This window comes from Nicotiana attenuata, chromosome 1 (genome assembly GCF_001879085.1).
Source record: "Nicotiana attenuata strain UT chromosome 1, NIATTr2, whole genome shotgun sequence".
In the NCBI taxonomy this organism is placed as follows: Eukaryota; Viridiplantae; Streptophyta; class Magnoliopsida; order Solanales; family Solanaceae; genus Nicotiana; species Nicotiana attenuata.
In genome coordinates, this window is record NC_031989.1 from 100211203 (window position 1) to 100270935 (window position 59733).

At 37.1% G+C, this 59733-nt stretch overlaps 2 protein-coding genes and 1 long non-coding RNA gene across 4 annotated transcripts; 1 reads left to right on the top strand and 2 right to left on the bottom strand.

Annotated features, from left to right (window-relative positions):
* LOC109241871 lies at positions 3016–16997 on the top strand. The gene is made up of 3 exons (XR_002070313.1): positions 3016–3113; positions 15970–16042; positions 16573–16997. It is a non-coding gene; the product is annotated as an uncharacterized LOC109241871 (long non-coding RNA).
* On the bottom strand, positions 48396–49958 carry LOC109231115 (ethylene-responsive transcription factor CRF3-like). The gene is made up of 2 exons (XM_019396680.1): positions 49657–49958; positions 48396–48997 (listed from the first exon to the last, which is right to left on the bottom strand). Exon 2 carries the CDS (start codon positions 48993–48995, stop codon positions 48510–48512), a length of 486 nt encoding a protein of 161 aa, XP_019252225.1. The 5' UTR covers positions 48996–48997; positions 49657–49958; the 3' UTR covers positions 48396–48509.
* Positions 51970–57354, bottom strand: LOC109231099. 2 transcript variants are annotated; one of them, XM_019396661.1, is made up of 4 exons: positions 57188–57354; positions 55850–55914; positions 54693–55154; positions 51970–53443 (listed from the first exon to the last, which is right to left on the bottom strand). In XM_019396661.1, exons 2-4 carry the CDS (start codon positions 55875–55877, stop codon positions 52245–52247), a joined length of 1689 nt encoding a protein of 562 aa, XP_019252206.1. In that variant the 5' UTR covers positions 55878–55914; positions 57188–57354; the 3' UTR covers positions 51970–52244. The 2 variants fall into 2 exon arrangements, with proteins under 2 accessions (XP_019252206.1, XP_019252214.1); XM_019396669.1 differs by lacking the exon at positions 55850–55914 and having other exon boundaries at positions 57188–57342.

Genomic DNA, 59733 nt, shown 5'->3' on the forward strand with positions numbered 1-59733 from the left:
TTTTTACTCTTTAAAAAAATTTCATATTAGACAAATTAGTGAATTGAGTTTTGTTCTTTATAATTATGAATTTAAAATTCCAATATTTAGGACATTGAATTTGATCATTAAACCTTTATTTATTTGAAATATGTAAAACTCCTAATATTTAAAAACTCAATTTCAAGATTATATTTTATATAAATCCCTTACTTAATAATCTTGACTTTAAAATCTTTCTAAAATACTTACCAAGTTGCGCCATCTATAGCAACCAATCAATTTTCTCTTCGTCTCCTATTTCACTGTGATTATGAAAAATTTAAACCTCAAGGTCTTTAAATGTTTGTCCCTCCCGAAACCAAGAAAGGGAATAAGGAGTATGAAAAAGAGATAACTAACGTAATGCCAAAGTTAAATAATGTTGATTTTGTTAAGAATTTAAAAGAGAGATAAAGAGAAGTGGTCGACAAAAGCAAATAACTTCTACAAACACAAAGATCTAAAGAAAAATGTCAGATAAATTTTTTATCTTTTGAAAATAGAATTCTTATTGAATAACTATAATTACATTTAAATATCTAAAATTTGGATGACCGAATACTAAGAATTTGACAAAAAATAAATTAAATTGTTAAGAGCAAATAGTTAAGTTTTTTTTAGATTAACTAAAAGCAAAAGAATTTAGTTCGATTCTTTTCCAAATTATTCATATAAAAAAAGTATTTTTCAAGTTGATAAAATTTTTATAGTGCATAAGTTTTGTTTCCATGAGAAAAACATTGGCGAAGAAAGAAAATAAAAATAGAACAAAATCGATTACATCACTATGGTTAGGTACAAACTTGAAGCGATAAGGATGAAACATCAAAAGGTAAATTATATTTTAAATGAGTTATCTTTTTATTTTATTTTTTCAGCGTTTGTTCTAAAGTATGACAACTCCTATATTGTTTTATATATTATGTTTGTAAAATATTAACTCAACATTAGTAAAGGCAACACGAGAAACAATAGCAAGTCATCCCAAAACTAAAACAAGAATTTAGTTTCTTTTAGGTTAAGACTCTTTATATAGATTGGAAAACAAGATTGAAACTAATGTTTAATGGATATGGTCAAATTGATTTGTTAAAAATTAATAATGACAACTTTGAACACTCTTAGCTAAGATTCTTTTTATTCTATCCTATTGGCTATAGGAGGTTTGTTTCTGGGGCTTCCTTGTAAAATTTTCTACTTTTTTTTTATTATGTAAATTATGCATGGATCCTCCCGCTTGAAAATAAGCCTTCATTTCTGAATAAACATATACGTATGAACTCTTGCATAATTAAATTTCTACAAATAATCGACAATATTGTCTCTTTTGACTTTTTTCAAATTGCAAAAGGTCCTTCTCTCCCTAAAGTTGAAGATCTCATATATGTTGGTGTGTGAATGAAACCTCTTCAATAAGTTAATACCATAACGCTTCAATTTTCTATTTTATTAGTGAAGTTAATTTGAATTATTTTCATATTCATAAAAATACACAGTATTAAAATTATGCAGAATCCTAACTGTCATATATGTCGAAAACCCCAAAATTTTAACAACTTACCTGCAAGAAATAATTCGTTGAAAAAATAGTGGCCGTAAAAAATTTCGATAGCCAATCACCGCTCATTTGACGGTCATTTAAGATGAAAAAGGACTTTTTAATGCACACTTTTGCACTCAGTAAAATTTTTAATAGAAAAAGACTGATTTTCTAATGACAATGAACTTAAGAAACATTCTTGAGCGTTGGAGGGTTATGTGTTCTTGCTGAAATTTTAAATAAAAAATATAATAATTTGTGAAACTGAAGTAATAAAATTATAATATTGGAATACATCTTAACTTGGATATATTGGCTGAGATAATTGAAGACTTTTATGAGGTAAAGTTTTTTTTAATTTTTTTTATTATTGGATAAGTAAATACGATCGACAATCATCATTCTCAAACTTATACTTTTTTGTATTATAACATAAACACAATTTTTAAATATAATATTTGCATAACTTTTAAAAAAAATTATATTCATAGAGATAAGGTACACGCGCAAAGCGCGTACCATAAGACTAGTATCTATAAAAGAGCATATTTCTTTTTGAATACAGTAATGTTCACTGCTCTTCTTTTTAGAATATTTTACTGTTGGAAGAAATTCACTACAAGAAAGTATGGAATTTGCAACAATTTTTTAGCAACAACTATAATATTGTTGGCAAAAATCGACAAATAGCAACAACGTGATAAAGTTGTTGCTATATCACAGAATTTTTAAACACAAAATTTTTCTTGAGCAAACATATTAATATCGTTGCGATATTCTATCGTTTAGATTATAAATTTTAAATTTAAAAAGTTAGCAACAACTTTTTTGCAACAATCACAGTGTTGTTGGCTTATTTTAATAAATGACAACAACTTAATAAAATTGTTGTTATATCATAGAAATTTTAGCCATAATTTTTTCCTTGTAACCAATGTTTTATATTCTTATTGCCATATTTTATGAACAATATAATAAATTTAAAATATAAATAGAATTGGCAACAATAAATTTACATCGTTGGCAATACAATTTATTTTTGTCAACAATATGGGTGGGTTGTGGCCTAAATTAAACTTAGCTAATTTTGTTCTTCAGTTTTCCGCAAAATCGAAGGCGGCGAAATTTTATCTTGTTAATTACTTTTCCGGATTTTTAGCCCAGTCTTTTAGTTACCATTCTAGAAAGGTCTTGTGTCGTTGCCGTACTTTATAAGAAAATATAGTAGTGTTAAAATATAATAAATTAGCAATAATTTATTTTTTGTTGGTATATAGAACCCTTAATTTTCTCAAAGTTTTGTTCACGCCTGAAGTTTCTCAACAGGTTTAGTTTGTGGCCTAAAATTTAGCCAAGTATTTTCAACTTTCCGCCAAAAGAAACGCGGCAAACCTATTTTTTACGCAAAGCAGTTTTTTTATTTTCAATTAACTTTTCCTTGATCCTTAGCCTATTTCAGTTACCGTTCTAGCTAGGTTTTTTCCTTTATTGTTCGATAACTTTGAGCAACTGGTTCTGATATTCTTTGCTTCATTCTCGTCTACAAAGTCTGGTGAGTGTTGTTAATTACTATTCATCTCTAATGTGTTTCTTCGCTTGTATCACTGTCCATTCAAGTTATATATTGTTATTTTAACTATATTTTGATATAGTCTTTCTCTGACCTTTCTCCTTATTTATTTTTTTTGGTAAATTGACAGCAAATAATTGAAGGACATCTGCTATTTTATATTTTGTAGGTAATTATATAATGGATAAAAGTTGGATTTTTCTTAGGAATAGAGCATTACCAGAATACTTGAATGGCGTGGAATAATTTTTGAACTTTGCATTTTCAAATCCTAATGTTGGTATAAGAATTCAATGTCCGTGCACTAACTGTAACCATGTGCATAGGAAAATACGAGAAGAAGTGAAAATAGGTTTACTTAGGTGGGGTATAGATCCAACATATAATAGGTGGATTCGTCATGGTGAGTCGGATTCATCTTCAGATGATGAAATAAATTCTAGTGCAGATTCAGATTTAGGAAACGATGATGCTGCCACTTTCGAGATGTTGCATGACATGTATCACGGTGTTCCTATAGATAATATAACTCATGATCAGTCGATGAGTCGGCCGAGTCTAGATATGAAGAACCTAATGCAGAAGCTAAGAGCTTTTATCGGTTGTTAAAGGATGCAGAGCAGAGTTATATCCAGATTGTGAAAAGTTCTCGAAGCTCTCTTTTGTAATGCGTCTTTTTCAAATGAAGTGCTTGCATGGTTGGAGTAATAATTCATTAGACTTTTACTTAAAACTATTAAGTGATGCCTTTTCCAAAGGACATGTGCTCCCTAATTCTATTTATGATGTTCAAAAGATTATTAAAGATTTGGGTCTGAATTATGTTAAAATAGATGCTTGTGTTAATAATTGCATCTTATATAGAAAGGAATATGCGTATCTTGAACAATGTCCTAAATGTGGTGAGAAAAGATGGATAGTACAGAAAGGAGGAGAAGATGACAATGAGGTTGCTTCAAGTAAATTGAGTAAGAGAAAGAAAGGAATTCCTAGAAAAATTCTTAGATACTTTCCTTTGATCCCAAGATTACAACGGTTGTTTATGACTAAACGAACCGCGGAAGATATGAGATGGCGTAAAAATAAGCGAGTTGATGATGGAGTATTAAGGCATCCAGCTGACTCACTGACATGGAAAACTTTTGATGAGAAACATTTGGATTTTGCATCAGATCCACGTAAAGTAAGACTTGGACTTGCTTCAGATGGTTTTAATCCTTTTGGTTCCATGAGTAATGCCTACAGTATGTGGCCAGTATTTTGGATTCCGTATAATCTTCCCCCATGGCTATGCATGAAACAATCTAATATTTTGTTATCCTTGCTTATTCCTGGCCCAAAAAGCCCTGGTATGGATATAGATGTGTATCTCCAACCTTTGGTTGATGATTTGAAAAATTTATGAGAGGATGGAATTGAGACGTGTGATGCTTTTAAGCAACAAAATTTTCAATTGCGTGCTTCTTTGTTGTGGACAATTAATGACTTTTCAGCATATGCCATGTTGTCCGGTTGGAGCACAAAAGGTAAATTTGCTTGTCCAGTTTGTCATGTAAATACTTGCTCCATTTACTTGAAATATGGTCGAAAGCATTGCTATATGGGTCATCGTAGGTTTTTGGAAATAAATCATCCTTATCGTTGGACCAAAAGTTCTTTTGATAACACAAGGGAAGAAAGACCTGCACCACAAGCATTGAGTGGAGATGATGTGCTAGCACAACTAAATACATCCTTACAAGGATCCATGGGTGACAACACAAGAAAAAGAAAACGAGATGCCGAAAGACGTGACAACTGGAAGAAGAGAAGTATATTCTTTGAACTCCCATATTGGAGAACTGCATTGTTGAGACATAATTTGGATGTAATGCATATAAAAAAAATATTAGTGAAAGCATGATAGGAACGTTGTTGGATATTGACGGAAAAATAAAGGACACATTGAAATCTCGATTGGACATACAAGAGATGAGAATCAAAAAGCCTCTTCATCCAATAAAATGTGGGGATAAGTACATACTTCCTCCTGCTAGTTATACAATGTCCAAAACTGAGAAGATTAAATTCTGTCAACTCATCAAAGATGTCAAGTTTCCTGATGCTTATGCTTCTAACCTAAGTCGTTGTGTCAACGTTAAGGAAGCTAGACTTTTTGGACTTAAAATTCACGATCACCATGTTCTTTTCCAACGTATCTTTCCACTTATCATCAATGGGATTTTGCCAAAGAATGCATATGATCCGTTAATTGAATTGTCATTATTCTTTAGTGATTTGTGCGCTAAGGAGTTGCATATGGATATGTTAGATAAAATAGATAACAGTATACGGGTGACAATTTGCAAACTAGAACGTATGCTCCTACCATCATTCTTTGATGTTATGGTTCATTTGGCAATCCATTTAGCAAAGGAGGGTGGTCCTGTTCAATTTCGATGGATGTATTTCATCGAGAGGTCAAATTTTTACTACTCTAAATTTTTATTTTAGTTGAAATTTGCTCAAAACTAATATATCTTTACTTAACAGAATGTTGCGCACATTAAAAGGTTATGTACGCGACATGGATCGCCCAGAAGGGTCAATTGCTGAGGGCTATCTTGCAGAGGAATGCATGGCATTCTATTCCAAATATTTGACTGATATGGAGACAAAGGAAAATCGTCCGGATAGAAATTCTAATTCTTCCAACATGGATCCTAATGGCTTATCTGTATTCAGTTGTCGTGGTAAGCCATTTGGAGGGGGTGATTGGACAAAATTGAATGATCTTGAAATCAAGCAAGAACATTTTTACATCCTTCAAAATTGTGCAGAAATTGGCCCTTTTATCGAGTAAAATACTTTTCACTTAGTTTACATTCTTTTCTTGTTATGAATTCTTTCAATGACTATCTTGTAATGTTTTCATTTTATTTTAATTTTCACCATCTACGGGGAACTGTCACGACTAGGATTTTTCACCCTCGGGAGTCGTGATGGCGCCTACTAATGAAAGCTAGGCAAGCCGACTGTTTGAACCAATTACCTTTTTTCCATTTTAATCCTTTAACAATTATGAAACAACAACTTATAGACAATGGAATTTATAACAAGCGGAAGAGAAACAGTAAATCTATGTGAATATATCCAATACAACTGTTTGAACAACTACTACCCAGAACTGGTGTCACAGCTACACAGACAGTCAAAGATTACTACAAAAAAAAGGTCTGAATGAAATAACAAAATATTGTCTCTGGGATTACATAAAAGAAACAGGAATAATAGATAGAGGGAGACGCCACGCCTGCAGGGCTACCTCGGAATCTCCGACTGGACTGAAGGCAGCCACCCAAGCTAAGGTCTGAATGCTGCTGCTCCGGGATCACCACACGCTGCAGAGTGTAGTATCAGCACAACCGACCTCATGTACTGGTAAGTGCCTAGCCTAATCTCGGCGAAGTAGTGACGAGGCTAGGACCAGACTACCAAATAAACCTGTGCAGTTATATAATGTACAACGGAATATAAAACAGAAATAAACAAGTAAGGATAGAGGGGGACATGCTGCGGGAGAAATATCATCTACCAACAGAAATTTAAGAGGTAAAACATAAAGAACAATTTAACGTTCACTGTAAAAGAATAAGGAACTCGTAACCAATCAATAAGCACTTTTACTATCTATTGTTGCGGCGCGCAACCCGATCCGAATCATAAAAACACTGTTGCGGCATGCAACCCGATCCATATCATTTATCACTCTTGCGGCGTGCAACCCGATCCAAATCATAAAAACAATATTGCGGCGTGCAACCCGATCCATATCATTTATCACTGTTGCGGCGTGCAACCCGATCCAATCATATTATTGTTGTGGCGTTCAACCCGATCCAAACATAATATTGTTGCGGCGTGCAACCCGTTCCACATATACAGTTCAACACCAAATCACAAAGGGAGTCCCGGCAAGGGCTCAATAAATAAACAACACTATCCCGGCAAGGGAATCGACAGTATAAGTAAATACGTCCCGGCAAGGGAAAATCAGCTATAACCAAACTTGTTCCAATATCTAACTTCCTCAACTAGCACCAATACGCAATCATGAGTAATTTCCACGAGAATAATCATAATCCTTGCTCAACACAGAGAATCAACCACTTAGGCATTCATAGTATTTATTAAGAACACAACAATTTCACATTACAACTCACGGTCATGCTTGACACCAACGTCTCGTCACCATTCCTATACGTCGTACTCAACAAGTAACACGTAACAAATAGGACACAACTCCTAATCCCTCAAGCTAAGGTTAGACCAAATACTTACCTTGAACTTCCACGGCCAACTCAAGCCTCAAACACCGCTTTTCCTTTATAATTCGCCTCCAAACAACTCGTATCTAATCCAAATTGATTTAACAACATCAATAAATGCAAAAGAATTCATACCCAATGCTTAATTATAGATTTCCTATCATTCTTCCCAAAAAGTCAAAAATCGACCCCGGGCCCGCTTGGTCGAAACTCGAGGTTCGGACCAAAGCCCGATCACACATTCACCCACGAGACCAAATATGCAATAAGTTTCAAAATTCGACCCCAAAACGAGGTCTAAATCCCAATTAATCAAAAGCCCTAACTCTACCCAAATCCCAAATTTTCTACCATTAAAACCCTAGGATTTTAGATAAAAGTTGACGAAAACATTAGAGAGTTGAAAGAATTTAGTTAAGGCCTCGGAACGCAGAATTCATTTCTAAAATAAGTGATGACCTTTTGGGTCATCACATTCTCCACCTCTAAAACAATCGTTCGTCCTCGAACGGACATAAGAAGAAGTACCTGAGTCGGGGAAAATATGGGGATAACAGCTCCACATGTCGGACTCGGACTCCCAGGTCGATGCCTCAGCAGGATGACCTCTCCACTAAACACAAACAGAAGGAAAACTCTTCGATCTCAACTGACGAACCTGCCGGTCTAGAATAGCTACCGGCTCTTCCTGATAAGACAAGTCCTTGTCCAACTGGACAGTGCTGAAATCTAACACGTAGGATGGATCGCTGTGATACTTTCGAAGCATGGACACATAAAACACTAGATGCACGGCTGATAAGCTCGGCGACAACGCAAGTCTGTAGGCCACCTCCCCCACTCGATCAAGAATCTCAAACGGGCCAATGAACCTAGGGCTAAGCTTGCCCTTCTTCCCAAATCTCATCACGCCCTTCATAGGCGACACTCGAAGCAATACCCGCTCACCGACCATGAATGCCAAATCACGAACTTTACGGTCGGCATAACTCTTTTGCCTGGACTGGGATGTACGAAGCCTATCCTGAATGATCTTGACCTTGTCCAAGGCATCCTGCACTAGATCTATACCGAACAACCGAGCCTCTCCCGGCTCGAACCATCCAACCGGCGACCGGCACCGCCTACATACAAAGCCTCATAAGGAGCCATCTGGATACTCGACTAATAGCTGTTGTTGTAGGCAAACTCTGCTAAAGGCAAAAACTGATCCCACGAGCCTCCAAAGTCGATGACACAAGCTCGGAGCATATCCTCCAAAATCTAATAGTTCGCTCGGACTGCCCATCCGTCTGAGGATGAAACGATGTGCTCAACTCAACCCGTGTGCCCAACTCTCGCTGAACTGCTCTCCAGAAATGTGAGGTAAACTGTGTACCTTGGTCCAAAATGATAGACACGGGCACACCATGAAGGCGAACAATCTCCCGGATATAGATCTCAGCTAATCTCTCGGAAGCATATGAGACTGCCAAAGGAATGAAATGTGCTCACTTGGCCAGCCTATCAATAATAACCCACACTGCATCGAACTTCCTCTAAGTTCGTAGGAGTCCAACAGCGAAGTCCATAGTGATACGCTCCCATTTCCACTCAAGAATCTCAATCTTCTAGAACAGACCACCAGGTCTCTGATGCTCGTACTTAACCTACTGACAATTCAAACACCGAGCCACATATACAACAATGTCCTTCTTCATTCTCCTCCACCAATAATGCTGCCGCAAATCCTTATACATCTTAGCAGCGCCTAGATGAATAGAGTACCGAAAACTATGGGCCTCCTCTAAAATCAACTCCCGGAGCCCATCCACATTAGGCACACAAACTCGACCCTGCAATCTCAGAACTTCATAATCTCCCAAGGTAACCTGCTTGGCACCTCCGTGCTACACCGTGTCTCTAAGGACACACAAATGAGGATCATCATACTGCCGATCTCGGATACGCTCCAACAAAGAAGAGCGAGCAACTGTGCAAGCTAATACACGGCTAGGCTCAGAAACATCCAACCTCACAAACTGATTGGCCAAGGCCTGAACATCTAGAGAAAGCGGTCTCTCACCGACTGGAATATAAGCAAGACTGCCCAAACTGGCTGACTTCCTACTCAAAGCATCGGCCACCACATTGGCCTTTCCCGGATGATATAAGATGGTGATATCATAGTCTTTCAACAGCTCCAACCACCTTCTCTGCCTCAAGTTTAGCTCCTCCTGCTTGAACAAGCACTGCAGACTCTTGTGATTCGTAAATACCTCACATGCCACGCCATATAGATAATGCCTCCAAATCTTCTAACGTGAACAATGGCTGCCAACTCCAAATCATGAACCAGATAGTTTTTCTCATGAATCTTCAACTGCCGTGAAGCATAGGCAATGACCTTGCCATCCTGCATCAACACCGCACCAAGTCCAATACGAGATGCATCACAATAAACTGTATATGGTCCTGAACCTGTGGACAAAACCAACACCGGTGCCGTAGTCAAAGCTGTCTTGAGCTTCTGAAAGCTCGCCTCACACTCGTCCGACCACCTGAACTGGGCACCCTTCTGGGTCAACCTGGTCATCGGGGCTGCAATAGACGAAAAACCCTCCACAAACCGACGATAATAGCCTGCCAAACCCAAGAAACTCCGAATCTCTTTAGATGATGCGGGTCTAGGCTAGTTCTCGACTGCCTCTATCTTCTTTGGATCAACCTGAATACCCTTTGCTGATACAACATGACCTAGGAAAGCAACTGACCCCAACCAGAACTCACACTTTGAAAACATGGCATACAACTGACTGTCTCTCAAAGTATGAAGAACCACTCTCAGATGCTGCTCGTGCTCCTCCCGACTGCGGGAATAGATCAAAATATCATCAATAAAGACTATCACGATCGAATCCAAGTAAGGTCTGAACACTTGGTTCATCAAATCCATAAAAGCTGCTGGGGCATTTGTCAACCCGAATGACATCAGCAAGAACTCATAATGCCCGTACCGAGTGCGGAAAGCTGTCTTAGGGACATCGGATGCCCTAATCCTCAACTGGTGGAGCAAGATCTCAAGTCAATCTTCGAAAATACCTTGGCAACCAGAAGCTGATAAAAAAATCATCAATCCTCGACAGTGGATACTTATTCTTGATTGTAACCTTGTTCAACTGCCGGTAATCTATACACATTCGCATCGATCCATCCTTCTTCTTAACGAACAACACCGGCGCACCCCAAGGCGAGATACTAGGTCTAATGAAGCCTTTCTCAAGAAAGTCTTGCAACTGCTCCTTCAATTCTTTCAACTCAAGCGGGGACATATGATGCGGCGGGATAAAAATGGGCTGAGTGCCCAGAGCCAAATCAATGCAAAAGTCAATATCCCTATCGGGTGGCATACCTTGCAGGTCTGAAGGAAATACCTCAGGAAACTCACGAATAACAGGCACAGGATCAATAGAAGGAACCTCAGCACTAAAATCACGAACATAGGCCAAATAGGCCAAACACCCCTTCTCGACCATACACCGAGCCTTCACATAAGAGATAACACTACAGGTGGAATGACCAGGAGTCCTTCTCCACTCTAAACGAGGTAAACCTGGAAAGGCTAAGGTCACAGTCTTGGCATGACAGTCCAAGATAGCGTGGTAAGGTGGTAACCAGTCCATCCCCAATATGACATCAAAATCCACCATGTCCAGCAGTAATAAGTCTGCTTGGGTCTCAAGACCCCCAATCACAACTACGCAATATCGATGAACATGATCTACTACAATAGAATCACCCACCGGTGTAGACACATAAATAGGAGCACTCAAAGAATCACTAGGCATCACCAGATACGGTGCAAAATAAGATGACACATAGGAGTAGGTAGACCCTGGATCAAATAAAACTTAAGCATCTCTGCTACAAACCAGAACAGTACCTGTGATAACTGCATCGGAAGCCTCAGCCTCAAGCCTGGATGGAAGAGCATAACATCGGGGCTGAGCCACACCACCCTGAACTACATCTCAGGGACGGCCTCTAGCTGCCTGACCTCCACCTCTAATACCTCTACCTCCACCTCTAGCACATCTACCCCTACCCCTAGCTGGTGGAGTGGGCGGTGGAACACCTGGTGCCAGAACCATAGCACGGGAACCCTGCTGCTGTGACTGAGTACCCACTAATCTCGAACAAGCCCTCCGGATATAACCATACTCACCACACTCAAAGCATCCACCTGAGTGCTGCGGCTGAGGAAACTGAGACTGACCCTGGCGACCTGAATGACCACCCCGAAAACTCTGGAGCGACGGTGCACTGATAGGAGCTGGTGGTGCACTGTAGGGCTGCTGATCAGAATACTGCATATGAGAACCACGGCCACCTGAAGCGCCGTGAGAAACCTGAAGTGCTGACTGAAAAGGCCTAGGAGGATGGCATCTACCATACGAATCCCTGCCTTCAGACGAGGCTCCACTGAATCTTCCTGAATGACGAGGCCTCTTGTCAGACCCCTAACCACCTCCCGGCGGCAGAACCATCTCCACTCTCCTGCCCACATTGGCTGCCTCCTGAAAAGAAATCTCACTCCCTGTCTCCTTAGCCATCTGAAGTCGAATCGGCTAAATAAGTCCCTCAATGAACCTCCTCACCCTCTCTCTCTCTCGGTGGGAAGTATGATAAGAACATGACGGGCCAAGTCGATGAATCCGGTCTCATACTGAGTAACGGTCATAGAACCCTGCTGGAGACGCTCAAACTGCCTCCGATAGATATCTCTCTGAGTGATAGGGAGAAATTACTCCAGAAATAGCTGAGTAAACTGCTCCCAAATCAAAGCTGGTGATCCGGCTGGTCTAGCTAAACAATAATCTCTCCACCAAGTCTTGGCGGATCCAGACAAGTGGAAAGTAGCAAAGTCAACCCCATTGGTCTCTACTATCCCCATGTTCCTGAGAACCTCATGACAACTGTCTAGATAATCCTGGAGATCCTCAGAAGATGCACCGCTGAAAGTAGTAGTGAAGATCTTGGTGAACATGTCCAATCTTCACAAGGCATCGGCAAACATAGCTGCTCCATTACCGGTCTGAGCTACCACACCCGGCTGAACTGCTCCAACTGGATGAGCTGCTAGAGTCTGAAACTGGGGAGCCATCTGCTCCGGAGTGCGAGTAGCAGGAGTCTGGGCTCCTCCTCCAGCCTGAGAGACGGTTGGTGCTACAGGAAGCAAGCCTGCCCGGGTGACACTCTCCATAAAGCCCACTAGACGGACCAGAGCATCCTGGAATACTGGGGTAGCAATAAACCCCTCTGGGACCTGAGCTGGGCTAACCGGAACTGTCTGGCCGAAACCTCATCATCAAAGTAAACCTGAGGCTCCGCCGCTGGTGCTGCTGCCCTGGGCTGAGCTCTACCCCTACCTCGGCCTCTAGCACGGCCTCAACCTCACCCTCTGCCCCTCGTGGGAGCTGCTGCTGGGGGCTCGAGCTGCTGATCGGTGGATGAGGAAGCGCGTGTTCTCGGCATCTGCGAAGGAATAGAGTAGAAATTCAATCAGCATTGAGAAACCAAACCGCACGACATGAAAGAATAGATGTGAAATTTTTCCTAAATCGCTAGCCTCTAAGTATAAATACAGACGTCTCCGTACCAATCCCTCAAACTCTACTAAGCTTGTCTGTGAACTGTGAGACCCATGTAACCTAGAGCTCTGATACCAACTTATCACGATTCGGATTTTCCACCCCCGTGAGTCGTGATGGCGCCTACTAATGAAAGCTAGGCAAGCCAACTATTTGAACCAATTACCTTTTTTCCATTTTAATCCACTAACAATTATGAAACAATAACTTATAGACAGCGGAATTTATAACAAGCGGAAGAGAAACAGTAAAGCTATGTGAATATATCCAATACAACTGTTTGAACAACTACTACCCAGAACTGGTGTCACAGCTACACAGACAGTCTAAGATTACTACAAATAAAGGTCTGAATGAAATAACAAAATACTGTCTCTGCGTAGATAAAAGTTTCAAAATTCGATCCCAAAACGAGGTCTAAATCCTAATTAATCAAAAGCCCTAACTCTACCCAAATCCCTAATTTCTACCATTAAAACCCTAGGATTTTAGATAAAAGTTGATGAAAACATTAGAGAGTTGAAAGAAATTAGTTAATGAACACTTACTTATGATTTGGGAAGAAATCCTCTCGAGAAAATCGCGCTAGGCCTTCTATTTTTGTGAAAATTTCAAAGAGAAAACGCTGAAGTTTTATTTTAAAAAAGACTCCACTGCCCGACTCTCGCACCTGCGGTGCTTGGGTCGCACCTGTGAAGTCGCACGTGCGGAAGATTTACCGCGTCTGCGGAAATGATTAGGCCCGCTGGGGCCGCATCTGCGAGAGCAGATCCGCTCCTACGGAACCGCTACAGCGGAAGCTTGTTCGCATCTGCGAGGGGCTAGACCGCACCTGCGACCCACTATTCGCACCTGCGGTGCTTGGCTCGTAGGTGCGGTTACACCAAAACTGATGCAACAGTAGTGTTTTTCCTAAATCTAAATACCCTGGAACCTACTCAAAACTCACCCGAGCCCTCGGAGCTCCAAACCAAAGATGCATACTAACTCAAAAATATCATATGAACTTATCCGTGCGATCAAATCGCCAAAATAACATCAACAACTACGAATTTAGCATCAAAATCATGAAATCACATAAGAACCTCAAATTTTCCAATTTTCTCAAATACGGTCTGATTCACGTCATTTCAAGTCCGTTTCTTACCAAATTTCACAGACTCGACTTAAACCACATATAAGACTTGTACCGGGCTCCGGAACAAGAATACGGGCCCGATACCATCAAATTTTAAACACATTTTATTTTCAAAAACTCATAGATATTCTAGAAAACAATTTTCTTTAAAAATTCATTTCTCGGGCTTGGGACCTCGGAATTCGATTCGGGCATACGCCCAAGTCTCATATTTTCCTACGGACCTTCCGGGATCGTCAAATTACGGGTACGGATCCGTTTACCCAAAATGTTGACCGAAGTCAACTTAAATTCATTTTAAAGTCAAAATTCATCATTGTTCACAGATTTTCACATAATGACTTTCCGCTTACGCGCCCGGACTGCACACGCAAATTGAGGTGATGCTGAAAGAGGTTTTTAAGGCCTTGGAATGCAGAATTCATTTTTAAAACAAGTGATGACCTTTTGGGTCATCACAGGAACACTTAGAAATATTAACAAAGGAGAATAACAGAAATGTTTCCAAGAGGCACAAGGAGGAATTTCCTTTATGGTTCCAGAAAAAGGTAACTTATATAATCTAATGTTGGTTGATATTTATTTAGGACAACTCTTAAATTTTATTTTTATTTAGTACTAATATTTGTGAGTTTGTAATTAATAGGTGATACAATTAAAAGATAACGGTGACAATCGAATTACTGATCAATTGCTAGCTTTGGCAAGAGGTCCAGATTTACGAGTTGAATGCCATAATGGATATGTTATGAATGGTTTTAGGTTTCAAATAATGGCATCTGAGAAATTTTTAAAAACTCAAAATAGTGGTGTAGTTGTTAAGAGTGATGTATATACAAAAAATGTTGATTATTATGGTAAGATAAGAAGAATATTAGAAATCCAATATCTAGACAAAAATTCAGTGACATTATTCCAATGTGACTGATTTGAAGTTCTGCCTCAGGGTCGAAGTCAAAGAAGAGGTTACCAAAGGGATGAATATGGATTCATATGTATGGATGTGACACGACTTCATTACACAAATGATCCATTTATTCTAGGTTCACAAGCTCAATCTATGTATTATGTTAAATATGATCAAAATGAGAATTGAAATGCAGTGGTAAGGGTAAGACCATGAAACTTGTATGATGTACCCAAACAAGATGATGAAACAGAGCCATATCAATTAACTGACCTGGTTGAAAGGGAAGAGCAAAATCTTTAAGTACAATCAGACAATGATATGATTAGAATACAAAGAGAAGATATTGATGGATTGAGCGTTGAAGCACCTTCTCTCAATAATGAGGAAGAAATAGACTATGAATCTGATCATGAAGACAGGGATGACTCAACAGATGAAGAATATTTTTCTGAGAATGAACATGAGGAAAAAGAGGATGATGATTGGCTGTGAGGATGAATGTGATTTTTCACAACCTTGCCCAAATGGTTAATTTCTCCTTTCTGCTTCTCGTTTTATTTCTTTATTATGTTTGCTACAATATAAATTTATTTAATATTTAGAAAGTTTAGCTTTGTTCCATGCCAAATACTGAGTCAAAATATATTATGAATACATGATTTTATATCTAACAATTCTTATTTAGTCACTATATTTGTTTATTTTTACATAAATAGTTTGTTTGGTCATACACCTTAATCTATAATTGTGTTGTTGGATAGATTATTTTCTGATTGACAATATGTGCAATGTGTTGCCTTCACTTCTACTTTCAACTAGTCTCTAGTATAACTCTTTTGAATATGTCTTGCAGATTATTAAGATGGCAGATGCGCATGTTTTTGATAGTGCTGAACCTGCTGGAGTAATTTCGAACCTACAACCACGTGAGTTGATTCATTCAGTAAAAGTAGCTTTGTGAAATCTCATGCTTATATAACTTAATAGAAACAAACTTTTTATGCCTTCAAATTTGGTAATAAATTCTCATAAAGAGTTGGATTTGATTATTTGACTTATTGATTTGCCTGTAGTCACTTTGAGTGAAGTATGATATTAATATATACTTTAAATATTAAAAAAACATAAGCTCTTTTGAACTACTAATATTTAAAATTTCCTCATGCATTTCAAGCTGAAGATACAGTAGGTTGTTAGTTTCTATTTATAGTATGAACATTCACTTTGTATAGGAAGAGAAATTGTTCTCCATCTATTTGTGGATTAGAGATCACATCTTTATATTATTTATAAACTGTAGCTACTTGGGAAGTTGAAGTTTATAAGGACTTCATATGAAAAATACCATACCTAAGGTCGATAAATCTATTTTCTTAGTAGTCATTTTTCTCAGTTATGAATTGATGTTGAAGTTTTCTGAAGTCGTTCATTTTAATATTTTTATGTATTGCTGAAGGACAAATGAGAAAGGGAAGGGGGAAGACAAGAGGGTTTTCAATCCAAAAGAAATGCAAAAATAATTCCAATGGAAAGCTAGAGGTGATTATCCCACCCGATCGAACAGTAGCAGTTGGTCCTGGAGATAGTGACTTTGTTATTGAGCTTTCGGTCACTGTTGACCATAATGCTAAGCATGATGTCAAATCTTGAAAGAAAGTTTCTGATCTAGCAAAAGAAAAGATTGTTGCTCATATGTCGGTAATTCTCTTTGTGTAATTTAAGTTTATAATTATTGTTCTTGAGTGAGTCAACTAATACGCGGTAAAGTTCTTTTCGGTATCTGTTGTAGGAATATTGTGAGATAGATCTTATTATTTAATTACTCTGCGACGAAGTTTGTAGAAGTACACTGTGTTTGCTTGAAATTTTCCTACTGGTGCAACTAGGGAATAATCTGCCCATTCTTATGATATCACATGATATTTTCTACTGGTGCAACAATTGATCACATGATATTCTCTATTGGTGCAACTAGGGAACAATCTGCCATATTCTTATGATATCACATGATATTCTTATGAATAATCTGCCAATTTTAATGTTTGTCGCATGTAATTACAAAAAGTTATTTTGTCGACCTGATGAGAAAAATAGATTAAACCGCGCACTGAATTGTTGATTTGATTCCTCTTACATTATAGCTTCTTAGGGTTAGCTACACCTGTTCTCTTGAAATTGTATTTTGAAGGAAAGTTGCGTTCCTGATTTTATACAAGTTAGAACATGGACATTAGGTGGAGGATGGACAATAGATCTAATTTATAGAGTACATAAGGCTATGTTAAGTGCCTATTTTCATGCAAAGACATGTATATGTCAAATCTCAAAAACTACAAGCTGGTAGTAAATGCCATAGCATCGGTAAGTTGTGCCTGGTATCATGAATCTTCATACCCTTGAGTTGGTGGAAGAAAAAGATGGAAAATTACGAAAAAATGTATTCGATAAGAAATAGAAGTTAATGCTCTTATATGTCCATGAATCTGCCATAGAAAATTATGAAGAAACAATATTCTATGTACTTATATATATGAACTAGGGAATAGTCTGTCATATTCTTTTGATAATCTCTACTGGTGCAACAGTTGATCAATGTTGCAAGTAACTTCTATTCATCGTTATATCTCCATGTGATATCACAAGAATATGAGGTTGATCAATGTTGCAACTAAATTTCTGTGATATAAACAGTTCATAAAAACAGCTGCCCATTATAGTAATAGTCTGTATAAAGATCAGTAGGCATATTTGTTAATCTAATGGTTCCAGCTTTTGAAATCCTTTATTACAGATTCCACATACAAATCTATTTTATTGCTAGTAGAGCCTTAGGTGACAAAGCTATCACTTTTAATTTTTTAATTTGAGTGCATGACGCCTTCGAAATTCCAGACACGCAACATAATAGGGATATTATCCTTCATACAGTCAATAATTTGTATCGATATCGCCGTAGTAGGCTCCATGATCATTTTAAGAAATTTGCTTCAAAGGGGGAACGATTGCAAAACATACCAGAAGATGTCACTGAAGTTGAATGAAAATTCTTGGTGGAGTATTTCGACTCTGATCCTTTCAAGGTAGTCAAATGAAATATGCACAAAAGCTATTATTTAGCTAAAATAATTCTGGAAAATGCCTAGTTCAACAAGGGAAGTTTCAAAAAAAAAAAAAAACTAAGAAAGCAATCATATACCTGCAAAATGGAACTTAAATTCTCATGACCATACTCAAAGTCTTGTTTATTTCTTATTTTACTTTTTATACTTGAATCATATCATTGATACATATTCAATGTATCAAATGAGTGCCAGAAACAAAATAAACAAGGCAAAACAAGGAATCAATCACATTTGCAGCAGAAAATCGTTTGGGGCAATCTCTTTTGAAGAGATGAGATATGTCTTCTTTTATGAACTTAGTAATTATTTCTTCTATAACGTAATTTGATGTATTTTGTTAGAGAGATGCAATCACCGAAAAAGAGTCAAACTTTCAGAAACTTTGGAAAAAAACTCACATGAAAAATGGTCATTGGGTCAACGATGTCGCTGCTGAATTGAATGTACATACAAAACTCTAATCCTCAATCCTATGATACAGATTTTTCGCATCGGAGTTTGCTGCAACCACTTATTTTTTGTTGCGAAAAATATTTTTCGCAACGACAACCAATATATTGCAACAAAAAATGTTGTTGCAAATTCCGTAATTTCTTGTAGTGAAAAGAATAAAACTAAAAGAAATTCAACAAATATTTCTTACCTCAAAAACAATAACGGACAAGAACAGTGTTTCAGCCCTGCAAGATTTGCAAGAAAAGTAGTTTCTCCAAGGATACAGAGATTAAGTTTGCCATCATAATAGGAATATGCAGTATATCAACAAGAAATACAGTTTTTCCCGAAGTGAGTTTCAGGTGAACTTTACTTTTACCCAAGACTTTAGTAGTACTTAAGTCTCCAAGTTAGACCTCTTCTTTATCATTCTCTACAGGAGTATAAGAAGAAAATGCTTCTCGATTTGTATAAATGTGCCGAGTAGCTCCAGAATTTACCACCCATTCTTTTGCATGAACCACAATAGTTACTTGAGAAATAACAACCACAATAATATCACCTCCAACAACTAAGTTACCCTTAGGATTATTAGTTTTTCCTTTGTCATTTCCTGCACTTTACTTACACTATGAGGCATGATGACCTGGTGTTCCACAAACAAAATAAGAGCCTTTTTTCTCTCTTAAGGTTCAGATTTTTGGGCTTCTAACCTTGAGACTTTTCTCATATCTTTTGCAGTTGCTACTGCTACTTTTTACTAAATTTGCTTTGAGAATTTTCATCCTAGCGTTGTCAGATTCTTTTTTTTTGAATCTTCAATTAGGATGTGGGTCATAATTTCTTCAATGGTGAAACTTTTCTGTTTGTGTTTTAGGCTATTCTTGTAGTTAATTCGTGAGTCAGGTAGCTTCTCAATTGGCATGCCAGCAGCAAATTTTACTGGTAATGATATCCCGTCGGCCTTCAAGTGTTCTCGCAAATTTTTATATACGTTAATTTGCATATTCATCTCTCTATCATTTGTCATCTGTCATCTACCACAGGTAATGTCACGATCCCAACCCCGGTAGTGATGGCGCCCAACACAATGCTAGGCAAACCCGACCAATTTAACACTCTCAATCCCGTTCCTTAAAATTCGATACCGATTAACAGAATTTAATTACCAAACTAATATGAATATGTGAAGACCCAAGGGTCATCACCTGTTTTCTTACTCATCCCGTACTTTCGAGGCCTCGAAAACCTCATTTAGGGTTGCCTCGATTTGCATGCGCAGTCCGGATGCGTAACCGGAAAGCTTAAATATGAATTCTGTGTAAAAAATGCTAAATTTTGATATTAATATGGTTAAAGTTGACTTTGGTCAACATTTTGGATAAACAGACCCGGACCCGTGATTTGACGGTCCCGGAGAGTCCGTAGAAAAATATGGGACTTGGGCGTATGCCCGAAATCGAATTCCGAGATCCCAAGCCCGAGAAATAAATTTTTAAAAAGAAATTATTTTTCTGAAATTTATATGGAAATTTGAAATGAAAATGGATTAGAAAGTGTTGGTATCGGGCCCGTATTTTGGTTCCGGTGCCCGGTACAGGTCTTATATGTGGTTTAAGCGCTCCCTGTGAAGTTTGGTTGAAATCGGACGTCATTTGACGTGTTTCGGACTATAAGTTCCAAATTTGAAAGTTTATGAAACTTGAAGGAAAATTAGTGATTTTGAGGTTTGATTCCTTGTTTTGATGTTATTTTGGCGATGTGATCGCACGGATAAGTCCGTAGGAGGTTTTTGAGGTTGTGTGCATGTTGGTTTGTAGCCCCGAGGGCTCGGGTGAGTTTTGGATAGGCGTCGAGTTGCATTTTGAACCTTAGGAAAATCTGGTATCACAGTTCTGCATTTTTCGCATTTGTGAAGCAGGTCTCGCAAATGCGAGCCTGGCATCGCAAATGCGAGGGAAGGGACATTGGACTGGAGTCGCAAATGCGACGAGGGGCTCGCAAATGCGAAGGACCCAGACTCCGCAAAAGCGACAAAATGTTCGCAAATACGAAGTCCTCCCAAGTGGCCCAAGTTCGTAAATGCGAACTAGAATCTCGCAATTCCCAGACCTGCTGGGTTTGCAATTGCGAACCCATGTTTGCATTTTCCACATCTGAGGCCTGCATTTTTCATACTTAGACGAATTTTAAACCCCTTTTCTTCATTCTTTCAAAACACAAACTCCATAGGCGATTTTTCAAGAAATCTATCTTCTCCAAATCATTTGTAAGTCAATTCTTACTTAATTTCTTCAATCTCTAACATCATTAAACATGTTTTCGTCTTAAAATCAAGGATTTTCATGGGTGAAAATGGGGATTTTGGTAGATTTCAAAACAAAACATAGATATGAACTCGCGGGGGAATGGGTAACCGGGTTTTGGTTCGAACCTCGGGTTTTGACCACGTGGGCCCGGGGGCGTTTTGGGAATTTTTGAGTAAAACTTTGGGAAATTCGTTTTCATGCATTCAAATTGATTCGATTAGCATTTGTTGATACATTCAAGTAATTTGTGACTAGATTCGAGCGGTTTGGTGGTGAATTTGAAGGGTAAAGCTATACTAGAGGCTTGAGTTGAGTTTGGAGCATTTGAGGTAAGTGTTTGGTTTAACCTTAGCTTGAGGGAATAGGAGTTGAGTCTTGTTTGCTACTTGCTAATTGTTGAGTACGGTGTATAGGTATGGTGACGAGTATCTATACACTGGTGTCTATCATGACCGTGAGTCCTTATATTGTGTTTATTCTTATCTTGTTGTGCTTTTCCATGCTTAGTTGATGATTCCTATGTGATGAAAGAGTATGAGAAGGAAAATATGAATCGTAAGATTCTTGGGAGCATTGGCTCAAGTGATAAAGCGAGATGTGAAGTAAGAAATGAACGAAAGCTAATGAGTTATTGGTTATTCCCTTGCCGGGATGTTTTGCTGTTTGGTAGACTTGTCTCCCTTGCCGGGATATTGAAATTGTTGTTATTGTTCCCTTGCCGGGATTCCTATTTTGTTTGTCTATTCCCTCGCCCCATTGTTTGTGATTGTTGTTTGGGTGAGGACGAGTGATAAAGCACGAAGGGTGATGCCGTGCACGATTGTGATATGAATACTAATGCACGAAGGAACATTCCGTGCCATGATATGATTACTAATGCACGAAGGAACATTCCGTGCCATGATATGATTACTAATGCACGAAGGAACATTCCGTGTCATGATATGATTACTAATGCACGAGGAACATTCTGTGCCATGATATGATTACTAATGCACGAAGGAACATTCCGTGCCATGATATGAGTACTAATGCACGAAGGAACATTCCGTGCCATGATATGATTACTAATGCACGAAGGAACATTCCGTGCCATGATATGAGTGTTTATGCACGAAGGATCATTCCGTGCCATCATTTTGTGAGGTAAAGCACGAAGGGAGATGCCGTGCACTTTATATGATTGTTTGGGTGAGAATGAGAGTAAAAGCACGAAGGGTGATGTCGTGAATTTGTCTTTGATTTTCCTGATTTCCTTGTTGATGATTGAGTTATGTTGTCCTTTACTTCTATTTATTAATTTTCTTGTTGTTATCAGCTCAAGTGCATTACTTGTCTTATTCCATTATTTCTGTGATTCTTTATGCTGACATTTCCCTTTATCGTGTCACTTGTTATTATTGAACCAAGGTGTCCTTGCGCAACGTTATGTCTTGAATTTATGCCTTAATTGCTACATGATTATGTGACCTAATTGCTACGTGACATTCAACATATAAATTACTAAATTGCCTAATTGCCCCCTTATAATCCATAATTAATTGTTATTTGTCATTATTTGTTCTCCTTGGTAAATCATAAATTCTGTGTATTTGTTGTCTTATGAACTCGTATTAATTGGTGCGTTTGTTAGAGTAAATTTCCTTTTAGAGGAACTATTGATTTATTGAAATGGGAGCGGGTGGTACGCCTACCACGAGTGATATTGAAATGGGAGCGGGTGGTACGCCTACCACGAGATATTGAGAAATGGGATCGGGTTGCACGCCTGCAACAAGATGAGTTGAATATGAAAGTTGCCTTATCTCTTCATTTACTGCTAGAAGTTAAATTGTAGATGTACGCTTTATTATTCCTGAAATTCTATTTCTAACTGTTGCCCCTAAAGCATGCTCCCTTCCCCATCTTAAATTGTTATTTTCTTGCTACGTCTCTGTTGTACTTGTATATATATCTGCACAGGTTTATTTGGTGGTCTGGTCCTAGCCTCGTCACTACTTCGCCGGGGTTAGGCTAGGCACTTACCAGCACATGGGGTCGGTTGTGCTGATACTACACTCTGTGCTATTTTGCACAGATCCCAGGCTTCAGACAGCAGCAGCAATAGAGTGGGAGCAAGCTTTCGGTCCAGTGAGACCCGAGGTAGCCTTGCAGGCGTTCGCAGGCCCTGGCGTCTTCTTTCATCTATGTTCCTGTTTCTTTCATGTAATTCTAGAGACAGTGTCGAGTTTATTTCTTTCAGACCTTTATGTGTAGTATTCTTAGACCGTCTGTGAAACTGTGACATCAGTCTTGGATAGAGGCCTTGGTTGAAGTTTTCCGCAATTCTATTCAGTTTTCTATAATATTGAGACTTCCGCTTATTATTTAATTTTGTTGCTTTTGTATTATTGCCGATAATTGTTAAAAATAATTATGTTATTAATGTAAAGGTAATTAAATTTGGCTTGCCTAGCTCTCATTAGTAGGCGACATCACGACTCCTGAGGGTGGGAAATCCGGGTCGTGATAGAATAGAAGTCTGAAATAAAAGATGAAATGTGCGGAAACCACAATAATAATAATCTCTACAATGGCCCACCGATCCGGTGTCACAAGTCAAGAGCCTCTACTACATGAGTTCAACAGTCTAATACAGGAACAGTCTAAAATGCGGAAAAGGTAAAGAAAGATAGAGGGAGAAATCGGGTGTGCGGACGCCATGCAGTTACCTCGATAACTCCGATGAAATCTGAACCGCAGGATAGCTCGTACTACACCTCAGGAACAGTTGGATCTGCACACACGGTGCAGGGAGTAATGTGAGTACTCCGACCCAGTGAGTAATAATAAATAATAATGACTGACAGTATGAAATCGCGTAAAGGCACTAAGCAGTTCTATATCAAAGCAGTAAAGCCATTCAAACAGCAGATAATGAAGAAGTCAGGTGAAATTCCTTAAAACCAGGTAGAACAGGTAACTTAACCAGTATTAATCAAGTATAAAATCCGCTCCTCGAGCATATTGATCATTTATTTGTTACTTCTCCTCAGTACTCACACATACACTATTCACAATAACCGAGATCATAAATATACCGCTGCGGCGTGCAGCCCGATCCGTATATCGCTGTGGCGCACAGCCCGATCCATAACAATAGTCGACTGCGCTCACTGGGGGTGTGCAGACTCTGGAGGGGTTCCTACAGCCCAAGAGCTATATTGCTATGACGCGCAGCCCAATCCATATATATATAAATATACATTTGCTGCGGCGTGCAGCCCGATCCATATAAACATATTGATGCGGCGTGCAGCCCGATCCATAACATATAAAACGTCCTTACTATTGGGTTCTCACCCCTCTCAGTCAATATAAACATAGCCTCTCGGGCATACTAATATAAGATAGGGATCTCAGCCCACATATTACTTTCATTTAGGATTAGCATTTCAACAACCAGTTCACATTGTGTTAAACAGTTAGAAACATGACTGAGGGTATGCTTTTTAACAAGTAAAGTGAGGATAGTCAGTAAAAATGCCCCTAGGGATTCTACAGGTCGGCACAAGGCCCCAAACATGGCAACTAGCCCAGATCATAATGGTAATAATTAAATCTCAGTCAAAATACGGTAAAAATCACCAATCGGGATGGACCAAGTCACAGTCCCTAGTAGTAAAGGACCCCACGCTCATCATACAGCGTGTGTCTCACCTCAACATAGCACTACGTTGTGCAAATCCGGGGTTTCAAACCCTCAGGACATCATTTATAATCATTACTCACCTCAAGCCGGCCAAACTCTAGTTCGCTATGCCCTTGCCTCTCAAATCGACCTCCTCGCACATCGAATCTAATCAAAACCACAACGAATACGTCACAATATTTTATGAAAACAATACCCGATCGAAAACAATCGAAAAATATCAAGAATCTCGAAATTAGCAAAACCCGAGCCCCGGGCCCACTTTACGAAACTCAGAAATTTTAACATCAACGGTTTCCTTATCTCGCCACGAGTCCATACATATCAAGAACTCTCAAATCCGAGCTCAAATGACCCATCAAATCCCAATTTAAAATTCAAAAACCCAAGCCCTAGTTTCTTCCCTTTTCAGTTAAATTCTCATGAATCTCAAGGTTAATTTCACAATATAATCGTGTTTTTAGTTCATACAACTTACCTCCAATTAGTCCTCTTCGAATCCCTCTTTAATTTCTCCAAAATAGCTCTCAAGGTGCTCAAAAATGGTGAAAAATGACTTAGGTTCGCGGAACAAAATGTTTCATAGCTTCTGCCCAGTTCTAGGTTTTTCTTCTATGCGATCGCGGCCCCAGGCTCGCGATCGCGATGCACAAATTTCCCAGGTCTCAAAATTGGCCTATGCGAATGCGAACGAAGCCCCGCGAACGCGATGACTGCCTCTCCTAACTCAATACGATCGCACTATCCCTCACGCGATCGCGAAGGCATACCTCACAAGCCTATACGATCGCAATCCCCTCAACGCGATCACGTAGAACAAAAACATGCTGTCTCAAATTCCTTCTATGCGATCGCGAGGATCCTCCCGCGATCGCGAAGACCAAAAATACCCTGCAACAGCTGATGCATTTTTTGCAATTTTCCCAAGTCCAAAACTACCCGCTAACCATCCGAAATCACCCCGAGGCCCCCGGGACCTCAACCAAAAGCACCAACGCATTCTAAAACATCATTCAAACTTGCTCCAATCACCAAAACACCTCAAACAACACCAAAACCATCAAATTACATCGAATTCAAGCATAAGTTCTTCTAAAACATTCGAAACACGCATTTGATAAAAAACCTAACCAAACCACCTCCGAATGACCTAAAATTTTACACACACATCCCAAATCACATAGCGAAGCTACAGCAACTCTCAAAATTCCATTCCGACCCTCGGATCAAAATCTCACCTATCAACCGGAAATCACCAAAATACTAACTTCGCCAATTCAAGCCTAATTCTACTCCGGGCCTCCAAAACCACTTCCGATCACACTCCTAAGTCAAAAATCATCCCCCGAAGCTAAGCGAATCATCAGAATTCGCATCCGAGCCCTCTAACTCATAAGTCAACATCCGGTTGCCTTTTCCAACTCAAGTCTTCTTAAAAGAGACTAAGTGTCTCATTTCCTACTATAATCACTCCAAACCAACTCGATCACACAAGACACTGATAATGAAGCATAAAGAAGCTGAAAATGGGGGAAATGGAGCGGTAACTCATGAGACGACGGGTCGGGTCATCACACCAATATTAGCTCCTTGTGGATATCGATCCCGACCTTTCGGGTAAAAGCTGCATCGACCACTCTTGCCATTTTATAGTGGTATAGGGTTGGAGCCGATCAAACGCCAGCAAATCTACCTTGGTCTCCTGACGATCAAGTCTAGCTGCTAACCTCATGATCAGCTAGGGCCGATACCGAAATCTGCACAGAAGTACAGTGTAGTATCAGTACAACCGACCCCATGTACTGGTAAGTGTCGAACCTAACCTCGACGATGTAGTGACGAGGCTAAGACAAGACACATACATAATAACCATGTACAATTTAACGGTATATGTACAAACCAACGGCAAGTAAGAGATAGACAGATAATATCGGGAGGGGGACATACTGAGGGGGTTAAAAGATAGAGAATCACAGCAGCAATGAAACTTGATCAACTAATATACCTTGAACCAATAAAAACAAGTAAACATAGTAAAGGAAAATGCACGACATCACCCTTCATGCTTTTACTCTCAACCTCACCAGATAATCAATAGAAACAGCACTTAACTCTCTCATAACATGGCACGACATCACCCTTCGTGCATTAACACTCACAATATGGCACGGCAGCACCCTTCGTGCATTAACACTCACAAAACATGGCACGACATCACCCTTCGTGCATTAACACTCTCCCTCACCAAAACAACAGGGAGATAGAAATATCAAGAACAAGTCTTACTTCAACAATTGGTTCCACAATACCAACCTCAACTTTGAATCAAAACTCAATCAACACCAAAATCCATAAGTATGATAAGAACGATCAACATAACGATAAAATGGTCTAAGAATGGTTAATATGATCACGGGATGCTACAATTTCATGAATAAGACGCACTCGCATTCTATGACTCGGCAACAATGCATAGGTACTCGTCACATCACCTATACGTTGTACACAATATTCAAACATGTAGCAAGTAGGAAAATAAAGGCCTAATCCCTCAAGCCAAGGTTAACCACGATACTTGCCTCGCTCTAACGGCCAAACTCAAAGCTCAACCACGGCTTTTCATCTCAAACAAGCCTCCGAACTAGTATAATCTAGCAAATTACCAACTGAACGGTTCAAATAAACCATTAGGAATGACCCACGATTGCAAAGAATTCCATTTAGATCATTGCTAAAAAAGTTAACAAAAGTCAACACCCGGGCCAGCTTGGTTCTAGCACGAAATTCGGACCAAAACCCGATTACCCATTCACCCCCGAGCCCGGATATATAATTGGCTTTGGAATCCGACCTAAATTTGAGGTCTAAATCCCCAATTTTCGAAATCCCTATTTTCTACAAAAAAAAATCCCCAATTCCATCATGAAAATCTTAGATTTTAGGTTGAAATTGTGTAAAATGTAGTGAAAGATTGAAAGGAACTAGTTTAGAATCACTTACAGATAATTTGGGGAAGAAAAGTTCTTTGGAAAATCGCCTCTTGTATTTTAGATTTTTAAAATTTGAAGAATGGGAGAAAAGTCCTGTCTAAGTCACTTTTACACAGCTGCAGATGTCACATTTTTTACCTGGTCTTCGCAATTGCGAAGGGACTATAGAAAATGCAAGTCCCTCACACCTCTGCTCCTTTGCAAATGCGAAGATTTGTTCACAAATGCGAACATGGACCTTCGAAATTGCGACTATAGGATCGCATTTGCGATCGCTGCCCTTCCCTGCTTTACTTCGCAAATGCAAAGAATGCTTCACAATTGCAAAGATTATATGACCCAGCTATTCCTCACAAATGCGGAACCTGCAGAGGTCGCAAATGTGATACCTGAGAGCATTTGCGAAATCAGATGCCTACAGCAGCAACTGAAACACCAGCAATGTCCTAAGTCCTATTTTAATTTTGTAGCCTATCCAAAACTCACCCGAGCCCTCGGGGCTCCAATCCTGTGATGACCCGAAAGGTCATCTTGTATTTTAGAACCCAATTTTGGGTTCTGAGGCCTTCAAAACCTCATTTTATTTCTCCTCAAATTGTGTGCGCAGTTCGGACGCCTTTTTGGAAAGCATTTATTTGAAAGTTTTGAGAAAATAATAAGTTTTACCTTTAAAAATTGATTTTAGTTAGCTTCGGTCAACATTTTGAGTAACGGAACCAGACCCATATTTGACGGTCCCGGAGGGTCCATATTAAAATATGGGACCTGGGGGTATGCCCAAAATCAAATTCCGAAGTCCCAAGCCCGAGAAATTAATTTTTGATGAAAATTGTTAAACTGAAAATCTAGGGATTTAAAAGAAATCGACTAATATAATATTTAAGTTATGTCTGTAAAATTTATTGAAAAAAGTAGTTTATTTGACGTGATATGGACCTTTGGTTGAGAAAATAGATGTTTTGAACTTTCTTAAAAATTTCATGCAATTTGGTGTTAAATTCGTAGTTCTAGGTGTTATTTTGGCGATTTTATCATGCGAGCAAGTTTGTATGATGTTTTAAGACTTGTGTGCATGTTTGGTTTGGAGCCCCGAGGGCTCAGGTGAGTTTTAGATAGGCTACAGAGTGATTTGGAACTTAGAAAAATTGCTGGTGATCTTCAGCAATGCTGCAGGCCTCCGACCACGTAAATGCGAGGTCAAGGTTCGCATTTGCGACTACTAATGAGTTCCTATTTGTGAGCTTTGTGAGCACGTGATTTTTGCCCTAAGCAAATTATTCCAAAAGTTTCAAATAAAAGGATTTTACAATTTTTTTTCTGTGGGTTTTGTTGAATTTGGTGTTAATTGATTGCATGATAATTCACATTAAAAATACAAAAATACGCATTTGCATTTAGGTTTTTAATTTCACATTTTTAGTATTAATTAGGTATTAAGAAAAGATTAAAGAAAATCACAAAAATAGTTTCTTTGCACTGTTGCATTTATCTTTTAAGTAGAATTTTAAGTAATTTTAGGATTTGAATAGTGTAATCTCGAATTATTATTAAGTATTGGTTTTAATTTTTTTTTTTTTACATTTTATAAAATCAGAAAAATGCAAGATAAAAATACAAAAATATAAAATAAAATAAAATACAAAAGCAAAAGCAATAAAAAGAAAACAAAATGAATTAATAAAAAGGGAATTAGGCTAGTTGAATTGGGCCAAATTGGGTTTAAGTCCAAACGACCCCACTCCAATTTGCTTCAGCCCAGACCAATTTGGCCCAATCCGTCTCCCCACCCGGTCCAGCGTCGAGTAATCTCAATCGTCCATCACCCTCATCCAACGGCTCACGTTGATGCTAATGTTCTAATAAAAGTGTCCTAAAAAAAAGCCATTAACCCTAGACACTCTTTACCCTCCTCGTACCCCTGCCCTATCTCCAGCCGCCGGTGTAACGCCACCGTTACCCCGCCCTGCTCCGCCGTCCTCCGCCCTAGCGCCGCCGGTCGGAAATCGCCGCCGGCGGCGGCGATGCTCCAATGGCCCCCAAAATATCACACCATACTCTCCTTTACCTCGTCTTCCAACCCCCATATCCATGTCCCTCGAATCCCAACCCAACTCCTCGAATATTCAATCTAAGTTCTCCGGCCAAGTCACAAACTCACCCAAACTGGCCCAAATTCATACCATATGTTCCTCATCCCTCCCTCATCATTAATCCATACCTAGAAACATTCGAATCTTCCCGGAACATTACAAATTCTAAATCCCAATTCCGACAGAACCCTAACTCAGAAATCTTGAGGATTTTGGACCGTAATATCCCTAATCACGTGTTTTCTTTTGAAAACACACGATTAGGGATGTTATGTGTCAAGAATCCTGGAGGATTCAAACAACAATGGCTGGCCAGAGTTCGTAAGTCTTCTTGTTCTTTTCTTTTCTGATTTTTAAGTTTTCTTTGACTTGTTTGTTTAGCTTTAATTAGGGTATTTTTCCCTACATGATACTTAAATTAGGGCTATAGGGTTTCAATTTAACTGTTGTTTGGATAATTTATTTTGATTATGGTTAGTTTTCGATTATGTTAATTGTTACCTGTTGATCGAAATTCTGACAGATTAGTTTCATGATTAGTTGTGTTTAATGTTGATTTAATAGTTTTAGTTTTGTTATTAGTTTAGATCAGTTGAATTTCAATATTAGCTAGGGTTAATTAGTTCAATTAGAAATCGGCTAATTAGGGTCTTTCTTTAGATTATTGTTTAAGCCTTAATAAATTTAGGTTTCAGGATAAAATGGTTAAGTGTAATTGATTAAAATGTTGGTAATTCTAGGAGAGGTTTGAGGGTATTTTAGGGATTGAAAATGGCATGTTTTGCCAAATTGGTAATTTTAGAACCAAGATAAGGGTAGTATAGGTATTGTACGATTAAAAGAACACCCTAGGGACTTCTAGAATAGAACTTTAGTGTAGATTTTAGCAAACTTAGGGTAGTAACTTGAGAAACAAGTCAGAAATTGAAGGTTTAATAGGTGAATTCTGAATTTTAAAAGAGGGAAAAATGTATGAAAGCTTCCAGAGATTCTGCCCCATTTCTTGCCTATAAAAGGCACCCCTAATGCCTTCTTGAACAAGTTAGGGAACCCCTGAAAAATTGCTACAAGTTTTGGGAGCCATAAAATTCCCCCTCAATATTATCTCTGAAAATCTGAGTTTCCAGTTTGATTTTTGAAATCGGAACCTCAGATCTAGTTCTTCAAAACCAAAAAAAAAATAATAGAAAACCTCTAGAAAACTAAAAAGAAAATTTCAGAACTACTGTTTCATTGAATTTTCTGGTTAACTTTGAATTTTAGCTTCTGAATTGCTTCACTTAGCCTATATTCTGTTTGCTGGTACACTCTGGTGGTGCCTAGGTGTCTTTCGAGTGTGTTTGGGTCCAATTGAGGCTATTTTAGGCTATTTTGTTGACTGTTGGCTTCAGAGTTGGTTTTGGGATTAGTTTTGAGTCTATTTGGGTTTCTGCAAGTGAATCTGGTCTACTGTTGGTGCTGTTTCTACTCTGAAAATTATTCTGGGCTGTGTGTTTGCTGTTTGATGGTTCATTGATCTGCTGTGTTTGAGCTGTTGTTGATCTCTCCTTTCTTCATTTTTATCGAATTCCAGGTATACTACGTTGGGNTCTGTTACAGATTTCCATTTTATTTCCAATGCTGTAGTATTTCATTGTAATTGGCATGGATTGGACTGCCTGAGACTTTTGAACCTCTAGTGTTAGTGTTAATATAGCATAGCTTGCCTTCATGTGTTAGGTTGATTGTTTACTAATTAGAGACTGTTATGCATTTGAAACTGATTCTGAAATCATAGACATGAGTCCGTGGTTGTTAATTGTATATTCAAACTGTCATAATAATTAGCAGGAACATCATTTTAGCATGGTATAGTCAGATATAGCTGTCATCTCCACCTGAAGGTTAAATTCATAATAGGCTACTAATTCGAAGCTGGATTTAAAATAATTGTGGTCGTGTCAATATTAGATCGAACTTGCTTTGTATTTTAAATGCAGTAAATAGTCTGATTGTTCACCTACAAATTCAATTCACATATAGGAGTTAGCATTAGCATGAATTCAGAACTGATTATGTGCTGACCACTGATTAAGGCTGTTATGAACTGAAATCAGTAGGCCGAAATTCAAATAAATCAGTGTGAGATCTGGGCTTATTTAAGAGCCCAAACGTGACAGCCTCTGTTTGAACAGACCTGGGTTTAAATCTGTTTAAGGATCCCATGTTAGACGGCCCTCCCCTCTTGTAAGGTTAAACAATTCTCTTTCTTTTGGGCCTCTATTTTGAAGCCCAATCTGCCGAAGATCCTGTTAATTATTAAAGCATTTTGGCTTAATATTATGTGGTAATACTCTCAATGGTGGTTTATTAACAACGCTAATTAGTCAGGGCTTTTTAGAGACAATCCTTTAATAGAGAACCGTAGCTTCTTTTAGGATAGCCTTAAATAAAATGAGGTACGCCGCGCCAAATAAAAATGCATGAATTGCGCGGCACTCTTTAAATACTTACATAAAAAATATTTTAGACCTCGGGACATGCCGTTTAGCGAAGTTCATGGCTTCCCGCAAAGTTAATAATACGCTAGTTGCTTTAGGCCCGCATTTAATGATAGTACCTTCCTAAACTTGGGTGCACATTTATGTGACCCAAATCCAAATCCCAACGAAGTCAAAATGCATCAAAAATCACGGGTGCATTTATGTGACGTGGTTCGAGACGTGTTTTCACGACGTTGCAATTCTCCTTAAAAATAATAATAAAAGCGGTTCAAAGTTAAAAGGCACGTAGATTAAAACATGTTGTCAAATCAGATAAATAAGCCAAATGTGACAGTTGAGCGACCGTGCTAGAACCACGGAACCCGGGAATGCCTAACACCTTCTCCCGGTTTAACAGAATTCCTTACCCGGATTTCTGGTTCGCGGACTGTTAACAGAGTCATAATTTTCTCGGTTCGGGGTTCAACCGGTGACTTGGGACACCATTAATCTCCAAGTGGCGACTCTGAAATTTTAATATTATATCCCGTTCCGATTGTCCTTTAAGTGGAAAAACTCCTTTACACCCTTGCGGGTATAGCCAAAGGAGGTGTGACAGCTCTGGCGACTCTGCTGGGGACACAAACCCAGAACTTCGGTTAAGGGTTTAAGAATTCGAGCTTAGAATAATTGTTATGTTTGGCTTTATCTGATTTTCCTACATGTTTTCCTGCTAAATGTGCTAATGCTTTACCGCTTTGATATTATTTGAACTGTATATATAAACTGTGCCGAAACCCTTCTCTTCTCACCTACGGGGATGTGCTTACAGGTTGAGACTCCCTATTCTGTTAGTGTCATACCTTGAAATAAGAAAGAGGCCGGACAAGTTAGTAAGCCGGACGATCCCGCGGGTCCCCGGTACGTAGCCCCCTCCTCGACTCGAGTTGTCCGCTCGGGTACACAGTCTAGAACATATGCCCAGGTTTTGAACCTAGAATAACTTGACCTCATGCCGGATCCCTAGTAGGAACGCTTATATGCATCATGTGCATTTTGACTTAGGGGACTCAACACAGGGGTTGGGTCCGTCTAGGACAGGTGTACCCGGAATAATGGACCATCCTGATGCATCCTACTTGTGCATTTATCTGTTTTGGACTCGCATGCTGACCGGCTTTGAATATCTGGGCAATATTGAAAAAAAGAGAGAGAAAAAGAGAAAATAGCAGTGTGGAGAGTTAATTACCTATACTACCAATGTCCAAGTAGTGCCGAAATGCTGCCGGATTTTTGAGAAAATGAAAGCAAAAGAAGAAAAGTAGTTTTTTTTAGTTTGTTTTGTTTGCCAATGGAAAAGAAAAAAAGAGTTTTATTTTCAAATTAGTTTGTTGTATCTGCCACTAAAAAGAAAATATAAAAAGAGTCTTGCTTTCAGAAATAGTGAATTTGCCAACAAAAAACAAAAAAAGAGTCTTGTTTTCAAAAATAGTTAGTTTTATTTGCCCGAACTACGCAGGTTTGATTCTCACCGGGTGTGAGATACGTAGGCAACCCCCATCGGGTCCAACCTCCCCTTTTTCAAAAATAGCCAAAGATGCCAATTTATTTTAAATTTCGTCATGAATAAGTCGGGTGCCGCCGTTCTTGCTTAAAATAAGCCGAATGTCCCCAAAAGGGCGCCGGAAGGCTGTTTTTGCAAGAACAGCCACCTTGAGTCCGTTTCAGCGGTTAGCAGGCACAGCCTTAAAATCTTCTCCCCGAAGTGCTGAAAGGCCGTACTAGCAAAACCGATCATTTGTTTTAAATTGGAAATGTGAACAAAAATAGTGTCATTTTTCATTGTTAGGTCAAATAAGTGATTAAATCACCTTAATAAATGTGCAGGATGAGCACGACTCAAAATGAACCCTTTTCAATCATGCATAAAATCCCTTTGGAGTTGCGTCTGTGGTGGAGCGACATAGGAGGAGAAGGGCAAGATGAGGTCAAAAAATATTTGAAAGGGCTTACCGGTTTGTTAGAGATTGTGCCTCGGGGAGACATCATCAGAGCGTTGGTCACCTGTTGGGACTCGGCACATAACGTCTTCCATTTCTCGGACTTTGAGTTGACCCCGACACTGGAGGAAATAGCCGGCTACATCGGAAAAGATGAGGTTCCTTTAAGGCAAAAGTACTTGGTTGCCCCGAGAGCTGTGGCTGTGCACAGATTTTTAGACTCATTGAAAATAAGTAGGACGTCCCACAATGCAGATTTGGCAAACGGCTTTTGTACTCCACACTTCATATATCACAGATATGGCCATATAGGAGGTTTCAACAACCTGGAAACAAGATATGTAGCAAAGGGAACCGCCAAAAATGGGAGGAGCATAGACGTTTTGCCTTTATGGTGGTCTTTTTGGGGCTTGTGGTATTTCCAAGGAAAGACGGAAACATTGACATAAAAATAGCCGGAGTTGTTAGCACTCTACTCACCCAAGCCAAAAGCACCCTTGCGCCCATGATACTAGCCGAAATCTTCCGCGCTCTTACAGCCTGCAAAGCTGGGGGAGACTTCTTCGAGGGGTGCAATTTATTGTTGCAGATGTGGATGACCGAACACTTGTGCCATCGTCCTCAGTTCCTGAGTTGTGGGTCTACACAGAAGATATGTATAGAAGAGTTTTACACAAGGATTAAGGGGATCAGCTTGCCCGAGGGATTCACGGGTTGGACTTCATACTTTCGATCCCTCACTGCTAGTCAAATAGAGTGGACGTTTGGATGGTTGCCTGTCAATGAAGTCATATATATGCCAGCAACGGGGCCACATTTCCTTTTGATGTGTCTTAAGAGCATCCAGCCCTACGCCCCATATNGACATAAAGATAGTCTAGAATATGCTGAAAGGTAAAAGATAGAAGGAGAAATCGGGTCTGCGGACGCCATGCAGCTGCCTCGATAAATCCGGTGGATGATGATCAGCAAGAAAGCTCTCACTATGCCTCGGGAACACCTGGATCTGCACGCAAGGTGCATGGAGTAATGTAAGTACTCCGACCCAGTGAGTAATAATCATAAATAATGGCTGACAGTATGAAAACACGTAAAGGCACTAAGCAGTTCTATATTAAAGCAGTGAAATAACTTAAAGCAGCAAATAGTGAAGAAATCAAGTGAAATCTCTTTAAATCAGGTAAAAACAGGTAGCTTATCAGGTATTTAACAAGTATAAATCCGTTCCTCGACACAGTAACCATATATCTCTCACAATAACCGGAATCAAAATAACCGCTGCGGCGCGCAGCCCGATCCGTACATCGCTGTGGCGCACAGCCCGATCCATATAAATAGTCGACTGCACTCACTGGGGGTGTGCAGACTCCAGGAGGGGCTCCTACAGCCCAAGCGCTATATTGCTGCAGCGCACAGCCCGATCCATATATATATAAATATCCATATTGCTGCGGCGTGCAGCCCGATCCATATAAACATATTACTGCGGCGTGCAGCCCGATCCATAACATATAAAACATCCTTACTATTGGGTTCTCAACCCCTCTCAGTCAATATAAACACAGCCTCTCGGCATACTAATATAAGATAGGGATCTCAGCCCACATATTACTTTCATTTAGGATTAGCATTTCAACAACCAGTTCACATTGTGTTAAACAGTTAGAAACATGACTGAGGGTATGATTTTTTTTTAACAAGTAAAGTGAGGATAATCAGTAAAAATGCCCCTAGGGGTTCTACAGGTCGACACAAGGCCCCAAACATGGAAACTAGCCCAGATCATAATGGTAATAATTAAATCTCAGTCAAAATACGGTAAAAATCACCAATCGGGATGGACCAAGTCACAGTCCCTAGTAGTAAAGGACCCCACGCTCATCATACAGCGTGTGTCTCACCTCAACATAGCACTACGTTGTGCAAATTCGGGGTTTCAAACCCTCAGGACATCATTTATAATCATTACTCACCTCAAGCCGGCCAAACTCTAGCTCGCTATGCCCTTGCCTCTCAAATCGACCTCCTCGCGCGTCGAATCTGATCAAAACCACAACGAATACGTCACAATATGCTAAGGAAACAATACCCAATCGAAAACAATCGAAAAATATCAAGAATCTCGAAATTAGCAAAACCCGAGCCCCGGGCCCACTTTCCGAAATTCAGAAATTTTCACATCATTAGACTCCTTATCTCCCCACGAGTTTATACATATCAAAAACACAAGAATCGGAGCTCAATTGACCCTTCAAATCCTCAATTTTTGCTCTCTTAAGTTCAAGCCCTAAACCACCATTTTTGTCCATTAATTCCTTAAAGTTCCAGTCCTAATTCATGAAATAGCACCATAGAATCGTGTTTTGGGTCCAAAAATCCTTACCTTATCGAAGCTCCTTGAAATCCCTCTTTAAATTCGCCCACAATCCTCCAAGTCCGAGTTAAAAATGAACAAACCCTTCAAAATTCGCGAAGAAGAAGCATATATACATCTGCCCAGTCGAAACCGCACCTGCGGTCTCAAAATCCGCTTCTGCGGTACCGCTTCTGCGGTCACACCCTCCGCATCTGCGAAAATTCACTTAAAGCCCCAATCCCGCATCTGCGGTCAACTTGTCACATCTGCGACTCCGCAGATGCGGTCCCCACTCCGCATCTGCGGTTCCTGACATGCCTTCATAAGACCGCACCTGCGCCTCTCTCCTCCGCATCTGCGAGACCGCACCTGCGGTCCCCAAACCGCAGGTGCGAAAATACCTGGAGCAACAGAAAAACCTGCAACACACAAGGCTCAAAACTCCCCCTTAGCCATCCGAAATCACCCCGAGTCCCCCGGGACCTCAACCAAAAGCACCAACGCATCCTAAAACATCATTCAAACTTGCTCCAATCATCAAAACACCTCAAACAACACCAAAATCATCAAATTACATCGAATTCAAGCCTAAGTTCTTCTAAAACTTCCGAAACACGCATTTGATAAAAAACCTAACCAAATCACCTCCGAATACCTGAAATTTTACACACACATCCCAAATCACATAACGAAGCTACATCAACTCTCGGAATTCCATTCCGACCCTCGGATCAAAATCTCACCCATCAACCGGAAATCGCCAAAATACTAACTTCGCCAATTCAAGCCTAATTCTACTCCGGACCTCCAAAACCACTTCCGATCACACTCCTAAGTCACAAACTATCCCCCGAAGCTAACCGAATCATCGGAATTCGCATCCGAGCCCTCTAACTCATAAGTCCACATCCGGTTGCCTTTTCCAACTCAAGCCTTCTTAAAAGAGACTAAGTGTCTCATTTCCTACTATAATCACTCCAAACCAACTCGATCACCCAAGACACTGATAATGAATCATAAAGAAGCAGAAAAATGGGGGAAACGGAGCGGTAACTCATGAGACGACGGGTCGGGTAGTCACAGATAAAAAATTTCTACTATAAATTTTTGTTTTGTAGAATCTTCATCAGTGAATTTTCTAATTAGGACTTCCCAGATAGCAGTTTCTTCCTTATAACTGCAATACACGTCAAACAATTCGCTTGAAATAATTTGTAATATAGTATGGTGACATATGTTGTTGGCGTGTTGCCATGATTTCACTATTTTATTATCAACGTTTGCATTAGGTTGTAGGTGCAGAAGTGCATGCGCAACACCATGGACATCAAGCGGTGAGAAAATACATTCTTTCCCATACTTGACATTTCTATTGGCGAAAATTTCAATATTTGACACATCTGAAAATGGCCCGGCATATAGTAGTACAACTGGGATTGGAGTATCGGAGGTCGCGCTCAGTAGTACTTCCAATATCAGTGTTGTTTGTCATAATTTCTTAGATTGTCGTAAAATAACATAGAAAAATAATAACAATACATGAATAATATTATTTATTTACAGATATACAGATTGGCTTAAGTCGTTCTAGGCACTGTCCTAAGAAACTATTTCAGCAATACAAAATATTCTTCCAGAATTAATTAAGCTTATCTCTATATTTAGAGGATACATAAATTTGCAAAATTATATTAAAATAATCCAACAATATTGGAAGGAAAACAAGGGACAAAGAAAATTTATAAATGAAAATTGGGGATAAGGAGAAGCTAGGCGAGAAAGAGAAGAAAGCTTAAAGTGGAAAGACTTTTTGTTTCTGATAATTGAGAAATGAGTAACCAATGGTGGCTAGTTATAGCTGTAAGTGCATGGCTCCATTTTGTGAAGGAAGCAACGTGGTAAATGGAATTTATCACTTTACCAAGGTAATTTGCCATTTATCGAATGGCTTCTTGAACGGATGCCACATGGTTTTGGGTAAGACATTAGTTAATAAAGGCTTTAAAATATTGCCACACAAACATGGTCCCCTTATATCGCGATAGTCAAGCTTTACATTTGCCAATAATGCCTCAGTCTATCATTAAAAGACTTAGCATATTGAGGTGGACTATCATTTTAACTTTTAAATAAATTGTGCAGATTATGTGCACAGAATGTGCCGATTTTGTTTATAGACTTTGTAATCATTATAGGAGTCAAATAATGTACTTTGTATCTAATAAAAGAGCATCTTTCTCTTTGAATACAATTGGAGTAATATCTACTGCTCGTTCTTTTAGAATTTTTTTACTGTTGGAAGAAAAGCATAAAAGTAAAAAAAAAAAAAAAATCAATAAATGTTTCTTACCTTACAAAATAATAACTGACAAGATCAGTGTTTCAACCCTGTTAGATTTGCAAGAAGAGTAAAAAAGGACCTATATATCTAAAGACATTGGCATGTTCAACTCTGACAAATAAGGATTCTGTGAAGTAATAAGTACTCATTTATCTTTAATTAGATGAAAGGTCTTAGATTTAAGTCTTGAATATAAAGTAGCGTTTGTTAGGGAGCACTTTACTCCAGGGATGAATCCACGTGGAAGTGAGTGGGTTCACGTGAACCCATCCTCCCCTGAAAGATAGTTTTGTATATAAGTTGGAAAAGTGGGACTTGTCCCACATCGGTGGTGCAAGGCCACTTTGTGTGCCTTTTAAGTTCTTGTCCTTTAATATGTTTAATTTAGAACACATACTCTTATATGTGTGCAAATACATATATATTATATATTATATATTATATATATTAATATCAAAGACTTGGACTTGGACTTGGGGGTCGGACCTAAAATAAATATTTTATTTTTTATTTATTTCTACAATTAAATCTGTTTTATTTGAAATTTAAATTTTAAATTTATTTGAACAAACAGATGCGTCTGTTTATGAAAGAACACATCTTTTTTGAAAAGGTCCGATGGTTGCCTATAAATAGAAGTTCTTCCAACAAAGTGGATATAGAAAAATTCTGCAAGTATATTCTTGGCTTGTTGTATCCTAAAGAAGATTGTTTGTATTTTTCCAATTTGTATACGGGCAATATCTTCTTTAAGGAAAGTCGTTCTCACGCCTCAAGCCTTCTTCAATTTCGTTTTCGATTATTATTTTTCTAACAATCTTAAAGAAGATATTCTGCTATGGAGAACATTCTGCCCGCTGTTGAAAATCCAAAAGAGTTAATCAAACTCGACCGTTTTGATGGATCAAACTTTACTCGCTGGAAGGACAAGATGATTTTCCTACTGACTGCTCTGAAGATTTTTTATGTTCTTGATCCGCAATTTCCTACTTTGCCAGAACCCACTGTAGAAGATTCTGATGAAGTGAAAGCAACGAGGAAGAAACGGGAAGATGATGAACTGCTGTGTCGGGGACATATTCTGAATACATTAACAAATCGTCTCTATGATCTGTATCAAAATTTGAAGTCTCCAAGGAAAATTTGGACGGCATTGCAAAGTGCTTATGAAAACGAGAAACGAGGTATTGATAAATTTTTATATTTAAAGTACTTCGAATAGTATCTAAGAATGGTTTATTTGTTGATGTCTTAGACCTGACATGAAGAAGAACTTGATGTCTGCTAGTTTGCTGTCTAAAAGAGGCTTCAAGATAGTCATAGAATCTGATCATGTAATAGTATCTAAGAATGGTTTATTTGTTGGAAAGGGCTACACTTGTGATGGCATGTTCAAACTTAGTATTAATGCAATAAACTATGTTTCTGCTTATATTGTTGAGTCCAATTCTTATTTATGGCATGCTAGATTAGGACATTTAAATTTTGGTTCGTTAAATTATATGTCCAAAAATGGATATATTTCTTGCAAGCATGATAATGTGAAAAAATGTGAAATATGTATACAAGCAAAAATGACTAAGAAACCTTTTCGTAAAACTGAAAGATTTGGTGAATTGTTACACTTAGTATATTCTGATATATGTGAACTAAATGAAAAGTTAACCAGAGGAGGCAAAAGATATTTTATTACTTTTATAGATGATTATTCTAGATTCACATACGTTTACTTGCTTAGAACAAAAGATGAAGTATTTCAGAAGTTTAAAGAATATAAATCTGTTGTGAAAAATCAAAAGAATACTAAGATTAAGATTCTTTGTAGTGATAGAGGTGGAGAATATTTTTCCTCTGAATTTAATAAGTTTTGTGAAGAGAATGGTTTGATACATCAAACAAGTGCTCCTTATACACCACAACAAAATGGTTTGGATGAAAGGAAAAATAGAACTTTAGTTGATATGATTAATGCTATGTTAATGAATGCACATTTATCACATAATTTATGGGGTGAAGCACTTTCAACAACTTGTCACATATTAAATAGGGTGCCTTCAAAAAGCTTACATGTTTCACCATATGAACTTTGGAATTATAGAAAACCTAATTTAGATTATTTTAAAGTGTGGGGGCGTATATCATTCTATAGAGTTCATGATCACCAAAGAACAAAACTAGGTCCTAGAGGAATTAAAAGGATTTTTGTTGGATATGCTCAAAATTCAAAGGCATATAGATTGTTGGATCTAGAATCTAATGTTATAATAGAATCTATTCATGTTAAATTTATTAAAAATAAATTTTTAGATAACATTGTTGATGAGGAAATGACTGGATCAAATGAAAGTGATAATAATGCATATAGATTGTCACATTCCGAAATTACTACAAGTAAAAAGAAAAGTGACAATATACAAATAGAACCAAGAAAGAGTCAAAGAATAAGGAAAGAAAAATGTCTTGGTTCTGATTTTATCTCTTCACAGTCCTTAGTCTTTCTTGTAGAAGGAGATAGAAAAAATGTCTGTAATCAAATTCTTATCTTATTAAATGTTGAAGAAGACCCGAAGACATTTCAAGAAGCTATGGCTTCTCGAGATGCTGCTTTCTGGAAAGAGGCTATTAATGATGAAATGGATTCAATAATGTCCAACAATACTTGGGTTTAGTTGATCTTCCAAATGGACCAAAACCAATAGGTTGTAAATGGATCTTTCGGAGGAAGTATAATACAGACGGTTCTATCCAAACCTTCAAAGCAAGATTATTAGTAAAAGGTTTCACTCAAAAAGAAGGCATAGACTATTTTGATACATATGCTCTTGTAGCACTATTAGAGTGCTTTTATCGTTGTCTTCTATATATAACTTGTATGTGCATCAAATGGATGATAAAACCACCTTTTTAAACGGAAACCTTAGTGAAGAGATTTATATGCAACAACCTGAAGGTTTTGTTCTTCCAGGAAATGAGAAGAAAGTATGTAAGTTGATAAGGTCTCTCTATGGTCTGAAACAAGCACCTAAACAATGGCATAAAAGGTTTGATAGTGTTGTACTATCAAATGGATTCATACATAATCATGCTGACAAATGTATCTACTCCAAGTTCACAAAAGAATACGGAGTTATCATTTGTCTATATGTTGATGACATGCTAATTTTTGGTACAAATATGCTTGGTATTACTGAAACCAAGAAGTATCTAACTTCAGTTTTTAAGATGAAAGACTTAAATGAAGTAGATACTATTCTAGGCATAAAGGTGAAAAGAGAGAACAAATGAATGACATCACAATCGCATTATATTGATAAAATCCTTGCTAAGTTCAGTCATTTAGGCATAAAGGAGTTTAATACTCCTTATGACTCCAGTATCAAGCTAACTGAAAATACTGGAAGAGCAATAGCCCAATTAGAGCATGCAAGTGCAATAGGTAGTATAATGTATGCAATGCATTGTACAAGACCTGATATAGCATTTGTTGTTTGTAAAGTTTCAAGGTTTACTAGTAATCCAAGTAATGATCATTGGAAAGCAATAACTAGAGTACTTAGATATTTAAAATATACAAAATATTTGGGCATTTGCTATAATGGTTTTCCCACTGTTTTGGAGGGATATTCTGATGCAAGTTGGATTACCAGTGTTAATGATAATAAATCTACTTCAGGATGGATATTTATTTTGGGAGGTGGTGCCATTAGTTGGGCATCCAAGAAACAAACTTGTATTTCTCATTCTACGATGGAATCTGAATTCATAGCATTAGCAGCTGCTGGGAAAGAAGCAGAATGGTTGAGGAACATGTTATTAGATATAAAGTTGTGGCCACTACCTATGCCAGCCATTTCTGTATTTTGTGATAGTGAGACTACCATGTGTGTGGCTCACAATAAGATATATAATGGGAAATCAAGACATATAAGCCTAAGGCACGCTTATATAAGAGAATTAGTCACAAATGGTACTATAACTATTGTGTATGTGAGATCGAATAAGAATTTGGCAGATCCTCTTACCAAACCATTGACGAGAATTGTAGTACAACAAACTTGTGAAGGAATGGGCTAAAACCTCTAAATTGAATACAAGCGACAGGAACCCAACTTTGAGTTAGTATACACTCTAACAAAATAAGTTCAATGAGGTAATAAAGTTGTTTTGTATTGCTTAAGCATCGATCTCCTTTCGGAGCCTTAATTCCAATGTACTATATATTGTTATGGGAGGAGTCAAGAAGTTGTTAAATATCTGAAATAACTAGGGAAAAATAACAAACTTCGTGGTGCAAACTGTTACACGAAGATGTTGAATTAAATCTTAATGAAATTAGTAAATGTTTTTAGTAACAGGAACATTGTAGCTAATTTCACCTATATGAATATTGAAGTGGTGCCGCTTCAAGCAAGGTTTAAGGGGTTGATCTTGTAAATATTCATGAAATTAGCTAATTTTAAAATCCTTAAAATTAAGAAATAACTAAATTGCTATTTTGTCTAATATAATTCGGAGTATATTTTTAAGAGTTTGAAAAAGAACGAAACTTTGTTAGGAAGCATTTGAAAAGAACTAAACTTTCCTAACGAAGGAATTGAAAAATTAAATGAATTCTCTAAGATTTAAGGTTTCCTAAAATGATATTATGACCGAAAAAATAGTGTGCATATTATTTTTGACTATTCTTAGAATGCCGTCATTGAACTTCTAGAATGGAAGAAAATTCAAATATCAAAGCTCTAAATATAAGGAAAATAATTAATTGACTATTCCTAAATATTAGGAAATTAACTAAATAAATATTTTCAAATATTAAGAAAATGGTTAAATGACTATTTCATTTAGTGTGAACTCTATTTTTAAAGGGCAAAAAAGACGAACGACATTTCGCTAAGGGCCTTCGTGCTTTTAATATAGTATAGATATTATATATATTAATCCGGGCCGGACCTAAAATAAATATTTTATTTTTTATTTATTTCTACAATTAAATCTGTTTTATTTGAACAAACAGATGCGTCTGTTTATGAAAGAACACATCTTTTTTGAAAAGGTCTGATGGTTGCCTATAAATAGAAGTTCTTCCAACAAAGTGGATATAGAAAAATTCTGCAAGTAATTTCTTGGCTTGTTGTATCGTAAAGAAGATTGTTTGTATTTCCCCAATTTGTATACGGACAATATCTTTTTTAAGGAAAGTCGTTCTCACGCCTCAAGCCTTCTTCAATTTCGTTTTCGATTATTATTTTTCTAACATCCCCTCCCCTCCTTATGTATCGGACTAATTTTTTCTCGTTTACTTACTTAAATAACTGCCTATGAACCAATATTCCAGCCTGCACCTTTCGGCTTTTTAACTAAAAAAAAATGATTCTGTTCCTTTATTATTTTCTTTTCTTTTTTGGTTTCTTTGTCTTGGACATTCTTTTGACTTTTGAATTTCTCCATCCCTGAAACAAAAATATTTTCTTTCCTTCAACATAATGTTTTATGGAATATGCTTTTATTTTTTCCTCTTGAAAATTATCAGTGATAACATTTATAGAAGTAAGTCGTAAGTGTTTGTTAATAAAGAGAACTTCAAAATTGAATGGTTGATTTATCAAAAAAAAACTTTTACATTTTATCAAAAAATAAAGTGCTAGAAAAGATAATAAAATTAATCTTGAACTCTCACTATAAACAAAAAATGCAAATAACATATCTGTAGGAAATAGAAGTACATAAAAATGATCTGTGGATTAATTTTTTTTAAAATAATTTTTAATTTGCTATATAAAGCATAAGGTATGTAAAATGGTACGTAATGATGCTATTATTGATAGTTTTTAAAGTATTGAAACTCGTCAAGGACGTGTAAATGATGCTAATAGTTGAAGTATAGTTTACTCGTCAACTAGTTGTATCATATAAAAGTTTATATAGTTAAATCAAATAAATATCCATCTCAAAAGATAATGGTGCACCCATGCTGTTGAAATTCTAGATACGCCTCTGCTTTACTCCCCGATGATAGGCTATAATTGCATATTTTAGTCGCTTATTACACTCGAATTTACTGCACTTTAATTGAGTTTGCGCTTTAATCGCTAGTGTTTTGCACTAATTGTGTTTTATGCCTTGTAGGTGTGATTCCGAGCTATATAGATGTTATGGAATGAATTTAAGTGATTTGAAGCTTTGAAGTCTGAGTAAAAGCTCAAGGAATTAAGCCGGGATCGTGTTCGGGGTCAAATTTGATAATTAAGTACGAACGAAGACTTGAGGAGGCATATTGCGCACTGTCTAGTAAAATAGACATAACTTTTTGCTCAGAACTCCATTTGGGCTCCACAATATATGGTTGGAAATCTAATTCAAAGGCTACAACTTTCATGTTTTACGTTTTTCCAAATTCCAAACGGAACAGGGTGAAAAATTCGGTCGAAACCGCGACCGCGGAACTGACCGCGGCAGAAATCAGAGAGCTTGTCTGGCCGCGGTCCTACCGCGTTTTGACCGCGGCCGCGCCCCTCCAGGCGTAAAAAAGAAGTCCTATTTCGTCCGGGACAAGTTTATTTCGGCCCTACACTATTCCAACTTGTATAAAAGGGGTCCTAAACCTATTTTGAAGAGAGGGGACATATTTTGGACATAGATTCGACCTAAGGAGGCAAGAACACATTGGGAGCAAGGCGGAGAATTCTTTTACGAGTTTTTCCTTCCTCTTCCTATTTTTCATTGTTGGTTATGACTTTTAGTATTTTAGTTTTACATACTATTATGAATAGCTAATTTGTTATCTAGAGTTTGATAGAAACTTTTGTAGGATAAATTCTTGTTATGTTTTTATATAATTGAGCCATAGCTTTTCTCTATTTGTTCAACTACGTTTATATTGTGGTTGGTTGAAGAGCTCTCAATTAGCTGTGCCTATTTAGTATGCATAACTCGGGAGAGAGTGCATATTTAGGTAATTGTTGAACAACACCACTCCCAGAGTATATGAGGGATCAATAACCGAGGGTTTAAAGGTGGGATTAGGGATAACGAAGCCTTGGGTGCGATCTGAAGTGAGCTGTATTAAAAGCCAGCTAGCGTAGCTCGGGAGAGCGCGTCTAGTAAATTGTCGTAATTACTCGGGAGAGATTTACGGTAATAAGAGTGCTCATGATCGGTAGAGAATACTTAGGCGAAATTATAGAAGACATAGCGGGAAGGATTCCGACAATTGGGAAAATCATAACTCTAGACCTCCTTAATCTTTTCTCTAACCCTCAGTATCGTTAGTTGTTAATTTACTATTTTAATTTGTTAGTTAATTAGTTAAACAGAAGAATCTTAATATCTATAAGTTAGGAATTGTTCAAGCTTGTCTTCTTGGTGATAGTGAACAGCTGTAGCTAAACCTTAGTTCTCTGTGGGATTCGACTCCGGACTTGTAAACCGGATTATATTTGCAGCGACCGCTTAGTCTTTTTTATAAGGCATAGTTGGGCGTGATCACTCCCTAATGTGGAACTTTACGGAGCAAATCCGAATTTAGTCGGCTCTAATACGATCCTTCGAAGCCAACCTAAATCAAGCCATTTTAACAATTCAAGCTAGCTACAGTCTCCTCTACACCAAAAACATGCAGCAAACTTAAAAGCATTAGTACCAAACTCTTACTCCGGGTTTGGTACTAATGGTAATTCAGAAGTCTATTATTTCCTAATTATGACCATTAATTAAATGACAAATAAGGCAAGGACAATGGATAATTAGTGAGAAGGAAATAAAATATATCGATGAAGTACTAATATACTTATTTATTGATATTTCCAAGTAATTCAATTATTTTGTATTAAATTCGAAACAAAATTTATTTTAATTTAATTCCCTTTTCGCAACAAAAGAAGAATATTATGGGAAGCTTGTGTAATAATTTGGCTTGTTTTGGGCTCCTCAATGTTTTGTAATAATGCTTTATCTCCTACCAGTGGCAGACCCAGAATTTGAAGATCGTGGGTGCACTTTTTCATTCAACCAAATCTGTTTTGTATATAGGGTGTCACCACTAATATTGTCACTATTTTTAAAAACATATACATGTATACATAAAATTTATGCCGAATATTCCGGGTACCCGATGACGGAGCCACCTTATAGGAAGGGGTGTTAAATGACACCCCTTCGCGGGAAAAATACACTATCTAGGTAGGTAATTAATTTTTTATATGTATACATATTACGTATTGACTTCCCTTAGTTTTCTCGTATGTTTACTTTTATATATTTTGACAACCCCTTAATAAAAATTATAGCTAGTAGCGGATACCGGTGATCCCTCTCTTTACAACATAAGTCTGCCTTTGTCTCCTACTACTCATGTATCTAATCCCCATAGGATGTAGTTGTGAGACTTTTGTAATGCTACTTAGCTTTAGTTAGATAATTATCTTGGGAAAAAGCATAAGTACCCCCTGACCTATACCCGCATTTTTAACTACACACTTTTTCTTTGCGGGAATTCTATTACCCCTAAACTTTTCTTAAATGGAATTATTTGCACCCTTTACGCTGACAACCAAACTCTTGGCAAGTGGTGAACTACACGCGCCCCCACATGTATTTTTAGTACTTTTTTTATTCTTTCTTCTTTTTCTTATCCTTTTTTCTTATTTCTTATTATTCTCATTTTTTTTGGTTATTTCATTCTATTTCTTTTTGTTTTGGTCACCGGCGGCATAAAATGGTGGTCGTCGGAATTTCGCAAACACTATTTTTTCATGCGAACTTTTTTTTCCCGATCTAAGTGTGTTTTGTTATATATATGTATATATTTCTTGAATTATAATTTATGTGTGGGAGGAAGAGCAAAAGAANTTTCTTGAAAGTGTAATTTATGTGTGGGAGGAAGAGCAAAAGAAATAAAAACGAATATAAGCTGAGAAGACTTTTTCCAGTTAAAATTTCAATACATCATTTTTTTCCGGCATGGAAAGGTTTTCCGATGATGAATTTTTCCCCCCAAATCTGAGTGTATTTTGCTTTGCTTATGAATAGATCTTTTTGAGAGTTTAATTTGTGTGTAGGAAAAGAAAAAATGGAAGAAAAACGGTTAGACAAAGTTGCCGGTGAATGAATATCCGCCGGAATTAGAGAAGAAACGAAAAAAAAAGTAAAAGAAAAAATATAAAGCAAAAGGAAAAGGAAAAGGAAAAAAAAAGTAAGAAAAAATGGTAAAAAAGAATAAAAAATGATCTGAAAATCGTTTTTTCTTGCTTCTCACTCTCCTTTGGAAGAGTGAAATACACACACTCTGCCACGTGAGCGTTAAGGGTGCAATAATTTCATTTAAAAAAAGTTTAGGGGGGTAATAGGATTTCCGCAAAGAAAAAGTGTGTAGTTGAGAATCCGGGTATAGGTGAGGGGGTACTTATGCATTTTCCCTAATTATCTTTATTAACACCAAAATAAAAAGGGAGAGAGATTGATAAAGATACAAGTTTATTTTTCCACTATTGTCCAGGAAACTTGTCATATTACATACTTTAAGAAAAAAGAAAGTTGAGAGTTAGCCACATTTACTAGTTCATATAAAGTAGTACATTAAAACAGTAAAGCATTAATTTCTCAAACCCTAGTAGATGAAGATGGTGGTGGATTAATGAAGTTGATTTCCTTTGGTGGTGGTTCCCTTGGTGGTGGCTTGAGGATGTTTGTCACAGCATCAACACCTCTCATTTCAATGACCGCTTTGTCATAAGCCAAAGCGGCTTCTTCAGCAGTGTTAAAAGTTCCTAACCAAATCCGATTCTTTTTTCTTGTATCGCGTACTTCTGCCACCCACTTGCCCCATTTTCGCTGTCTAACTCCTTTGTACTTCTTCGCATTTCCTTGCAGCAGCTTCTTTTCGCATTTTCTCGCATCAGTCTTTTCATTCTCGATGATGATTGCCTTTTCATGTCGTTCTGACTTCTCTCCTTCCGCCTTCTCTTCCTTGTCATTAGGGGAATCGTGCATCCGTACAAGAGGCGCAAGGATAGCGGAACTTTCCCCGGCGTTTTTTGAGGGTTTTTCCATAGCCTCATTCTCTTGATGCTCTTCCTTGGAGGCCATGGCTTTATGAAAGGAAAGAAAGAACAAAATACGTTAGACGCGCATTATGATCATAAATACTTTTTTCTCTATAATTGGATAACGAACATTTTATCAATAAACTATATAAACTTTAGAATTCTTCAAAAACATATAGTTCTATTTATGTTAAGGTTTGTATCCATTGTCACAAAACACCAACTCACTTAAAACTTTTAGATTCATTTAAAATCTTTACCATAAGCATCTATTATCTTCAGCTCGAACTATATATATTTAAGAATTCTTTAAAAAGACATAGTATTATTTATGTCAAGTTTTGCATCCATTGACGCAAAACACCAACTCACTTAAAACTTTTAGATTCACTTAAAAGTTAAAACCCTAGAGGAAAAATAGACAGTAAATCAACAGAATCGAGTTGTTTATAAGGATATCAACAGTCAAAAACATCTATATCTATTTCATTAAGAGAGAGAGGAAAGGATGTCCATCTTCCTCTAGTGTTTCAAACAGAAAAATTCAGCACATACATCGGAAAAAATGTTATAAATCCATCACTGGAATTTAGACATATAAATTTAAATGTGTGTTTTTCTGCGTGTTGAAGCACACAGAATTAAAATCAAACATCAAAAACTTAACTAAACAGCACAAAATCTGAGAGAATTCATGAACATACCTAGCTTGAAAAATCAAGAAACTCAAAATCTCTCTCTCTCTCTCTCTCTCTCTCTCTCTCTCTCTCTGATTTTCTGATTCTTCTTTCTGTGTGGTTTCAGTTATGATATATCAGAGTATATATGAAGGTGGCAGCTGGTTGATTGTTGTCTCTTTGTGGCTACATTTGTAATACCAAAACTTGCATGATATGCAAGTGGCACCCCACAGAAACTGCTCTTTTTTGCAAATTTATAGGGTTGGAACACTGATATTGTCAGTTACTGTGTTTTAAGGTAAGATATATTTATTGATTTTCTTGTAGTTTTATGTTTTTCTTCCAACAGTTATAAAAAAAAATCTAAAAGGGCAACTGACGTAAGATCTGTAAGGCACTTAGATTATGTGAGAACTGTGCAAAAGACCAGAATTCGCAAGTACAGTCAAACCTCTCTATAACACCGTTATCTGTTCCGAATATTTTGGATGTTATAGTAAAGTGTTGTTATAGAGAAAATATATTAAAACATAACATGAAAATTGATTCCGGAAAAGCTTGGCTTTTATAGTGAAGTGTTGTTATATAGGGATGATGTTATAGAGAGGTCTGACTGTAATTCATTTTGATGAAGAAATATATTGATTTGAGTATAAACATTGTGATAGTTGGTTTGATAGTGTTTTATAGTTATGATTCTCAATGTATTGCAAGGGAGAAAGAAGCTCCTTGTGAATGTATAATTTGCTTCAGTACTGTAGTAAAATTCAATGAAACTAGAAATATACAGTCATTTAAACTTTTGTTCTTGTAAACTAAGAGCCGTTTGGATTAGTGGATTAGCTGATTGTAAATAGCTGATAAGCTTGAAGTGCTGAAAAATATTAAGTGTTGAAACTAATTTTTTAAATAAACATTTACGTGTTTAGATAGAAATACTGAAATTGATAACAAACAGTTGATATGTCTTGTTTAAAAAGTGCTGATAAGTTGTTCTTATATTTAAATGACTAAACAATCCTTAAAACTTTACAAAAGATTATAAATTAAAAAATTTGTTTGTAAAGAAAGGGGTGAACAACGAATATGGAATAAAGATAAAGTTAAAAAAATTATTTTGGAAAAAATATTTTGTGAATTACAAAATATTATTAAGGATAAACTAGTAAAAGTGTTGGTCAAACTAAAAGTGCTTATAAGTGGAAAAGCCATAAGTTAGGAGCGACCAGCTTATGGCTGATTTTAGCTTACAAGCATTTAGCGCACTTTGGGTGTTTACCAAATACGTAGATAAGCCAAAAAGCTTAGTGTAACCAGCTTAGCCAAATACCCTCTAAAGCTTGTTTCGCTTAAGTATATCATTTTTGAGCTACTGTTGCTGTAAATCTTAACCGGGAATACTACAACAAATACACCTCAACCCCAAAAAATTGGGCACTCTCGTTATCCATGACATCCCAATTAAGTTTCATCTCAGTTTACTATTATACAGTATAAGCTAAAATTAAAATTAAAGAAAAATAAAAGTGACAGAAGTTATCTATATTGTCTGCTAGCTTATAAATCACTGATAGGACCAAAAGACCACTTAAAAAACAATAAAGGTGCCACTGCCACAGAATGATTTATCTAATGAATTGGATATTGTATAACACTGGGAGGGGGAAAACACACACACACACACACCATTTCTGCACCAAAAACCTAGTCTAAATGTCAACTGTCAATGTTGGTTTTTTATTGAATCAAAAACTCTGTGGGCGAGACACCAACTTCTGGCAAAAATCACCACTCATCCTGCTAAATTTCATTAAAAATCCTAAAAAAACATAACTAAAAGATCTTCCTCTAATCCAGATACATGACAGTTTAAAAATATGCAAAAACCATATGGAAAAAGGTAAAAATAAACTAAATTAATATATATGGATTGTCGCATGTCCTTTTCAGTAAGATAGGGCTATAAAAGTGGAAGATCAACTAAACTCTATTGTGTACAAGAACCAAATTCATGACTGTTTAAAGAGTGCCAGTAGCAATTGCGCCTACTATCTTCTTCTCAGATCATGTAGCACTTACACTTCATGAACTTGGGAGTATCCTGAAGGATCACAATAACCTTGCTTGATTCACACGAGTGCGTAACAGGTAACACAGATGAAATCACGTCAAAAATGTCATATATAGTAACATAAGCATATAAACTAAACTTGAATTCACGTCCAAGGTACTAATATATACACGTTAATCTTTACATGTTTTCATGCATGGCATTTATTATCGACATGTTCACTATGGTAATTAGTTATTTCCTTCGACACACTTATCCGACTGAACTATAGAAAAGAGAAACACCCAAAATGAAGTATAAACCAGTTAACAATGCAAGCAGCAGTTACCTATACATAAAAAGCATTACCAATCCCCTGTTCCACAAACTTGAAGGAAGGAGAGTAGAAGAGAGTGATAAATACAGAAGCTTCTTTGTTCATAATGTTCCAGAAAACATGTCATGGTCATATCACATGCTTTAAGAAAAAGAACATACCAATTAGTTGGGAACTTCCAAGTTTACCAATCAAAAAAAGTTACAGTAAAGTTGGGAAGCTTTATCAAACCCTAGCATCATCGGCGGGCAAAGATGGTATCTTGAAGATGATGTTGATCTCCTTTCGTGGTGGCGGCTTGATGATGTTTGTCAAAGCATTAGCACCTCTTATTTCAATGGCCGCCTTGTCATAAGCCAAAGCCGCTTCATAAGCAGTGTCATAAGTTCCCAACCAAGTTCGAGTTCTCTTTCTTGTATCTCGAATCTCTGCTGCCCACTTGCCCCATTTGCGCTGTCTAACCCCTCGGTATTTATTTACATTTCCTTGCAGCAGCATTATATCTTTCTTCTCTTTGGATTTCTTCTTTGAAATGACCTCGGTCTTGCCATTTTCAAAGGTGATTTCCTTTGCACACGTCTTTTCCTGCTGCTGTGACTTCTTTCCTTCAGCCTTCACCTCATCGTCACTAGATGAGTCTGTTGTGTCATGGTCCAGCACGTGAATCCGTTTCTTCACATTTTCTTGCAGCAGCTTTTTATGTTTCTTCTCTTTGGATTTCTTCTTTGAAATGACCTCGGTCTTTCCATTCTCAATGACGATTTCCTTGGCACCCGTCAGTTCATGTCGCTTGGACTTTTCTCCTTCAACATTCTCCTCATCCCCACTGGATGAGTCTGTGGCATCGCAGTCCGGTACGCAAATCCGTTTCTTCGCATTTTCTTGCAACAGCTTTACATCTTTCTTCTCATTGGACTTCTTCTTTGAGATGACCTGGGTCTTTCCATTCTCGATGATGGTTTCGTTTAAACACATCCGTGCATGTCGCTTGGACTTCTCTCCTTCAACCTTCTCCTCATTGTCACTAGATGAGTCTGTGGCGTCGGACTCTGGTACGTGAATCCGTTTCTTCGCATTTTCTTGCAGCAGCTTTATATCTTTCTTCTCTCTGGACATCTTCTTTGAGATGACCGTGGTCTTTCCATTCTCGATGATTATTTCCTTCACACACGTCCTTTCATGTCGCTTGGACTTCTCTCCTTCAACCTTCTCCTCATCGTCACTAGATGAGTCCGGTAAGTGAATCCGCACAACACGCGGCAGGACCACAGAACTTTCTCCGACCTGATTGATGGATTTTTCAACTAGATCAATTTTTGAGGGTTTTTCAACTACATCAACTTCTGAGGGTTTTTCAACTACATCAATTTCTGAGGGTTTCTCGACTGCCTCATTTTTCTGATGCTCTTCCTGGGAAGCCATGGCTTCATGAAAAAACAAAGCACGAAATGTACATCAGATCAGACATGCATCAAACTTCATTTATGATCATACCTTCTTTGTTAATTTTTTTTATAGAATTGTTTAATGAGCATCTTATTAATATGAGGTGATCGTACCCTAACGCTTCATAAGCTTCTAGAAGGAAATATAAATAGAAGAGAACAAACAAACAAAAACGAATTAAGCCACCACTTCCCAGGAAGAGCATCATTCATTCTACTACGTTTTCACAAAAAACTCCTATAAAACATAACTAAAACATCTACCTTAATCCAGATGCATAACCATTTGAAAATATGCAAAAACCATATGGAAAAAGAAAAATTAAACGAACTTAAGATGTATGGGTTGTCACATGTCCTGGCCAGTAAGGTAGGACTATAAAAATGGAAGATCAACTAAACTCTATAGAGTACAGAAACAAAAATCATGACTGTTTTAAGAGTGCTAGTTTATTTAGAAGAGTAAAAGCACGTAATTGTACCTAGTATTTCCTTTTCTCAGTTCATGTAGTACATACATTACATAAACTTGGGAGCATCCTGAAGGATCTTATAACAACATTGCTTGATTCACAAATGTGCGTCAAGACAGATGAAATCATGTCAAATATCAAAATGTAGTAACATAAGCAGAAACAACTAAACTTGAATGGCTTAACTTACATATACACGTTACTCGTCACACGTTTTCATGCATGGCTTTTACTATCGACATGTAACAACTATGGTAATTAGTTATTTCCTTTGACACACTAATATTACTCATCATAGAGATGCTTGAATAAATGAAGTTAAATTAAGCTAAAATCAATTCAGAAGACAAAAAAGAAATAAACATTGAAAGACATTGACAAATCAAAATATCCGAATAAAATGTAGAAAAGAGAAACTTCCAAAAAAGAAAAATTATAAAGCCAGCTAACAATGCAAACTGCAGTTTCTTCAACATCCAAAACATGTTGTAAATTTAAAAAGCATTACCAAACCCATGTTCACAAAATTAAAGGAGGCTAGATTGATAAAGAAAAAAACATCTTATAATTGGCAAACATGTTATGAAATCACACGCTTAAGAAACAGAGCATTCCAATTAGTTGGGAACTAGCCAAGTTTACCAATTCAGAAAAGGTACAGAAAAAATTGTGAAGCATTTATCAAACCCTAGCATCATCTGTTTGAAGCATCTCCCTTGGTGGTGGCTTGAGGATGTTTGTAAAAGTATTAGCACCTCTTATTTCAATGGCCGCCTTGTCATAAGCCAAAGCAGCTTCTTCAGCAGTGTCAAAAGTTCCCAACCAAAGCCGAGTTTTCCTCCGCGCATCTCGAATCTCTGCTGCCCACTTGCCCCACTTTCGCTGTCTAACCCCTCGGTACTTCTTCACATCTCCTTGCAGCACCGTTATATCTTTCTTCTCTTTGGATTTCTTCTTCGGAATGACCTCAGTCTTTCCATTCTCAATGATGATTTCCTTTACACACGTCTTTCCATGTTGCTCTGACTTCTCTCCTCCAGCCTTCTCCTCGTCACTAGATGAGTCTGTGGCGTCACGGTCAGTTACGTGAATCCGTACAAGATGCGGCAGGGCACCAGAACTTTCTCCAACCTGATTGTTGGATTTTTCGACTACATCAATTTCTGGAGGTTTTTCAACTGCCTCTTTTTTCTGATGCTCTTGCTGGGAAGCCATGGCTTCATGAAAAGAGAGAATAACAAAGCACAAAAAGTACATTAGATCAGACATGCATCAACATCATTTATGATCAGAAATTCATTCTTTATTTTCATATGGAATTGTAATGAATGTTTTATTAAGTGATCATACCCTAACCCTTCATAAGCTTCTAGAAGGAAATATAAATAAAAGAGAACAAACAAACATAAAGGAAAGTGCAGACACCAAGAATCCGATATCATATGGACAAAAAGGAAACAAATTTAATAAAAATAATCATGTTTCCCCAATCAGGGAGGACGCATGTTTACAACAATGGTACGAACACATTTACGGGCTTTCTCTTGAACTATATTTGTCAGAACCCAATTTAGGACCATGATCGACACCAAGTGAAACTTGGCTCACCTAGCAAGACCATTTTCATAACGAAAATCCGAAAGAATCTCCTATGTAGCATTCCAATAATCTCCGTATTAGCCTATCAATAATCCCAGCACATATAACATTCGCAAGTGTCACCAAATCACAAACCAAGGACACTAAAACGACCAAAATCCAAAAATAGCACAAAACTAGACTTACAAAACTAGTTCTACAATCCTAACACCGACTAGTGAAGCAAACTCTAGAATTATATCCAAAAAACATACAAACTAGTCTAAAAAAATAGTATAAGATACTACCCACGCGTAGCAAATGCGGGGCTTACTTTGAATCAACTCTCTACTAACAGTCATACGTCTGGAGGAGTAGTCCCCACCTTAGCTAGTGAATCTGTAAAAGATAAGGGGAGGGGTCAGTCATAGTGACTGGTGAGTGAAGAAAGCAATTATAGCCATTTTATTTAGGACAAGTATATACTTGCATCTGCATTATGAAAACATGTACACTTCAATCAAACATGAAGTAAGAGCCAACATTTCATAGTAATTGAGCAATATAAAACAATAACGTGCAGTAAAATAGTTTTCCATCTCAATTACGGGAATTTTTCAAAGGCAGAACAAAATATTGAACTGTCACTATGGTTGTCACTATAGCCATCTAGTGAAGTTTTAGTGCAAACCACACTTGCTGCTAGTTCTTCTCTTACTACTAGCAAAGGCACAACATTATATCAACACTATACAAGGTGCACCGATCCTAGCTATTCCCGCCGTTACATAAAGGTAATCTGGAAAGGTTTACTATCCATTAAAAGTATCTCAATGTACTTACATCATGCATACATGTATATTAACCAGTATACGTTACTCTTTTCAAAAATCATTATGGCATATCATGATAACACGAAACGACTGTACATCATATCTCATGTGAATATTCAAACCTTTATACATCATAACAAAACTTATATTACCAAAATAATTCCTTCGTCAACATATACAAGAAAACAATTATTTGAAAGCATGCCACAGCTAAAAAAAACACAAGCTATTGAATAGCCACCACTACGACAAGCTTCCTTTGTCCTAACGTGATTATTGTAAACCAACAGCTTGACTTCTTCAACTATCTATCGCGTCACAATGCCAATCCTGGTATCAATTATTCTGCATTTATAACATAACTATCATACTGTAACCAATTCCCCGCAATTAATCCACCTCCCTTCGTCCAAAATAGGATCATCCATGGCGTGGGTGATTCAATTTGATTTCAAACTACTATTTTCCTAATACCCAATTGATTTTTTTAAATGATGATAGTGTCAAGGGCCTACTCTCCGCACCTCGTCTACCAGGCAAAGGTACCAGGCAGCTCCGCTCACAAGGGCAAGGGCTAGGGCAGATGAGAAGAAATCATCTATCATTTCTTAGCCTCTACTGGGAATTACCCAATTTTACGCCATCAATTTCTTTTTGTACACAACCACAGGCGGTTATTTCAATTCTTACTCAACCATTCACAGTTAGGGTTTCACCATATAACAACAATTCCATAATCCTACTCGGTATTTCATTATACACACAGACACACACTCAAACACACACACATGTATCAACTGAAAACATAATAAATTATATCAAATGAACAGAGGACAAACCTCCATTGAAGAAAACGCCTCCATTTAGTGATTTTTTGTGGGCTGTTTTCGTATTTTCCGAGAATTTCAGTGTTAATTTTTTGGAAGAAGAAAGAGCGCTCAAGGGTTTTATACGGAGCTTCGTCAATGACGATTCTAATTTGGGCGATTTAGACTTTGATTTTATCGAATTCTCTTATTTATTTATTTATTTTTAAATATATTCTGCTAAATGAGCCCAAGCCCACCACGTGTTCTCTTATTTTATTTAACTGGCAGGGCATACAATTTTGACATTATTATTATTTAGTTACTACTATGAGGGTAATCTCGTATAGTAACTACAAATTTTAAAAATTATATAGATATAACAATAACAATTTAGTATAATTTTACAAGTAGGGTTTGTGGAGGATTTTCTATTATTTTCTGTTGATATTACTGATATATTGACTCTCTTTTCGTCTTCTTGAGCCGAGGGTCTTCCGGAAATAGCCTCTCTACTCTCGAGGTAGGGGTAAGGTCTGCGTACACTCTATCCTCCCCAGACCCCACTGGCGAAATTTTACCAAGTTGTTGTTGTTGTTGTTGCTGTTGTTGTCGGGTTTGGGGAGAGTAGAGCATACGCAGACCTTACACTTGCTATACGGAATAAGAGACTGTTTACGATAGATCCTATAAGGTAAGGGTAAATTATATAACTATTATTCAAAAAAAGTGCCTAAAATATTAAGTAAAATTTTAAAAAAATCTTATTCCAAAAATAAATGAATGTTTGATCTTATTTATCTGACTTAATACCAAAAAATCAGTCCTATTAGCTCAATAGTGATAGGTAATATTAATAACACATAGATCCATAGTTTGATATCTATTTGCAATGACATGAAATAACTATCTGTTAGATAGATTTATAGACACCCGGACAAACTACAAAACTTTACTATAATACTTTTAAAAAGTATTTTATTAACATTTTCTTAAAAAAATAAAACCGCTTGAGTTGGCAATAGTTGTTAATGTTTTTAATCTAAGCAACCTAAAATTCTTATATTTTAGTAATCTAAACTCTTGAGGTTGATTTTTGTGTAATTTACTTTACGGTTTTGTCTCTTTCTCTAACAATTGATTTGCACTCTGAAGAAAGAAAACAAGGATTAATTAAAGAGTCTCTTGGTATTTTGAAATAGAAGACTTATAATATCACCTAGATTATTGTTGTTTTATATTAAATAATTATTTCTAAAATCATAAATTCTTGTGAAAATTAACTTACCCGACTTATATAAATAAAATTCAATTTTGTAGAAACCATGTCTTTTTATCATAATTTGTACTATATAGCAATAATTTTTAAGCAAGCCGATCACTGAAAAAGCGAACCTCAAAGTTTAAGCTCTTCTATTTCTACTCAAATTTAGTGGCTAGTGCTACTTCTTTTATTATAAAATATTAAAAATTTAATTTGGTGCACTTTAATATAATTTAAAATAAATGACAAAGCCCAGAATTTATCCTAATTTTATAAATTTATTTTAGTCCACTTATGAATGCTTAGGGTGTTTGAATTTGCTGGGAACTCAAAGCTCAAGATGTTCTATTTGAATGCTAGTTCAGTACTACATTACTTGTTTTACATATTATTCATATTTTTCGTCTAAAGAACATGGAAAAATAGAGGACATATATGAGAAAATTATTTTTTAAAATTAATTAAGTGGTTAAAATTCCATAACAGTAATAAAATTTCTTATTGAATGCCAAACAAAGTCATAGCTACTTTTTTTAAAGTGTTAGTTTTTTTTAAAAATAATTGTAATATTCAACTCAAAGTCCTACGTTTAACTTTGATTTATATGTTACATATGAAGTAATTAAATATTAATTACTAACTATTAGGAAAATAATTAAATAATTATTTCTAAAATATTAAAAAAATAATTAAATAACTACTTTATCTAGTTTGAAATAAAATTTAAAGGGTAAATATGCGAATAATATTTCGCTAATAGGCTTCGTGCTTTTACCCTTTATTAAAATTTAATTTCTAACTAGATAAAATAGTTAATTAATTATTTTTCTAATATCTAGGAATGGTTATTTAATTATTTTTTAATGTTTAGGAATAAACATTTAATTATTCCCCAAATATTTAGGGTTTCTTCTTCCTTTTAGGTTTAGAAGTCCTTTTTCCCTCTTATTTTAGCATGTTTACATAAACAACATTATTTAATACAGAAACTTCATTATTTAGAAACATTGAGTTGGTTATTACAATTATTCACATTTTTCGGCTAGAGTAAAAGATAGTGTCCACATATAAGGAAAAGAAGTTTTTTAATTAATTAAGATGGTTAAAATTTCATAACAGTACTAAAGGCTCGTTGTTGAATGCAAACAAAGTCATAACTATTTTTTTTAAACAATGTTAGTTCTTTTAAAATAATTATAATTCCAACTCAATGTCCTAACTTTAACTTTGATTTATATGTTACCTATGTATGATATCTCTAAATAATGAAATTTCCGTATTAAGTAATGTTGTCTACGCAAATATGCCAAAATAT

Excerpts from the sequence above, each read along its gene's own strand:
- LOC109231115 (XM_019396680.1), bottom strand. The coding sequence starts at position 48,995 with ATGGCCTCCAAGGAAGAGCATCAAGAGAATGAGGCTATGGAAAAACCC.
- LOC109231099 (XM_019396661.1), bottom strand. The coding sequence starts at position 55,877 with ATGACTGTTAGTAGAGAGTTGATTCAAA. Across the intron at positions 55,155-55,849 it reads TAGTAGAGAGTTGATTCAAA|CCATGGCTTCCCAGCAAGAG; the intron begins GTAAGCCCCGCA and ends CTTTTCATGAAG. Across the intron at positions 53,444-54,692 it reads GGCGGCCATTGAAATAAGAG|CCATGGCTTCCCAGGAAGAG; the intron begins GTGCTAATACTT and ends TTTTTCATGAAG.